The sequence below is a fragment of the Chlorocebus sabaeus genome, chromosome 1, assembly GCF_047675955.1.
Source record: "Chlorocebus sabaeus isolate Y175 chromosome 1, mChlSab1.0.hap1, whole genome shotgun sequence".
In the NCBI taxonomy this organism is placed as follows: Eukaryota; Metazoa; Chordata; class Mammalia; order Primates; family Cercopithecidae; genus Chlorocebus; species Chlorocebus sabaeus.
The window spans coordinates 10,750,132-10,822,220 of record NC_132904.1 but is presented as its reverse complement, the minus strand read 5'-3'; the positions used below and the strand labels follow the sequence as shown (position 1 = coordinate 10,822,220).

Here is a 72,089-nt window from a genome sequence, read left to right as displayed (position 1 = left end):
AAAATATCCTTAAGCTGATAAGCAACTTCAGCAAAGTCTCAGGATACAAAATTAATGTGCAAAAATCACAAGCATTCTTATACACCAGTAACAGACAAACAGAGAGCCAAATCAGGAATGAACTTCCATTCACAATTGCTTCAAAGAGAATAAAATACCTAGGAATCCAACTTACAAGGGATGTAAAGGACCTCTTCAAGGAGAACTACAAACCACTGCTCAGTGAAATAAAAGAGGACACAAACAAATGGAAGAACATACCATGCTCATGGATAGGAAGAATCAATATCGTGAAAATGGCCATACAGCCCAAGGTAATTTATAGATTCAATGCCATCCCCATCAAGCTACCAATGAGCTTCTTCACAGAATTGGAAAAAACTGCTTTAAAGTTCATATGGAACCAAAAAGGAGCCCGCATCTCCAAGACAATCCTAAGTCAAAAGAACAAAGCTGGAGGCATCACGCTACCTGACTTCAAACTATACTACAAGGCTACAGTAACCAAAACAGCATGGTACTGGTACCAAAACAGAGATATAGACCAATGGAACAGAACAGAGTCCTCAGAAATAATACCACACATCTACAGCCATCTGATCTTTGACAAACCTGAGAGAAACAAGAAATGGGGAAAGGATTCCCTATTTAATAAATGGTGCTGGGAAAATTGGCTAGCCATAAGTAGAAAGCTGAAACTGGATCCTTTCCTTACTCCTTATACGAAAATTAATTCAAGATGGATTAGAGACTTAAATGTTAGACCTAATACCATAAAAATCCTAGAGGAAAACCTAGGTAGTACCATTCAGGACATAGGCATGGGCAAAGACTTCATGTCTAAAACACCAAAAGCAATGGCAGCAAAAGCCAAAATTGACAAATGGGATCTCATTAAACTAAAGAGCTTCTGCACAGCAAAAGAAACTACCATCAGAGTGAACAGGCAACCTACAGAATGGGAGAAAATTTTTGCAATCTACTCATCTGACAAAGGGCTAATATCCAGAACCTACAAAGAACTCAAACAAATTTACAAGAAAAAAACAAACAACCCCATCAAAAAGTGGGCAAAGGATATGAACAGACATTTCTCAAAAGAAGACATTCATACAGCCAACAGACACGTGAAAAAATGCTCATCATCACTGGCCATCAGAGAAATGCAAATCAAAACCACAATGAGATACCATCTCACACCAGTTAGAATGGCGATCATTCAAAAGTCAGGAAACAACAGGTGCTGGAGAGGATGTGGAGAAATAGGAACACTTTTACACTGTTGGTGGGATTGTAAACTAGTTCAACCATTATGGAAAACAGTATGGCGATTCCTCAAGGATCTAGAACTAGATGTACCATATGACCCAGCCATCCCATTACTGGGTATATACCCAAAGGATTATAAATTATGCTGCTATAAAGACACATGCACACGTATGTTTATTGCAGCACTATTCACAATAGCAAAGACTTGGAATCAACCCAAATGTCCATCAGTGACAGATTGGATTAAGAAAATGTGGCACATATACACCATGGAATACTATGCAGCCATAAAAAAGGATGAGTTTGTGTCCTTTGTAGGGACATGGATGCAGCTGGAAACCATCATTCTTAGCAAACTATCACAAGAACAGAAAACCAAACACTGCATGTTCTCACTCATAGGTGGGAACTGAACAATGAGATCACTTGGACTCGGGAAGGGGAACATCACACACCGGGGCCTATCATGGGGAGGGGGAAGGGGGGGAGGGACTGCATTGGGAGTTATACCTGATGTAAATGACGAGTTGATGGGTGCAGCACACCAACATGGCACAAGTATACATATGTAACAAACCTGCACATTGTGCACATGTACCCTACAACTTAAAGTATAATAATAATAAATAAATTAAAAAAAAAAAAAAGATAAGGATTCTACTCTCACCACTTCTATTCAGTATAGTACTTGAAATCCTAACAAGAGCAATTAGGGAAGAAAAAGAGATAAAAAGATAAGAAAAGGATATAAAATATGAAGTGTTTTATGGAGGATTAAACACATAAAAAATGAAATAGTATCTTATACCTGTTAGGATTATCATTATCAAAAATAAATAAATACACAAGAAATAAGAAGTGTTCAAAGGATGTGGGGAAATTGGAACCCTTGTATACTGTTCGTGGCCATATAAAATGCTACGCCCACCATGAAGACACTATGGAGGTTAGAACTACCATATGATTCAGTATTCTCACTTATGGGATCTCAATTCTTCAAAAAAAGAATTGAAATCAGTATTTGGAAGAGATATTTGCACTCCCATATGTTCATTGCAGCATTATTCACAATTGCCAAGATATGGAAGCAACTTAACTATTATTTACATATGAATGAAAAAGCAAACTATGTTATATACATATAATGGAATATTACCCTCAAAAAAGAAAGAAAAAGGTCACACCTAACAGGTATGAACCTTGGGCTAGCACAGAAGAACAAACACTGTCTGATTTCACTTATATGAGATATCTAAAAAAGTCAACGCATAGAAGCAGAAAGTAGAATGGTGGTTTTCTGGGACGGGGGCAGAGGGAATAGGGAGTTGTCATTTAAGGGCATAAAGTATCAGTTATGCAAGATGCAAATGTCTCGGAAATCTGCTGTTCAACATTATGCTTACAGTTAATACTGGACTATAGCTAAAAATTTGTTAAGTAGGTAAATCTCATGTTACGTATTTTTATCACAATATTTTAAAAATAAATAACTGTTTTGAGAGCCCCCAGCTAAATTCAGATTTCAGTACCAGAGTGGTTAAAAACCCTGCCCTAAAAAGGAAAGGAATGAGAGCTGGATGCAGGGGTTTACAGTGTTCACACAACACTTTTCCTTCAGTGGATGGCCTGATGCCTAGTTGTTAGACCCATGACCAGGGGAACCTTCATACAGGAAGCTTGTTTATACTGGCAGATGCCCTTGGGGCTCTTATCTGACCCATGTCCAGTTTATGTCTGCCTGACCATTGCTCTGGCTCTGGTTGCCTGACATTGTGTTCTCACTGCAGTCCTAGGGAAAACCCAGCCTGAAACAGCCCCTAATTTTTCAGACAGAAAGCATAAATTCAGTACACCACCACAAGAGGAAACAAATTCAAAGACGTCTACTTGCAGATCCTGGGAAAGGAGAGAATAATGAATTGGGAGGACAGTGTTCTGTCCCCGGGTCAGATGAGGTGGAAATGAAGAAACTGGCAGAGAGACCAAAATCTCAGAAATCACCACTAAAGAACTTATCCGTGTAACCAAACACCACCTGTTCCCCAAAAGCTATTGATATAATAACAATAATAGTAATAATAAAAGGAATACATGGCAACTAGCAGTTTATGTAAGGAAATCAGGTGTGGGTCACTTAAAGTTTGCAGGCAAATGCCTGAATAGGTCATTCAAAGGAAGCAACAGGAAAGCAGGGAACCCAGTCAGCTAGCCAGGAGAGATGCCTCTAAGTTATCTCTGGCGTCTGGCTTGAGCCATTTGGAAGTGGTGTAAGGACTAGAAACTGTGTCAAGGGTGACTTAGCCCTGCTGTGGTGTGAGAAAGTTAAATTTGTAGTCAAAATGAATGATGAGACAACATAAAATTGTAAGAATTCCCTCCGATAAGATACATATGTATACTGAATACATAATAAAAATTATTGACTCCTTTCTATGCTAATAAACAAAACCATCATGAGATTATATGCCATTAAACATAAGTAATATAAAAATAGGTTTCCTTGTTCCATTCTGGATTTACTACACAGGACCACCTACACAGTGAATGCTGTGGATATACAATCTGTCACTCAATAAGTTGTACATTTTAGTGACATTTCTGATTGTAATGGAGGTAAATGGACATTTCAGCTCCTGAGGTACTCACTGGGAGTTTGACGAATATCTGTAAATTTTTACTTTTAATTTTATGGCCCTCAGGATAGTGAATTGCCTTGCAGTGGTTTTTGTTGTCATGTGAGCAAATTGGCTTTAGAATACTAATAAAAGCAATTATAATAAATAAATAAATAAATCCCAGGCCCTATAGTTTAATCATCCATAAAACACTTGCTGTCTTCCAAAAAATTAATGACAATTATGACCATCATCATCTTACCATCACTTTATGGTAATTTAAAACTCAACATATTGTGGTATCTTCAGTTCTCTTTGACACTTATTTTAGCTTTGAGAGACAGAATTTGGTGGTTGAAATATGAGTTTGAGACGTGGTGTGCTTTTGCGGAGGAAGGTGGCAGCATTTTCAAATGGAACTCTCTTCTTTTCCCACACCTTTAGTCATCATCTTTGTAGGTAGTATAATACTTTTGTCTCATTTTTATCAAATAGAAGCTACCAAAGGTACCTTTGACAACTCTTCAGAAATTATCATGCTTCATAAGACGCAGTCTGTAACCCTTTCTGAACATATTTAAGCGTCTAACTTCCAGTCTCTTGTCTAGTATTAATAACTTCTTCACAAAGAGTTCCATAATGTTATCATTGTCACTTAATAGATTTTTTAAAATCACATTGCAAGAAAATATTCCATGCAATAGACCCAGCCTTTATACTTTAACAATCCCTAGCTGCCTGGGCCAATATTATTCTCATTTGTAGGATGTAGGCTGCACGGATTATAATATGTGCCTTTCCTTTTTAATCACCACAGATTTGCAAACTTCATGGCCTATTTTGGCCTTAATCTCAACGTCCAGCATCTGGGGAATAATGTTTTCCTGTTGCAGACTCTCTTTGGTGCAGTCATCCTCTTGGCCAATTGTGTTGCACCTTGGGCACTGAAGTACATGAACCGTCGAGCAAGCCAGATGCTTCTCATATTCCTGGCAATCTGCCTTCTGGCCATCATACTTGTGCCACAAGGTGAGAAAAGATCACAGCTGGAAGAAAGAAAATGCCTTTCCCTCTTTTCTCAGGGATTGTACTGGTCACACCTATCTGAAGCCAGAAGGAAAGGGAGAATTGAGTTCTCAGGATTTCTTGACAACAATCTGGGGATTTGGGACAGAGTCTGCCAGAAGTTGCTGGAAAACGAGTCAAAGATGAGTAAAGGCTGGCTCTATTGTATGGTTGTCCTCATCATATTCAAGAAATACTAAGAAACTGAAGCCATTTGTTTCTGATGGTTTCTCTACAACAGCAATCACTTACTCTTTGGCCAATCAAACTTTAAATGAGTATTGAGGTATAGGCCTTGTCATTGTTTCCCAACATGAGGACATAATACTGCTACTTCCTCTGTCCGGGCTCTTTCTTATTACTACAGCTTCAGTGACAAAGTATCCCAATTCCCATGTATCTACTTGTGGGCCTTATATTAGGTCACCTTAACTACAATCCTGGTTTAGGAGAGTCATCTTGACTTCAAGGGAACAAAAGTGCCCCATCTTTATGTAAAGAACTGTACAGTAGAAATGAAGAAATTGTCAGTTAATAGCCTCTTGTAGATTCTATTTTAAGAAATTGACTGATCATATGTAATAAGTAAGGGAACCCAGGTGGCCACCAGTCTTCACCTAACTCTTAGTGTAGTAATGTATTTAATAGGATCCCAAATTGGTGTGCTCTACTCCCCCTCTTGAATGCCAGCAATGATCCAAGTGTGCTACTAAGCAACAGAACCCTCCAGTGTCCTGAGGCTATTACAGGATTTCTTCAGCTGGATAGAAACAAGACTCTGAAACTTCCCTTCAGTGCTTTCTAAAGTCTGACTTTTTTCCCTCTTTTCGAGGTCCTTATTCCTGATCCTTAAAACACTGATACTCTCTAGCTTCTCTCCTAACATAGAACTCCTGATCTTTTATGACTCTCTTCTGCAACCCTAGCCCCATGTCAATACTGTGTATGTACCTAGGTTTTAAAGGCCAGGAGAACATGGATGGGTCTTACATTCCCAAGTATTGCACACATGACAGTTCTACCAGGTAGGCAGAGGAGTCCCTGGACAGAATAAATGAAAAAACATTCAGCTCAACTTACATGCCTCTCTCTTGCTATGGCGTATCTCTGATATATAGTGAGAAGTGAAGTAATAGCTCAGATCCTTTTTATTCACTGTTTAAGCCACAGGGTGAAGATAAATCACGTTTGTCAGCTATCAGCCACTGCACATTCTTTGCCTCTATGCAGTTTCCCTGCAGTACATTTTAACCTTGCGAACACCTGCAATACAGTCCTTTTCACTTCTAGCTTGGGGGATGCTGATTCCTTCAGCTCAAATTTCCTAAGGCCTTGTGTTCTTTCTTTCTCCAGAAATGCAGACGCTGCGTGAGGTTTTGGCAACGCTGGGTTTAGGAGCGTCTTCCCTTGCCAATACCCTTGCTTTTGCCCATGGAAATGAAGTAATTCCCACCGTAATCAGGTATAAAACCTTATGTATGCCCTGTCAGGTTCAAAATGGACCTTTCTCAGATAATTGACACTTTTTGCGGGAAGAAATCTAAGACTGGTTAGTTAAGAAAATAAATTGTAACAGTCATAAACACAAATAATTATAGACCAACTTTATCTCAAGCTGACTTTTCGCCACTGTGTTAAGTCCTTTGATGTATTATAGCATCCCACATAACCTTCTGAGTCACCTAAGAGGTTGGTGCTAAAGGATAGCAGTATTTCCTAGATGATGAAAATGCATCTAATGCACTTGTGACCTGAAAAATTAATTGCCAGCAAATAAAAGTGAAAATTTCAAACACAGGAGTATTTCGTCACCTCTGTGTGTCTAAATGTTTCCCCATAGTGAGAGCAAAATGGTAAATCACAAATTGCCTGTGTGGATTTTTAACAGATATTCTTGTATTGCTGTTTCCACTCAAAGGGCAAGAGCTATGGGAATCAATGCAACCCTTGCTAATATTGCAGGAGCCCTGGCTCCCCTCATGATCATCCTAAGTGTATATTCTCCACCCCTGCCCTGGATCATCTATGGAGTCTTCCCCTTCATCTCCGGCTTTGCTTTCCTCCTCCTTCCTGAAACCAGGAACAAGCCTCTGTTTGACACCATCCAGGATGAGAAAAATGAGTGAGTAAACAGCCCAGTTGCCCCTCAGAGGATCTGTGTGCTACAGGTCTGTGCTGAGGAAGGCAAGATACCATTCAGGGCCACTGTCCTCCCAAAAGGCGTAGACTGAGGATTTTCCCATGTAATCAGTGCCTTAGGTACAACCTCATGCCTTCCCACAGTGACCTCAGACATCCCCTGAGGCTCTGCAGATCACACAGACCAGCTCTGCCCAGCTTGTCAAAGGGTCGTAGTGAAGAAGCCAAAATGAGGTCTCCTCTTCCCTCCCTGCCCTAGTGTGATATGCACACTCCTGAAGGTATTTTACAAACATGCAGAGATCCAAACACCAGATTTTCATCCCTGGGGAACCCGCAAGCCAATGGGTGTCTGTAAGCTGTCTGAGACTGCCGGTGCTTACAGGCCTGACTACTAGGCCACTGAAGAATCTGTGGGAGAGTCTGCAGATGCAGGGATAGCCAATCTTTTGGCTTCCCTGGGCTACAATGGAATAAGAATTGTCTTGGGCCACACATAAAATACACTAACACTAATAATATCTGATGCGTTTAAAAAAAAATCACAAAAATATCTCATAATGTTTTAAGAAAGTTTACAAATTTGTGTTGGGCCACATTCGAAGCCATCCTGGGCCACAAGCAACCTGTGGGCCATAGGCTGGACAAGCTTGCACCAGGTGTCCAAGGATGACAAGTAGAAGGTATCCAAGCTGCCTTCCCAGATCCTAATCTGGGAGCTTCATCTTTTACTTCACAAGGTTCACTCAGTCCCTTGGGGACAGAGATATGGTTTTTACCAAAGCTAATGGACAAAGAATCAACATGCCCTAAAGAATGCATGACTTACATGCTTAGTCCATGTCTTTTCATTTTTGTGATTTTTTTGTTTGTTGGTTTCTTTGTGTTTGTTCCAGGAGAAAAGACTCCAGAGAACCAAAGCAGGAGGGTCCCAGTATGGAAGTAACACAGTTTTAAGAAATTCCGGGAGCTGACTGCTGATCAATGAGCCAAATGAAGGGAACAATCAGGACTGTTCCTAGACACTAGCAAAATCTAGAAAATAAATAACAAGGCTGGGCGCGGTGGCTCACGCCTGTAATCCCAGCACTTTGGGAGGCTGAGGCGGGCGGATCACAAGGTCAGGAGATCGAGACCACCCTGGCCAACATGGTGAAACCCTGTCTCTACTAAAAAAAAAATTACAAAACTTAGCTGGGCGTAGTGGCACATGCCTTTAATTCCAGCTACTTGGGAGACTGAGGCAGGAGAATCACTTGAACCCGGGAGGCAGAAATTGCAATGAGCCAAGATCGGGCCACTGCACTCCAGCCTGGTGACAGAGCGAGATGCTGTCTCAAAAAAAAAGAAAGAAAGAAAGAAAGAAATTAAAATAAATAACAAGATATAGTGAATAAGTAGATTTACTTCACAATTGTGGTACTAAATAAATATAAGCTATCTACAAATAATCATAGAAAAAGTTTGAAGAAAATTACATAACACTTTAAAATAAATTATAGTAGACTACATAGTTGCAGGTCCCTAGCAAGTTTCTGGATAGGAAGATTGAATAATATTAAACATAATGTTTCTTCTTCAATTATTTGATAGAGTAACTGGTGGGATCATTACAATGAAAAATCTGATACTTTTACAAAAACTTGAAAAATAAATTCAAATTTATCTAGGAATTAATAGTAGACATTTGGTTCAGAAAAAGGAAGACTAGGGAGTGAAAATGTGACTGTCAGGTAAGTGGGGTAGATACACAGAGCTTTATCGTAAGTTGTAATATTCATAACATTGTTAGCAGACGCATTTACAAAACAATTTCAAAAGTAGACTTTAGTATGTATAACATTTAATGTGTAACAATTTCAGCATTGTACATTTTTAGAGGAAACACCAAATTATGGAATAAATAGCATTAGCCAACGAATCAGAAATACATGAGTAACCATTCAACTTTATATCCTGCATTAGTCAGGGTTATCTAAAGGAACTGAAATAATAGGATATATGTGTACATGAAAGTGAGTTTATTAGGAGAACTGACTCATACAATCACAGAATGAAGTCCCACACTAGGCCATCTGCAAGCTGAGGAGCCAAGAAGCCAGTGCGAGTCCCAAAACCCCAAAAGTAGGGAAGCCGACCATGCAGCCTTCAGTCTGTGGCCAAAAGCCTGAGAACCCCTGGCAAATCACTGGTGTAAGTCCAAGAGTTCAAAAGCTGAAGAGCTTGAAGTCGGGTGTTTGAGGGTAGGAAGTATCCAGCAGGGGAGAAAGATGAAGGCCAGAAGACTCAGCAAGTCTGCCCTTTCCCTCTTCTTCTGCCTGCTTTATTCTAGCTGCACTGGCAGCTGATACGATGGTGTCCCCCCAGACTAAGGGTGGGTCTGCCTCTCCCAGTCCACTGACTCAGACAAGGATGCGCACTTTTACCACGTGTATGCAACATAATATCGAAAGTCCCAGTCAGAGCAATTAGGCAAGAGAAACAAATCAAGGGCATCCAAATTGGAGAGGAAGAAGTCAAATTCTCTTATTTGCAGAAGACAATTTTTTTATGGGAGTTTAATCTTTTCACTGACGAGTAAGCTTTATTATGTGTCAAATCAACATTTTAGTTTTTTTTAATTGACACATTGTGACAATGTATGGAATGAGCAATAATCAAGCCGGGGTAATTTGGGATATCCATCACCATGCATGTATGCATGTTTATCATTTTTAGGTGTTGTTATCATTTCCAGTCTTCTCTTCTAGTTACTTTGCAATAGACTTAATAGTATTGCTACATATGGTCACCCTAGTCTGCTATCAAACATTAGGATGATTTCTTCAATCTAACTGCATGTTTGTATCCATAAACAACCTCTCTTCACCTCCCTTCCCCAGTCCCTGATATCTAGCCTATTCTTGATGTCCATGAGATCCAGTTTTTAGCTCCCACATTTGAGTGAGAACATGTGGTATTTATCTTTTTGTGCCTCCCTTATGTCACTTATCATAGTAACACCCAGTTCCATCCATGTTGCTGGAAAAGGATTCCACTCTTTTTACTGGCTGAATAGTGTATGTGTATATATGTGTATGGGTATGTGTGTGAATGTGGGTACATATGAGTGTGGGTGTAGGTGTGTATCCAGAAAACAAATAGTGCGTATAAACACGTACATATGCATGCGTGCATGCACACACACACACACACACACACACAGACACACCATTTTTCTTTTCCAGTCAGTCATTGATGAACACTTAGGTTGATTCCATATCTGTGCTCTTGGGAATAGCATTGTGATAAACCTGTGAGTCAAAGGTATCCCTTTGAAACAATAATTTCTTTTCTTTTGGATAGATACCCTGTAGTGGGATTGCTGCATCACGTGGTAGTTCTAGTTTTAGTTTTTCTGAGAAATATCCATACTGTTTTCCATAATGGTTGCACTATTTTACATTCCCACCATGTCTAAGAGTACCCTTTTCTCTGCACCCTCACCAGCATCTGGGTGTGTGTGTGTGTCTGTGTGAGTGTGTGTGTGTGTATCTGTCTTTTTAATAAAATAAACATTCCGTGGTGAGATAATATCTCATTGTGGTTTTGATTTACAATCCCTGATAATTAGTGTTGAGCATTTTTCATATACTATTGGTCATTTGTATGTCTTCTCCTGAAAAATATTGTCCATTTTTAGTGGGATTGCTTGGTTTTCTATAGTTGAATTGTTATTCTTGTATAGAATACCTATTAGTCCCCTTAGGATGAGCACTTTGCAAATGGCTTCTCCCATTCAAGTGACTTGCACTTCCCTTATAATAGGTGATGTTGAGCAGATTTTCATATACCTATTAGCCATTTGCACATCTTTTTTTAGGTAAGATTTTATTTATTATGATGGGTGTGCTTGCCTGTTCATAAGTTCATTCCAGTCTGGAACACAGGAAAATAATTCTGCCTACATAGCTGCTGCTCCATTCAGCCCATTTCTTTCCTTTGTTTTTAACTGGGTTAAGATAGAAAACCCTAGTTCACACTAACTAGTTGTTGTGAGTGGTAGTAATAGCAGGACACTCTTTTGACTTAACAATGGAAAGTCGTCCTTTACCTTCATCCAAAATGCTGATAAACTTAAGGTCTCATAATCATTCTTTAATGTATATGAAGAACTAAGCTGCACTAATTCATTCTCTTCTTCAGGCACCCAGTTTAGCTCAATTATTGATTCAGGGTTTCAAAAAGCAGATGGATCTTTTACTCAACAGTTTTCCCTTAATGTTTCAAATTTTTCTTCTGGAAAGAACTGGTTAAAAGTTTGAGATACGTCACTTCCAAGATGGCCGAATAGGAACAGCTTCAGTCTACAGCTCCCAGTGAGATCAATGCAGAAGACAGGTGATTTCTGCATTTCCAGCTGAGGTACCTGGTTCATCTCATTGGGACTGGTTGGACAGTGGGTGCAGCCCATAGATGGTGAGCCAAAGCAGGGCAGGGCATCACCTCACCCGGGAAGTGCAAGGGGTTGGAGGATTTCCCTTTCCTAGTCAAGGGAAGCTGTGAGTGACTGTACCTGGAGGAACAGTACACTTCTGCCCAAATACTGCACTTTTCCCAGGGTCACTGCAACCAGCAGACCAGGAGATTCCCTCCTGAGCCTGACTAGGCATGTCCCATGCCCATGGAGCCTTGCTCACTGCTAGCACAGCAGTCTGAGATCAATCTGGGATGCTGGAGCTTGGCGGGGAGAGGGGCATCCGCCACTGCTGAGGCTTGAGTAGACGGTTCTATGTTCACAGTGTAAACAAAGTGGCAGGGAAGTTCAAACTGGGCAGAGCCCACCGCAGCTCAGCAAAGCCTACTGCCTCTCTATATTCCGCCTCTGGGGGCAGGGCATAGCTGAACAAAATGCAGGAGACAGCTTCTGCAGATTTAAACCTCCCTGCCTGACAGCTCTGAAGACAGCAGTGGTTCTTCCAGCACGGCATTCGAGCTCCAATAACAGACAGACTGCCTACTCAACGTGGGTCCCTGAACTCTGTGATTCCTGATGGGGAGACACCTCCCAGTGGGGGCCGACAGACGTCTCATACAGATGGGTGCCCCTCTGGGACAAAACTTCCAGAGGAAGGATCAGGCAGAAATATTTGCTGTTCTGCAGCCTCTGCTAGTAATACCCAGGAAAACAGGGTCTGGAGTGGACCTCCCGCAAACTCCAACAGACCTGCAGCTGAGGGGCCTGACTGTTAGAAGGAAAGCTAACAAACAGAAAGGAATAGCATCAACATCAACAAAAAGGACGTCCACACCAAAACCCCATTCATTGGTCACCAACATCAAAGACCAAAGGTAGATAAAACCACAAAAATGGGGAGAAACCAGAGCAGAAAGGCTGAAAATTCCAAAAACCAGAACACCTCTTCTCCTCCAAAGGAACACAACTACTCGCCAGCAAGGGAACAAAACTGGATGGAGAATAAGTTTGACAAGTTGACAGAGATAGGCATCAGAAGGTTGGTAATAACAAATTTCTCTGGGCTAAAGGAGCATGTTATAACCCATTGCAAGGAAATTAAACCTTGAAAAAAGGTTAGATGAATGGCTAACTAGAATAACCAGTGTAGAGAAGAGCTTAAATGACCTGATGGAGCTGAGAACCCCAGTACGAGACCTTCACGGAGCATACACAAGCTTCAACAGCCAATTCCATCAAGTAGAAGGAAGGATATCAGTGATTGAAGATCAAATTAATGAAATAAAGTGAGAAGACAAGATTAGAGAAAAAAGGGTGAAAAGAAACAAACAAAGCCTCCAAGAAACAAGAGACTATATGAAAAGACCAAATCTGTGTTTGATTGGTGTACCTGAAAGTGACGGAGAGAATGGAACCAAGTTAGAAAACACTCTTCAGGATATTATCCAGGAGAACTTCCCCAACCTAGCAAGGCAGGCCAACATTCAAATTCAGGAAGTACAGAGAACACCACAAAGACACTCCCCTAGAAGAGCAACCTCAAGACACATAATCGTCAGATTCACCAAGGTTGAGATGAAGGAAAAAATGTTAAGTGCGGCCAGAGAGAAAGGCCAGGTTACCCACAAAGGGAAGCCCATCAGACTAACAGTGGATCTCTCTGCAGAAACCCTACAAGCCAGAAGAGAGTGGGGGCCAATATTCAGCATTCCTAAAGAAAATAATTTTCAATCCAGAATTTCATATCCAGCCAAACTAAGCTTCATAAGTGAGGAAGAAATAAAATTCTTTCCAGACAAGCAAATGCTGAGGGATTTTGTCACCATCAGGCATGCCTTAAAGAGTTCCTGAAGGAAGCACTAAATATGGAAAGGAAAAACTGGTACCAGCCACTGCAAAAAACAAACCAAAATGTAAAGACCATCGACACTATGAAGAAACCACATCAACTAATGGGGAAAATAACCAGCTAGCATCATAATGACAGGACCATATTCACATATAACAATATTAACATTAAATGTAAGTGGGATAAATGCCCCAATTAATAGGCACAGATGGGCAAATTGGATAAAGAGTCAAGACCCATCAGTGTACTGTATTCAGGAGACCCATCTCACATGTAAAGACACACATAGGCTCAAAATAAAGGGATGGAGAAATATTTACCAAGCAAATGGAAAGAAAAAAAGCAGGGTTTACAATCCTAGTCTCTGATAAAACAGATTTTAAACCAACAAAGTTCAAAAAAGACAAAGAAGTGCATTAAATAATGGTAAAGGGATAAATTCAACAAAAAGAGCTAACTATCCTAAATGTATATGCACCCAATATAGGAGCACCCAGATTCATAAAGCAAGTTCTTAGAGACCTACAAAGAGACTTAGACTCCCATACAATAATAGTGGGAGACTTTAACACCCCACTGTCAATATTAGACAGACCAATGAGACAGAAAATTAACAAGGATATTCAGGACTTGAACTCAGCTCTGGACAGGCAGACCTAATAGACATCTACAGAACTCTCCACCTCAAATCAACAGAATATACATTCTTCTCAGCACCACATAGCACTCATTCTAAAATCCACCACATAATTGGAAATAAAACACTCCTCAGCAAATGCAAAAACAGAAATCATAACAAACAGTCTCTCAGACCACAGTGCAATCAAATTAGAACTCAGGATTAAGAAATTCACTCAAAACCACACAACTACCTGGAAACTGAACAACCTACTCCTGAATGACTACTGGGTAAATATCGAAATTAAGGCAGAAATTAAAAAGTTATTTGAAATGAATGAGAGCAAAGACACAACATACCAGAATCTCTGGGACACAGCTAAAGCACTATTAGAGGGAAATTTAGAGGGAAATTTATAGCACTAAATGCCCACAGGAGAAAGCAGGAAAGATCTGAAATCAACACCCCAATATCACAATTAGAAGAACTAGAGAGAAACAAGAGCAAACAAATTCAAAAGCTAGCAGAAGAGAAATAACTAAGATCAGAGAAGAATAGAAGGAGATAGCGATACAAAAACCCCTTTAAAACATCAATGAATCTGGGAACTGTTTTTTTTTTTTTTAAAAAGAATTGACAAAATAGATAGACTGCTGGCCAAACTAATAAAGAAGAAAAGAGAGAAAAAATCCAATAGGCAAAATAAAAAATGATAAAGGAGAGATCACCACTGACCCCAGAGAAATACAAACTACCATCAGAGAATACTATAAACACCTCAATGCAAATAAAATAGAAAATCTAGAATAATGAATAAATTCCTGGACTCATGCACCTCCTAAGACTAAATCAGGAAGAAGTTGAATCCCTGAATAGACAAATAACAAGTTCTGAAATTGAGGCAGTAATTAATAGCCTACCAACCAAAAAAAGCCCAGGACCAGATGGATTCACACCCAAATTCTATCAGAGATACAAAGAGGAGCTGGTACCGTTCCTTCTGAAACTATTCCAATCAATAGAAAAAGAAAAAATCCTCCTTAACTCATTTTATGAGGCGAGCATCATCCTCATGCCAAAACCTAGCAGAGACACACACACAAAATAATTGCAGGCCAATATTCTTGAAGAACATCCATGTGAAAATCCTCAATAAAATACTGGCAAACAGCATCCAGCAGCACATTAAAAAGCTTATCCACGACGATCAAGTTGGCTTCATCCCTGGGGTGCAAGGCTGCTTCAACATACACAAATCAATAAATGTAATCCATCACATAAACAGAACCAATGACAAAAACCACATGATTATCTCAATAGATGCGGAAAAGGCCTTCAATAAAATTCAGCACCCCTTCATACTAAAAACACTCAATAAACTTGGTATTGATTAAACACATCTCAAAATAATAAGGGCTATTTATGACAAACCCACAGCCAATATCATATTGAATGGGCAAAAACTGGAGCATTCCCTTTAAAAACTGGCACAAGTATGCCCTCTCTCAGTACTCCTACTCAGCGTGGTATTGGAAGTTCTGGCCAGGGCAATCAGGCAAGAGAAAGAAAGAAATGGTATTCAAATAGGAAAAGAGGAAGTCAGATTGTCTCTGCAGATGACATCATTCTATATTTAGAAAACCCCATTATCTCAGCCCGAAAAACTCCTTAAGCTGGAAAACAACTTCAGCAAAGTCTCAGGATACAAAATCAATGTGAAAAATCACGAGCATCCCTATACACCAATAATAGACAACCAGAGAGCCAAATCATGAGTGAACTCCCATTCACAATTGCTATGAAGAAAATAAAATACCTAGGAATACAACTGACAAGGGATATGAAGGACCTCTTCAAGAAGAACTACAAACCACTGCTCAAGGAAATAAGAGAGGACACAAATGAAAAAACATTCCATGCTCAGGGATAGGAAGAATCAATATTGTGAAAATGGCCATAATGCCCAAAGTAATCTATATATTCAATGCTATCTCCATCAAGCTACCATTGACTTTTTTCACAAAATTAGAAAAAACTACTTTAAAGTTCATATAGTACTAAAAAAGAGCCCATATAGCCAAGACAATCCTAAACAAAAAGAACAAAGCTGGAGGCATCACGCTACCTGACTTCAAACTATACTACAAGACTAAAGTAACCAAAACAACATGGTATTGGTACCAAAACAGATATAGAGACCAACGGAATAGAACAGAGGCCTCAGAAATAACACTACACATCTACAACCATCTGATCTTTGACAAACCTGACAGAAATAAGCAATGGGGAAAGCATTCCCTATTCAATAAATGGTGCTGGGAAAACTGTCTAGCCATATGCAGAAAACAGAAGCTGGACCCCTTCTTTACACCTTACACAAAAATGAGCTCAAGATGGATTAAAGATTTAAATGTAAGAACTAAAACCATAAAAAACCCTAGAAGAAAACCTAGGCAATACCATTCAGGACATAGGCATGGGCAAAGACTTCATGACTAAAACACCGAACGCAGTTGCAACAAAAGCCAAAATTGACAAATGGGATCCAATTAAACTAAGAGCTTCTGCACAGCAAAAGAAACGATCATCAGAGTGAACAGGGAACCTACAGAATGGGAGAAAATTTTTGCAATCTATCCATCTGACAAAGGGCTAATATCCAGAATCTACAAGGAACTTAAACAAATTTACAAGAAAAAAAAACCTCCTCAAAACGTGGGCAAAGGATATGAACAGGCACTCCACAAAAGAAGACATTTATGTGGCCAACAAACATATGAAAAAAAGCTCATCATCACCAGTCATTAGAGAAATGCAAATCAAAACCACAATGAGATACCATCTCATGCCAATTAGAATGGTGATCGTTAAAATGTCAGGGAACAACAGATGCTGGCAAGGATGCGGAGAAATAGGAATGCTTTTACACTGTTGGTGGGAGTGTAAATTAGTTCAACCATTGTGGAAGACAGTGTGGCGATTCCTCAAGGATCTATAACTAGAAATGCCATTTGACCCAGCAATCCCATTACTGGGTGTATACCCAAAGGATTATAAACCATTCTACTATAAAGACACATGCACATGTATGTTTATTGTAGCACTATTCACAATAGCAAAGACTTGGAACCAACTCAAATGCCCATCAATGATAGACTGAATAAAGAAAATGTGGCATATATACACCATGGAATACTATGCAGTCATAAAAAAGAATGAGTTCATGTCCTCCTCAGGGACATGGATGAAGCTGGAAACCATCATTCTCAGCAAACTAACACAGGAACAGAAAACCAAACACTGCCTGTTTTCACTCATAAGTGGGAGCTGAATAATGAGAATGTATAGGCACAGGGAGGGGAAAATCACACACCAGGGCCTGTCAAGGGGTGGGGTACAAAGGGAAGGATAGCATTAGGAGAAATACCTAATGTAGATGACGGGTCGATGTGTGCGGCAAACCACCATGGCACATGTATACCTATGTAACAAACCTGCACGTTCTGCACACGCACCCCAGAACTTAAAATATAATAAAAAATAAGTATGTAAATAAATAATTAATAAATAAATAAGGGTAAAGTATCCATTTGGTGGTGAAGTATAATGATCATAAGTAGAAAAATTCGATTGTGGGAAGGAAGGTGGCCCATTTTTCTTTCAGTCGCTAGTGGGCGGTAGAGGCGTTCTTCAGGCACCTAATTAATACTTTCATTCAGGTTATCATTCTGCATTAGGATGGCCAGTGACTTTTTTTTCATTTACTGGTGCATTATAATATTTTTTCAAATTAAATTTTATGAAAGAAAAAGAAACCAGTCTAAGAACTGATGATTATACTTTATATAAGAAGGGAAATATTTAAAATTATGTAAAATCCTATCTCCCAGTTGTATTAGAGCTCCTTCAGGACAGGCATACTCGTAGCCCCTTGAAAAGAAGCTCTTTCAACAATCCTCCTCTAAGCAACATAGCTATCAATAATTTTGGACAGTCATCTTATATAAAACAATATCTAATTAATGTATTGAATTAAGTTCCCTGGACTTGGTTCCTAGACCAAAGTGGTGCCTGAAACAAATTATTCATATGTCATCAGGTGATTTGCAGGACAAACTGGCATAAAAATCACTGTGGAAAGAGGTATCCAACTGTACTCCTTCAACTGCTCTTGTGAAAATCCAGGCTCATTCCAATCAGCATGCTTCTAAACATGTGAACTAGTCTATCTCCTATAACTTCCTGTTATATACATTCTGCCTAGTGTTACCCCTTCATCTATCACTTCCATTTATGAATCTTGTAATCTGAGTTGGAAACTGAAACATATGAAAGAGGTTCTAGATTCCTACTTTTACCACTACCAAAGCAAACATCTAATACAAGTCACGTATTTGACAGCAGCAGTTGTAGAAACTAGTCGCCAATCTAAATTATGTCATTTGAAGGTACCAGGGACCTTCAATAGGCACATTCAGAGAGCCCCTGAATGGACTTGTACTTTCCATATTATAATCTGTAAAGGGAAATCAGTAGATGCCTTTTTAGCAAGAGATTCACATTTCTTTTGTTTGTTCCTCTCCAGTTTTTACAGTCCTCCAATTACTGACACTATTCCTCTCAAATTTGTTCTCTGACATTTGTCCTTGGATTTGGCACTGGTATTTCATTAACAGGTACTAGGTCCAGGTGAAGATGAGACTGCTCACATGCACTTCCTTAAACACGGCTCTCAAGTACAGTTTCCATCTGTAAACCTGTGAACTAAACAGATAAGCTTTCTGTCCCCTACACATTACTCAGACAGTGGAGTGATGAGCATAGTATAACCAACACAGACATTTCTATTCAAAGAGATGTCATGCAAAGTACAGAGAAGTCATTGATCCAGAACAGTTCTGAAACCCAGCTGGGCAAATGTTGCAGGTTCCATGACTAAGACCCATCCATTTCTTCCCCAAGAGTTGTTCTATATGACTCCTGGCTACATCCTCCAGGTTTTTTGTTCTGCCTTCTAAGTCATCTTTTCATTTTCATTAAAATTGACATATAGCTGAAGACATACAGTTTTCTCAGCCTGATTCTTATCAGTAATGTTTGAGGGTCCAGTGGTCTATTTTCATTGTCTACTGTCTCTGTCCATTTCTGTCCAAACTGGCTGTGTTTCTCCTGATATAATTCTATTAAAAATTAAAAATGTACTGGGTCTCCTTTGAATCTTATTGGAGGGCCCGCTCATTAAGTAAAAGACATCTAAAAATCTCCCCAAGTAAGCCCATCTCCTTATTATGCTTCTATCAGAAACAATGCCCTTAAGCTTCTTACAAGTGATTTTTTTATTGAAAGAATCTGTGGGTCATAACATCAAAATATTTAGAGAGCTTTTGAACTGAGTAATAATCTGGGGCATCATGTAAGATAGCTTTGATGATTTAACAAAGGTTTTTTTTTTTAATTTGTGTGGGTACATAGTAGGTGTATGCATTTATGGGGTACATAAGATGTTTTGATACAGGCATGAAATGTGTCATAATTACAGCATGGAGAATGAGGTATTCATCCCCTCAAGCATTTATCCTTTGTGTTACAAGCAATTCAATCATACTCTTTTAGTTATTTTATGATGTACAATTAACTTATTATTGACTATAGTCACTCTGTTGGGCTATCAAATACTAGCTCTTATTCATTCATTCCATTTTTTGTTCTCATTGACTATCCCTACCTCCCCTCAATCCCAGTTCTCCCACTACATTTCCCAGCCTCTGGTAACCATCCTTCTGCTCTCTATCTCCATGAGTTCAATTGTTTTGATTTTTAGATCTCACAAACAAGTGGGAACATGTGAGGCTTGTCTTGCTGCGGCTTATTTCACTTAGCATAATGACCTCCAGTTCCATTTAACGATGGATCTTTTTTAACATTCAACTCCCAACTTATTCATGTTTGACATTTCCTTCTTTTCTCTCTTTGCTTGTATTTTACTCTAAGCAGCAATATGAAACCAGGCTGTATTTTTAGCACTTTACCCAGAAATCTCCTTATCAACAACACCCAGTTCATTAGGCATGTTTTCTGCTTTCCACACACCATATGGAAGAATATTGCTAAACATCTGCCATTCACAACAAGAGGTCCTTTCCTCCAGTTTCCATGTTTTTCACATTGCTTTAAGTCTTACTCACAATTGCCTAAAAATCACAAGTTTCTAAAAATATTTTTAAGACTGTTCAAGCTTTATATAACTCTCTCATCAAAATCTTTCTAGTTGCGGACCACTGCCCACTGCCAAAGCCACTTTCACATGTATAGATATGATTAGGATAGCACTCTGCTCCCAGTATCAAAAGATGTATGAATTACCTATCGCTGCAAAACAAATCATCCCAATACCTAGCCACTTAAACAACAAACATTCACCTCACACAGTTTCTAAGGGTCTAGCATCCTAAAGCAGCTTAGCCAGATACCTCTGGTTCAAGGTCTCTTATGATGTTGCAGTCAAGGTGTCAGCAGGGGTTGAATTTGTCTAAAGGACTGAGTGGTGCTGGAGGATCTGCTTCAAGATGGCTCACTCTCCAGCTGCTGTTGGAAGAAGGCCTCAGTTCCTTGACAAAAAGGCCTCTCCTCAGGGAATGTCCTCATGGCATGGCATCTCGCTTGCCTAGGAGTAAATAACCCAAGAGGCAGAGCCACCATGCCTTCTTATGACTGTCTGCAAAACCACACACCATCACTTCTGTTTTGTTCAGTTACTGAGAAGTGAGTCACCATGTCCAGCCCACACTCAAGTAGAAGAGAATTAAGCTCTAATTTTTAAAGACAGAATTATTAAACTATAAGTGCCTATATTTCTTTTCAAAACTGCAAACTGCATCACTGTTCAACTTCTACCTTTGCCCAATCCTGTGTTCCTTCTATGCTTACAAATGTTGGTTCTAGGAGCACCCCAAGCAAAACCTTCCTGCATGTACATTTCTGCCTCAGACTCTCTTTCCCAGGGAACCGACCCAAAGGAACCTATGGCAATGGCTAACACAGCAACGCTTTGGGCAAAAGAGATGGGCCACCAGCAAGAGTGCTACTAATATATACAATCAAAAGAAGTTAGGAAGGATAATCAACAATTTGAGGGCAGATTCCCCGATAAAAAAATTATGATTTCTTTTTTAATTTCCACATCAGAGTAGCCTCTCAGAAGCCAAAACCAGTGGATGAAGGAGAAGTTGTATTCCTAGAAGGAAGACCTCTGAAACACCAGAGTATTTGCATATTTAAATGATTCCTGCAGACCTTCTCAAATGAATCTATGCCATTTACTTGCATGAACATGCACTGGAAACATTTTGAAGACTGCTGGGCACAGAGTTCATGGTGGCATAAATATTCAAGGACTCAAAGAGTCATCATTCTGCCATTTTAAAGCAGGAGTTTTGGGAGTGACATAATAGAGTATCACAAGCAAAGCCTGACTCACAGCAGATCCACAATCACAAAGGAGTTATTTGGCCATTCCTTCCTGAATAATGGGATTCACCATACTTGATGGCTTGCAGAACACCCACAGGTCCTTGACCTGTAGAATAAGAGCCACCATGGTGGAAAAGGTCAAGCGGAAACAAGAAGACTATATCTCACTCCCTCCCAAAATAGTAAATCAAAAATAACACTGTGTTCCTAGTGAATAACAACTTTTCTACCCTTAAAAGCTTAAAGTACACAGGGGTTGTAGTCTCCAGAATGTCTCCATCTAATTGTTTGCAGGGCCAGACTGAAGTCCATTTGAGTCGGGCCCTGAAAATAATTGACTGATTGTCTTATTCTGTTTAGTGTTGCTATAATAGAATACGTGAGGCTAAGTAATTTATAAAGAGAAGAGGTTTATTTAGCACCCAGTTAGGTGGGTTAGGAAGTTCAAGGGTCTTACCATGGCTTCTGGCAAGGGCTTTCATGCCGTGTCCTAATATGACAGAGAAAGACAAACAGGAAGTGGACATGTTTGAAGAAACAAAACCCAAGGGGCACCCTGACTTTGTAACAACCATCTCAGTTCCAGAGCTCTGCATAGCTCGGCCTTTGCTGTAATTGCATCACAGTTCAGCTTCTGCCTTTGCCCAATCCTGTTCCTCCACCTTCCCCAGTAAATTTCATGCCCACAAACCTCAGATTCAGAGTCCGTTTCACAGGGCTCTTCACTGAGAATCTGACCAGTAGATTCCGTATAATGCTGGACTGAAAAGAAACTATAAGAACTAAAAACCCCAAAACACGTATTTTCTATAGAGAATGGGAAGATCTGTTAACAGGTTCTACCCACGTGTCTCGCTACGAAACTTCTTTAAGGAATTCCAGCCGTGAATCTAGACAGAAGGACCAGCTGTTGTGCATTAGAGCATATTCTGGGTCCTGTTGGAAGAAAGAGCAAGGAACTAAGATTTGAGGTGTACTGTGGTCCTGTGCTGTTTCCATTCACCTGGCGCCTTCACTTCCTTCACCACAATGTTCACCTAGCTCTGGAGAACTGACCAATCACGTTATTTTGAAGCTTATGTCATGAAGCCCTAAATCCAGCTGTACTGTTTTCTATTCCAGGATTTGATAGTCACTTAAACCAGGAAGTTTCTCACTTTGCTTAAGGTATTTTGTTTGCTGTCCCTTGCAACTAAGAGAGTCCTAACACAGGTCTAGGAACAGGTCTTGTTAGCCCTGGGAATATCTAGAGAGATTAGACTAATGAAGCCTCTAACAGGTTCATTTCTCATATTTGGAAATGGACAGATCACTAAAGACACACACACCCTTTTCTTTCTTTACTTTTCTTAATATACATCTGCCAGGCTCCTGGTGTTAAGAGTCTGGGTGTATGTTCTTGACAGACAAGCCCTGATGAGACTTGCCCACACCCCTTCCCGAGCCCAGCCTTGTAGAGCAGTAGTCCTAAGTGTGAGCCCCTAAAAGCCTGTTTAATCAATTATCTATATGCAATTATCAGAGTGCTGTTCTCCTGTTGCCCCGTGAAGTGACAGGACTTCGGGAAAGGTGCTCAGGGCTTCAGTGGACCCCTCTCCACAGGGTACAGAGGTATGGAAGAACGGAGTCCTCGGCATCTGCATTTGAGCAAGACACAGAAATTTCTTGCTATATTTCCCTCAGCTGAGATGGTGGTAAAGTTTGCTCCCACTACAGTTGTGTCAGACTGGGCTCCCCAAGACATTAAAGCTGCCCTCCTGATAGGTTTCACTATCCAGGCAGGTTCTGCCACAGCCACAAGGTTGGCAGTCTCTGTGCTACATCAGTACCAAAAGACTGATTAGCACTAAGGAGTTTCTGAGGTTCCATAGCTTTCTAGTTCCTCCCTGGACTGAATTCTCACCCCAACCCTCATGAAGAAGACACGTCTTCTTGCTTCCACTCTTGTAAGCAGATATTGAAGGTGGAGGAACAGGATTGGGCAGAGGCAGAAGCTGAACTGTGATGCAATTACAGTAAAGGCCGAGCTATGGGGAGCTCTGGAACTGAGATGGTTGTCACAAAGTCAGGGTGCCCCTTGGGTTTTGTTTCTTCAAACATGTCCACTTCCTGTTTGTCCTTCTCTGTCATATTAGGACACAGCATGAAAGCCCTTGCCAGAAGCCATGGTAAGGCCCTTGAACTTCCTAACCCACCTAACTGGGTGCTAAATAAACCTCTTCTCTTTATAAATTACTTAGCCTCATGTATTCTAATCAAAACTCAGTGTCTATATCCTGCAGAGAACTACCATCCCATGGGTTCCAACAATCAGGTTTGTAAGTTTATCCTACTCACTGATATATGCTACTACTCACCTGATAGTGGGATTGTATGCAATTGACTCTGCCCCTGCTAGAGAGCCCTGTGGATGGTACAGCCCTTTGCCACGGCCCAAATTGTCTCCATTGTGATGCATCCTTGGTCCTTAACTACCCATTTCCTCTATCTCTTGGTCCATTGTAAATCAGCTCTTTATTTCAATTTCCTTATTCTATAAATATTCACTCAGTTAAAGCACCACCAAAGCTGGTTGAAGGGGGAGTCTGTCAAAGAGGGCCACAAAGTCTGCAATAGTAGAAATAATGGAGATGAACACATGGCCATGGAGTGAGTGAATATCCTCATTAGTTGTTTCTAAAATGTGCAAAACAGTGCCTGGCACAGGGGGAACACTTGAATGTCACCATTGTTGTCATTGTTTTATTCCATTGACTCTTTGTTGGCAGAGCATGTCAATGAAGGCTTCCAATCTAACAGGTGCCTCTCCAGCTTTCTGCAGAAAGCTATGGAGCAATCAGAGCTACTCCATTTATTTTTCCCTTTTTCACGTTGGACAGCTCAGTGATACCCTCAGGAAGGCAGGGTTCTGCTGCAAAAGAAAAGTGTAGCTCTGGAAAATCAGTGGAGGCTACAGTTCCTCATCTTTCCAACATAGAACCTACAGCCAACCCTGACCACAGCTCACAGGTTCAGGCAAAGCTGGGGGCAGCCACCTTTCATCAGGACAAAAAGACAAGAAACCCGTGGCCTCCACTTGTTTTCAAAAGCCCTTCTTTCTGAAGCAAAGCTTTTTGAAGTACCAAAAAGTAATCATTTACAAAGCATCCCCCATATTTTTATAAACTCAGAAATGTTTTAACTTTGAAGTTGAAATTTAATATTTTTTAAACAAATGTAAAAATTGATCTTTTTATGTTTCACCTAGAAAACTGAATAATCTGAATTACCAGGAATATTTTTTTCATTTTTATAATTATTTTTATTTTATTATAAGTAAAAACTTTGCAATGGAAAACAAAATAGTGTATAGAAACATTTTGTAAACTATAAGTTGAAAACATTTATTACATGTTTTTGTTTTTAGTTCAAGTTCTGGGATACATGTGCGGAACATGCAGGTTTGTTACATAGGTATACATGTGCCATGGTGGTTTGCTGCACCTATCAACCCGTCATCTAGGTTTTAAGCCCTGCCTGACAGATACCTATTTGTCCTAATGCTCTCCCTCCTCTTTCTGACCACGCCCTGACAGGCTCTGGTGTGTGATGTTCTCCTCCCTGTGTTCATGTGTTCTCATTGTTCATCTCCCACTTATGAGAACATGTGGTGTTCGGTTTTCTGTTCCTGTGTTAGTTTGCTGAGAATGATGGTGTCCAGCTTCATCCATGTCCCTGCAAAGGACATGAACTCATTCTTTTTTATGGCTGCATAGTATTCCATGGTGTGTATGTGCCACATTTTTCTTTATCCAGTCTAATATTGATGGGCATTTGGGTTGGTTCCAAGTCTTTGCTATTGTGAATAGTGCTACAATAAACATACATGTGCATGTGTCTTTATAGTAGAATGATTTATAACCTTTTGGGTATATACTCAATAATGGGATTGCTGGGTCAAATGGTATTTCTGGTTCTAGATCCTTGAGGAATTGCCACACTGTCTTCCACAATGGTTGCACAAATTTACACTCCCACCAACAGCGTAAAAGCATTCCTATTTCTCCGCATCCTTGCCAGCATCTGTCGTTATCAGACTTTTTAATGACCATCATTCTAACTGGCGTGAGATGGTATCTCATCGTGGTTTTGATTCGCATTTCTGTAGTGACCAGTGATGATAACCTTTTTTTCATATGTTTGTTGGCTGCATAAATGTCTTCTTTTGTGAAGTGTCTGTTCATATCCTTTGCCCACTTTTTGATGGAGTTGTTTTTTCCTGTAAATGTGTTTGATTTCCTTGTGGATTTTGGATATTAGCCCTTTGTCAGATGGATAGATTGAAAAATTTTCTCCCATTCTGAATGTAGGTTTCTCCTTGAAGAGGTCCTTCACATCCCTTAGAAGTTGTATTCCTAGGTATTTTATTTTCTTTGTAGCAATTGTGAATGGGAGTTGACTCATGATTTGCCTCTCTGTTTATATTTGTATATAGGAATGCTTGTGATTTTTGCACATTGATTTTGCATCCTGAGATTTTGCTGAAGTTTCTTATCAGCTTAAGAAGTTTTGGGGCTAAGACAATGGGGTTTTCTAAATATACAATCATGTCATCTGTAAACAGAGACAACTTGACTTCTTCTCTTCCTGTTTAAATGTAGGTTCACTCTGATGATAGTTTCTTTTGCTGTGCAGAAGCTCTTTAATTAGATACCTTTTGTCAACTTTGGTTTTTGTTGCAATTGCTTTTGGTGTTTTAGTCATGAAGATTTTGCCCATGTCTATGTCCTGAATGGTATTGCCTAGGTTTTCTTCTAGGGTTTTTATGGTTTTAGGTTTTATGTTTAAGTCTTTAATCCATCTTGAGTTAATTTTTGTATAAGGTGTAAGGAAGGCATCCAGTTTCAGTTTTTGCATATGTCTAGCCAGTTTTCCCAGCACCATTTATTAAATAAGAAATCCTTTCCCCATTGCTTGTTTTTGTCAGGATTTTTGAAGATCAGATGGTTGTTGATGTGTGAGGTTATTTCTGAGGCCTCTGTTCTGTTCCATTGGTCTATATATCTGTTTTGATACCAGTACCATACTGTTTTGGTTGCTGTAGCCTTGTATTATAGTTTGAAGTCAGGTAGCATGATGCCTTCAGCTTTGTTCTTTTTGCTTATGATTGTCTTGGCTATACAACCTCTTTTTGGTTCCATATAAAATTTAAAATCGTTCTAATTCTGTGAAGAAAGTCAGTGGTAGCGTGATGGGAAAAGTGTTGAATCTATAAATTACTTTGGGCAGTATGGCTATTTTCATGATATTGATTCTTCCTATCCATGAGCAGGGAATGTTTCCCTATTTGTTTGTGTCCTCTCTTACTGAGCAGTGGTTTGTAGTTCTCCTTGAAGAGGTCCTTCACATCCCTTAGAAGTTGTATTCCTAGGTATTTTATTTTCTTTGTAGCAATTGTGAATGGGAGTTGACTCATGATTTGCCTCTCTGTTTATATTTGTATATAGGAATGCTTGTGATTTTTGCACATTGATTTTGCATCCTGAGATTTTGCTGAAGTTTCTTATCAGCTTAAGAAGTTTTGGGGCTAAGACAATGGGGTTTTCTAAATATACAATCATGTCATCTGTAAACAGAGACAACTTGACTTCTTCTCTTCCTGTTTAAATACCCTTTTTTTCCTTTTCTTGCTTCATTTCCCTGGCCAGAATTTCCAGTACTATGTTGAATAGGAGTGGTGAGAAGGGGCATGTTTGTGCCAGTTTTCAAAGGGAATGCTTCCAGCTTTTGCCCATTCAGTACAATATTAGCTGTGGGTTTGTCATAAATAGGTCTTACTATTTTGAGCTATGTTCCATCAATACCTGGTTTATTGAGAGTTTTTAGCATGAAGCGGTGTTGAATTTTATCGAAAGCCTTTTCTGCATCTATTGAGATAATCATGTGGTGTTTGTCATTGGTTCTGTTTATACGATGGATTACATTTATTGATTTGTGTATGTTGAACCAGCCTTGCATCCCAGGGATGAAGCCATCTTGATCATGGTGAATAAGCATTTTTGATGTGCTGCTAGATTCGGTTTGCCAGTATTTTACTGAGGATTTTCACATCAATGTTCATCAGGGATATTGGCCCGAAATGTTCTTTTTTTGTTGTGTCTCTGTCAGATTTTGGAATTAGGATGATGCTGGCCTCATAAAATGAGTTAGGGAGGAATCCCTCTTTTTCTATTGTTTAGAATAGTTTCAGAAGGAATAGTACCAGCTCCTCTTTGTACCTCTGGTAGAATTCGGCTGTGAATCCATCTGGTCCTGAGATTTTTTTGGTTGATAGGCTATTAATTACTGCCTCAATTTCAGAACTTGTTATCAGTCTATTCAGGGATTCAACTTCTTCTTGGTTTAGTCTTTGGAGGGTGTATGTGTCCAGGAATTTATCAATTTTTTCTAGATTTTCTAGTTTATTTGTATAAAGGTGTTTATAGTATTCTCTGATGGTAGTTTGTATTTCTGTGGGACCAGTGGTGATATCCTCTGTATCATTTTTTATTGTGTCTATTTGATTATTCTCTCTTTTCTTCTTTATTAGTCTAGCTAGCAGTCTATTTTATTAATTTTTTCAAAAGAAAAAAACACCTCTGGATTCACTGATTATTTGAAGAGTTTTTTGTGTCTCTATCTCCTTCAGTTCCACTCTGATGTTAGTTTTTTCTTGTCTTCTGCTAGTTCGATCATCCCAGAGCAACATCCCAGGTCAATTCCTGCTGTGCTGGCAACAGGAGTTTCAAGCCAGTGATTCATAGCTTGCTGGGCTCCATGGAAGTGGGACCTGCTGAGTGAGACTACTTGGCTCCCTGGCTTCAGCATCCTTTCCAGATAAGTGAACGGTTATGACTCACTGGGGTTCCAGGCACCATCAGGGTATGAAAAACAAAATTCCTGCAGCTGGCTCGGTGTCTGCCCGAACAGCCACCCAGTTTTGTGCTTGAAACCCAGGGCCCTGGTGGTGTAGGCTCACCATGGAATCTCCTGGTCTGCGGATTGCAAAAGCTGTGGGAAAAGCGTAGTATCTGGGTTGGATAGCACAGTCCCTCGTGGCTTCCCTTGGCTGGGAAAGGGAGGCCCCCCGCTCCTTGCACTTCCCAGGTAAGGTGATGCCCCGCCTTGCTTCTGCTCACCTTCCGTGGGCTGCACCCACTGCCTAACCATTCGCAATGAGATGAACAGGGTATCTCAGTGGGAAATGCAGAAATCACCCGCCTTCTGCATTGGTCTCACTGTGCGCTGCAGACTGGAGCTGTTCCTATTTGACCATCTTGCCAGAACCCCCAACAAGAATATTTTTAAAACAAAGTAAATACCACCATACTCCTGGAAAAAAAAAATACATGTTTGCTCTCTGCCAAGAAGCAGCAGCATGGGGTTTGTAAATAGTTGGATTCCTAGTAAAGATTCTGCCCAGCTGAAAGTTGGCTTTGAAAATAATGCGACCAGAAACTTTGGGAGAACAGAACTTTAAGTAGCTCAGATAGCCTTCTTAGAGTTTGGATTACCATTGATTGTTCTCCTAAAGTGATAAGAAGTTTCTAGAGGAAGAGTGTGGAGATCAAAATGTCCTATGATCACCAGAATGCTATGTATCCAGCCCCTATGCACCTTGTGCTGTGCTTGTCTATGTGTGTTATAAGGACCCAAGTCCTACGGAGTCAGGAATCACCCTTCCCTTTAAAATCTTCCTTCTTTGACCAAGTCCCCCTCCTGCATGACTCCAGGAAATCCAGTTCTTTCCCAAAGTATTCCGGAGAATACCAAAGGTAGCTTACATTTTCAACCAACATGGTGCCTCTCTAGTCTGCTTGTTTCCTATGGACCACCTCTGGTCCTGAGCCTCTTCTCTCCATAGCTACAAACTTTTTGGGTACCACAAACCATACTCCTCCTTTTATTCTCCAAGAACAGCCAATAACAAAGCTTGAAGATAACAAAAGGGGAGCATAAGACAGTAATTTAAAACTGGGAACTAGAGAGTAGCTTCTTTCTACTCCCGGTGTCACCCAAGGCTCCCTTCTGGTTTTTCCCTGCTGCCTCTGCTCTGCTGCCCCCATGGTGGGATCCATTCCCCCTTTTTCAGTTGGCATCTCTGACTGACATGTTCTCCACCCCTAGCCAGCAAAACCAGATTCCTTTATGGCCGAAAACATCTCTGCAGAGGTGTTTATTTCCTGAAGTCATTCTTTCTATAATTAAGCAAAATAACTGGATTGCGCCAGCCCCTACTGGCTCATATGTCACTAGTACTGGGCCTACCTACCATTAAGGAACGCAGCACTTTCAAGTTCTTTGATTCTCCATGTGACATGCCCAAGTGAACCAAGACCACCACTGCCCCAATCACCCACCCATTCCCAAAAAGTGAAAAATAAGCACACAAACGAGTGACTCGCGTTTAACTAATCTCAGAAACATTTGCATTCAGATTACTTTGCCTTAGAATTTCCTCCTCTCCACTCCATCAGGAGTGGGCATGTGCTTTATTATATCAACAAGACTAAGAAGCCTCACCCGAGTGGTCCCACTCAAAGAAGAGATTTCAGTTTCTACCTTAAAATGCAGAAGCCACTACAGATTAAAAGAGAAACACACACACTTTAAGAAACTCTCCCCTCCTCGTCTTCAAAGTGTGGGGTAAGCATTCCAGATCTCTCAGCCTGATGGACAGCTTGGAAGTGGGAGGGACCAATGTCCAACAAGTGGCCTTTGCCCCATGTCCATTGTGCCTTGTGTCTTCCCAGCTGACTCAGAATTCCTCACACCCAGCCCCCAGACTACTGCTCATGGGCTCAGGCAAAGTTGAGAGTAGCCAGGGTTTGGCACTTGGGAGACTCTCAAAAATATTTTTTGGACAAACAAGTGAATATGAGCCCTGAAACTTTCCAGGAGTCTCTGTCCCATTGGGTTCAAACCAGTAAAAAGCCAGAGAAGTGTCTTTCTGTCCCAAACATAAGCAAGAGATGGATGAGTCCTTTGTGCAGAAGTTACTAAATACTCTTTGGTGTGGAGGAGTTTTTGTTCATCAAACAACATCCAGTTTGTTTGATGAAAGATTAATATGATCGATGAGTTCAAAGTCATCTTCCAATTAAAGCATTCACTAAAACATGGCTGGGTTAATTCGCAGCTACAAGGAATAAATACACTTTATAAAATATGAGTTCCTGGTACTCAGGTTCTGCTTCAAAGGAAGTCTCAACCTAGACCATATAATGAATAGAGACCGAAGGAAGAGGTATTGGGAACTCAACTGATTACCAGGCAGGGGAGTGTGAGAGGAAATGGGGAAGAGGAACTAGGGATATCAGCTTCATCCTGGTCATGATTCACAGAAATGAGTGCAGAGAGAAGACAAAGTCAGATGCCCAGACTGCGGTGTTGGGGAACAGGAGGTCATCGAGTGTAGATTGCCAAGAAAAGAATGGAGGGTAAAACAATTGGAAGAGTTTCAATGAGAGTCTATTTTCTCCAAATAGGAGAAAAGCTTATGGGAGATCCCAACGGACCTTATCTGAAACACTTTGAGGGATCCATCTTGCTCTTTTCTACATTCTTTGTATTTTTTAGGTATTTCTGGAGGCATAAGAGAACCCTTCTCTAGCTTTTTTTTGGGTGGTTTCAGCTCCCAGCTGTCACTACAATCCCCAGCCATAATTTCAGACCTTCCATCCTGTCAACATTCTTCAAAACACAAAAATAACTCCTTTCTCTCTCTCACTCGCACAGTAGAGTTCAATTGATTAAACTTATCAAATTATTTTAAATATTTATCTGAAATCAGAGAGACTAGAAACTTCACATTTTAGGGTAATGATGAGGTAGAAAAGCAAGATAAATTGTCTTATCAATACTTTTGATAGATGATTTTTAAACAATAAGGAGTAAAGTTGATGTATAATTCTAAAAAGAAAATATTTCTTGGGATATGTGTTTCTAGATTAAGGTACTGAATAGCCCTGAATAGCGAATCACAGTTTTTCTTAAGGTCCTCCTCCCCTGAGGCTACACTATGGCTCGAAAAGGGCGGGATTATCATAAATAGAAAGAAGCTAGAGGCATTTTAGTTCAATAAAAAGAACATCTGGAAAAAGACATCTTCGTTACTGGAAATATTCAAGCAGAGGCTTCTGGGATGTTTCTGATGGCATTCAAGCATCAGAGACCAAGATCAGCCTAAGAAACAAGCAAGGTCTCTTCCTACAAAGAGAGTGAAATTAGATCAGTATATGAAATGCCTAGCACAGTGCCTGGTGCATAAGAGATACACACTAGATACCAGATCCTTCCCATCCTGAGAGTCTGTGGGTCTATGCTTGTATATATTGGATGTATTTCTGGAAGGGTAATTGGATACATTGTAGAGTCTTCCAGAAGTTCACAGTTTTCTTAATCAGAGGCATTGAGAGAAGGCAAGGGAAGGAAGCATGTTCTTTTTGCTTGTGTCAGTAACTCTTCCTCTAGTTGGAGTTCTCATCACCTTCAGGCAGTTATTGGTTTGGGCTTTATGCTATCCACTACAGCTGAAATAACTGCTCCAGCAGCCTTCGCTCCTTCCATCAGGGCGTGCTCTACCTGCAAGGCACATCAGTTCACAGGACAATCGGTACCAATCCTAGGCTTGCACCCTCCCCTACCTCTACCCCATACCCATTCAGCAACCAGCCTGCCTGGAGTCTATTCCCAAGAGAAGAAGCAGTCCATGCTATCTTATATTTTCAAAACTCCTAGAGTGACAAGAGACCAAGAAAAGCCAGGACTGTTGGAGACAACTCCTTCCTCCCTCTGTGCCATTTGGCCCAGGGCCTGCTTCCAGTGTGGAGCTCAGAAGCAAAGGATCTCACAGCACCACAGTCACTGAGGCCCTCATTCTACAAACAGGGGATCCAAGAGCCAGGGAACGGAACTCACTTGCACAGAGCCGTACAGTGAATTCGTGTCCAAACTTAGCTCTTGGGTTCTTGGGCCTCGTGACTCCTGGGCCCAAGCTTCTTCAGAGGACTTCTTGTAATGCCCTCAGTCCTTGGGATCTTCTTGTACAAATTCTCATGGGATAGGAGGTTTCTCACACTAGGGCCCACCAAGCCCCTGACTCTAGAGCAAAGCCTCACAAGAATGGAGTGCAGCCTGGAGAGGATGCAGAGCAGAGAGGAGGAAGGTGCAGAAAGTAAAGGGCACAGCAGGGAGGCTGCCAATGCTCTGAGGATGGGCTGGTAGCAGCAGAGACCAACATGGGAATGTGAGCCTAATCTGCTTAGACAACAGAAGAAACATAGAAAAAAACAGAACAACTGTGTTATCTTCTAATCCTTAATTTTTTTCATCTCTTTAAAGGGGGATAATAGGCCGGGTGTGGTGGCTCACGCCTGTAATCCCAGCACTTTGGGAGACTGAGGCGGGTGGATCATGAGGTCAAGAGATTGAGACCATCCTGGCCAACATGGTGAAACCCCATCTCTACTAAAAATACAGAAATTAGCTGGGCGTGGTGGCATGTACCTGTAGTCCCAGCTACTTGGGAGACTGAGGCAGGAGAATCGCTTGAACCTGGGAGGCAGAGGTTGCAGTGAGCCAAGATCGTGCCACTGCACTCCAGTCTGGGTGACAGAGCGAGACTCTGTCTCAAAAAAAAAAAAAAGGGCGGGGGATGATAAATACTTTCTCTGCTCATCTCATGGAGTTTTAGTAAGGATCGCCTATTAATATGAACAGCTCAAGTTTTTACATATATTTAGGATTCAAAGTTCTTTCACAAGCACTGAACTACACGAATTTATTACTTCTCTATATGGAAGGAAATGACAGAGCCAAATGCAGTATAGGCCAGGGAGGTAATGTGAGTGAAGCAGGTGGGTGACACACCTACCCCTTATCCCCTGCAAAGCCACAGCATGTCCCTACAGAGTGTCAGCAAGTAGGAATGCTAGCCCAGTGGCCTGATCAATTGTCTGTTAAAGAAAAGCTGAGGGCCAGGCGCGGTGGCTCATGCCTGTAATGTAGCACTCTGGGAGGCCGAGGCGGGCGGATCACCTGAGGTCGGGCACTCCAGACCAGCCCGGCCAACGTGGCGAAACCCCGTCTCTACTAAAAATACAAAAATTAGCCGGACGTGGTGGTGCACACCTAGTAATCCCAGCTACTTGGGAGACTGAGGCATAAGAATTGCTTGAACCCAAGAGGCGGAGGTTGCAGTGAGCCAAGACTGCACTACTGCACTCCAGCTTGGGTGACAGAGCAAAACTCTGTCTCAAAAGAGAAAGAGAGAGAGAGAAGCTGAGAAGCTACATATTTTTATATAAAATTTTATATAAAATTTCTATATTTTTTAATATGGGTAGGTAATACAAACAAAAATTGTGTGTGTGTGTGTGTGTGTGTGTGTATCCAAGATGTAGCCCACAAGGTACTAGTTTACAATTTTAGCAACAAGGTATCTGCTTCCGCTTATCCCTGCTTTGTTAAGGAAGAAATGGTCTTTGGCCAGGCATGGTGGCTCACACCTGTAATCCCAACACTTTGGGAGGCCGAAGTGGAGGATCACTTGAGCCCAGGAGTTCAAGACCAGCCTGGGCAACATAGCAAAACTGCCTCTCTACAAAAAAATTAAAATTATCTAGGTGTGCTGATGCACGCCTGAACTCCCAGCTATTCAGGAGGCTAAGGCAGGAGGATTGCCTGAGCCCAGGAGGTTGTGGTTGTAATGAGCCATGATTATGCCATTACACTCCAGCCTAGGTGACAGAGTGAGACCCTGTCTCCAAAAAAGAGGGGGAAAAAAAGAATAGACAGAAAAGCTTTCAGAAATATAGTGACTTGACCAAGGATACCCCTCTAGTTAATAGTTGAGCTGGGGCTCCAACTGGTGGTCTTACCATTAGCCCAGAGCCTTTTCTCTCCTCCCTGGGTTAATAAAGGTGAAAACACCTCTTGAACCATAAAGTCCTGCAGAAATAGAAGGCCCTACTAGTACAACGAATAATATAATGAAAGCACTGATGCCGGGCGCGGTGGCTCACGCCTGTAATCCCAGCACTTTGGGAGGCCGAGACGGGCAGATCACGAGGTCAGGAGATTGAGACCATCCTGGCCTACATGGTGAAACCCCGTCTCTACTAAAAAATACAAAAAACTAGCCGGGGGAGGTGGCGGGCGCCTGTAGTCCAGCTACTCGGGAGCCTGAGGCAGGAGAATGGCGTAAACCCGGGAGGCGGAGCTTGCAGTGAGCTCAGATCCGACCACTGCACTCCAGCCTGGGCGACAGAGCGAGACTCCATCCCCCACCCAAAAAAAAAAAAAAAAAAAAAAAAAGCACTAATTACCATTCTGATCACTAATGAAATGACAAACCCCAAGAAAGCTCTGGAAGAAGCCATAATCAGAGCAAATGGGGTCACACCTGCTGGCTCCGGGGTACGCCGTATCTGAGGCCATTGACAAAGTGCTCACAGTTCCCTTCAATCAGACTGTACTGCACGATCTTGTTGACCATCTTTTTTGTACGCTGGATGATCTTGTCCACTGGTAGGGGCAGGTACGTCCCATCTAGCTTGTTATTGACCTTCCAGGAGCAGCCATGCAGCACATCCTCCAGACGACTGTATTTCACCACAGCCCGATTGCTAAAGATGGAACTAATGCTGCCCACCTCAAACTCCTCACCTGGAGACCAAAGACAAACAGAGGTTGGGAAGTGCAAGGAGTAGCAGAGCAGAGCACAGTCTAAGGCTCTGAGTAAGCTGCTTCCCCTGGGGTCTCACTGGCACCATCAGTAGAAGGGTGACAGAAGAGGGGGAGCTGGAGTCAAAGAACTGCAGAGAATCAACTTTCCTGAGAAGCCCTTTGCCCTGCGCCTCACTCCCTGCTCTCAACCTGCATAGGAGTCTCTTTGTCATTAAACTCTTGCAGCACCTTCCCATGTGGTCCCTGATTGTGTTGCACTGATCTGCCAAAGTCCTAGGATTTGAGTTTCATTTCCTAAGCAGACTTCAGTAATCGTCACAAACATGTAAAGAGCACTCCCTATGTGAGTGTCAGTCCCTGGGTAAAGGACTATCACATACATGATTATGGTGGTTCCATGACACACCTCCCTCTGGGGCTGCCACAGGGGCACAGGGGAAGTCAGCCAAGCAGGGCTCTGAATGGCACCTGCTCCTGCCAGCTTCCACCTACAGCCACTTGACTGTTACCTGTACTCAAATACGGGGATTCTCATTAAGGGTATGTTTGAAAACGGGGTTCCACAGCTTTGAAAAGAGAAATGTTTGAAAGCTGCTACATTATCATATTCAGCCCTTAGACAAGACAGAGTCTCGAAGAGGGTCAGGAACCTGCCCAAAGCCAGGTGGATAGTCATTTAAAGCCAGCACTGTTTCTCTGCTACAACCGTGTCGACATGCAAATATCTATACCCTTCCCTTTATAAGTTGTCCAAGGGCAAGAAATGCTCCATGATCTTTTCTTACAAATGTGAAGAAAATCTGCTGATTTTATAAAATCTGGTAGCAGATAATTAAGCATTCAGGAGCAGAAATGGCAGAATTCATTTTCAGAGAGAGCAAGATAGGAGTGGGGGAAGGTATAACTGATAAGTATCTCTGTGGTTGCACAAGAGGGAAACTCCTAGACTTAGTCTGGAAAGAAGAGATGAATTATCACATTCTTGGAGTAGGTTCTGAGACAAGAAGTGAGAAGGGTACGAGCGGATGGGGCAGAGAAGAGAGGCAATGAGAAAGGGGCTCTGCTCCATGGGAACATCCCAGCATGGTGAGAGACAGGGCCAGAGGAAGAGGACAGGACACGGAGATGACAGCTGAGAACAAGTTAGGACCAAAGCCCTGTGGTATACTGCCCTTCTGTAATTCAACTTTGAACTGGCAATACCTGCACAGGAGACAGCATTCAAAGGGCATTCAAGGGTATTCAACAGGGTCCCCCTACCCCTTCCTCTCCCACACCCCAGCCCTCATCAGGCCTCATCTCCTGAGACAACCATTGTGACCAGTGGTTCTAGACACCCAATTTTTCAGTTGTTTCCCATTTTGCTGTAATCTCCCTCTACTATCATCACCTCCTCCCCCATCAAATCTCCACTAAGATTTAATGAACACAAATTGAATCTCAGCCATATGTTAAGACAGCTGTGAGAAATGAAAAGAGGGCTCTATCTACACTGAGGGTGAAACAGCACAGAGCGTGTTGGAACAGCAGGGAGACAAGATGAGGACAAAGGTGCCAAAGGTGATCAAGAAGCCAGATGCAGTGTTTGAGGACTATAGAAAACAAATGACGATCAGAACATGCCAGCATCTGCACCCTCCTTGGGGAATCCTCAGAAAGGTGAGGACAGATGCTCAACTCTTGTCAATACAAAAATGGAGCTCAAGTTCTAAAACGTGTGTTTTTAAACAAAGGGCCATCTAGGAGGTCAGGGAACTTGGGCCACGCTCTTTACACTTGTATCACTCTTAGGCCTGGACACTCGGTGGTTTTTGGTGAAGAGAGACCAAGCTCTGTCACAGTAAACAATGGTCCAGTCATGCTTCAAGGGGTCCCGTTGCTAAAGAATGGCAATAACTGAGGAACACAGGAATGAACTGTGCTTCTATTTACTTGGCTAACTTCAATATCAGTATGTCAATATACTATTCATTCTTACTCGGGGGAGCCAGATGGACCACGCAATCATCTTCTACATAGATGGCCCAGTGCTCATAGCCAATTCGAAAAATCTCAATCAGGTCTCCAGGTCTGGGTCTTGGTTTTCCCTATAATGGAAAAATAAAAGATACATGGCACATGCCCAAGGAATTCCAGAGACCTAGTCTTAGGATCAGGTACAGCTCAGCCTAAAGATCCACTCAGTGTGGTTCATTGCTTCACAGAAACCGAAGCTAAAGAAATTTCTCTTCACACTGAGGACCAAAGAAGTCCCCTCCTCTCCTACCACCACTCACATTACTAAAGCCATCAAGGATACCTGTGCCAGTTATCAATGTATTGCCTCTCAGCTGTGAATGTACCCTCCAATATATACCCTGTGATAGATGACTAAACTTCTTTAAGCATTTCTTCCTTAAAGCAAGTAAGATGTTAAACCTTCTCAGTAGAGGGTGCTGGAGGGACACTGCAAGAGAAAGAGGCTCTCCTGCAGTTTCTGGCCAGGGGTGGGCAGGATGATGGTCAGTAGTGTGGTGTGTGGACATCTAGTAGAGTTCTACCTCAGACCCAGGATCCTCAAGGCCTCCTGCCTCCGCTGGCACCCTGATTCCCTCTGCAGGGCCCCCACATGACCCACCTGAAGCCCAGAGGGTGCCCCCATCCTCTGCACACCCACACCACCAGTTGCTAATAGCCACTTCAGTCCTGCTTGCCCAGCAATTGCAAACTTCTCTATTATCGTGTGTGTGTGTGTGTGTGTGTATGTGTGTGTGTGTATGTGTGAGACAGGTAGAGAGAGAATGAGAATATACATGAAAAGGTAGGCATAGAGTTGTAAATATGATGAGCATCCATATTTTAAAAAAATCTTTGGCCAGAGCTCCAGGTCTCACCTTCACTGCTATGTTATCATCTCCTGGAGGCCCAGCTTCCGGGGCCCTGTGACCTGCAGGTCTTTGAAAATCCATAGGTAAGATGTTAGGACCCCCTAGAAGCCTACAAATGGTATTGCTGTCTCTAAACCAGACCTGATCACCTACTTGGAGCAAAGAAAAGAGCCCTGGAATATGGAGAGACACAAGATGGTAGAGAAACACCCAGTTACATGTTCTCATTTCACCCAAGACCCTTGGCCAGAACAGGGTATAAAAGACTCATTCCCAAAAATGATACTAAAAAGATATGGAAAATGTAAACATGAAAATTTACAATTAAGGAAAGGCTATAAAAGTGTGGGTGAGTGCAAAGTGCACAAAGGTCATAATGAACTTAATTAACATCATTAATGTCATTAATTTGTCAACTACTCAGAGCAAAATATTTTAATGCAATACATGTGTGAAAGTCTCTAGCAAATTTTCGAACTCAAATAGACATAAGACATGACACACTGGAGAGAAGCCCTTCAAATGTAAAGAATATGGCAAACTGGCCAGGTGCCGTGGCTCACACCTGTAATACTAGCACTTTGGGAGGGCGAGGTGGGTGGATCACCTGAGGTCAGGAGTTCGAGACCAGCCTGACCAGCATGGTGAAACCCCATCTCTACTAAAAATACAAAAAAGTTAGCCAGGCTTGGTGGCATGCACCTATAGTTCCAGCTATTCAGGAGGCTGAGGTAGAAGAATGGCTTGAACCTGGGAGGCGGAAGTTGCAGTGAGCCGAGATCACGCCATTGCACTCCAGCCTGGGCGACAGAGCAAGACTCTATCTCAAAAAAAAAAAAAAAAAAAAAAAAAAAGAATGTGGCAAATTATTTCACACGCTTTCACACCTAACTCAACGTCAGAGAAGTCATACTAGACAGAATTCCTACAGATGTGCAGAATGTGGCAAAGCCTTTAACCAGTCCTGAGCCCTTACTAAACATAAGATAATTCGCACTGGAGAGAATCCCCACCAATGTGAAGAACGTAGCAAAACCTTCAACCAGTTATTAACCCTTATTACCCATAAGATAATTCACACTGGAGAGAACTCCCACAAATGTGAAGAATGTGGCAAAGCCTTTAACCATTACTCAACTCTTATTAAACATGAGAGAATTCATAGTGGAGAGAAACCCTACAAATGTAAAGAATGTACCAAAGCCTTTAACTGGTCTTCAAACCATATTGAACATGACAGAAGTCATACTAGAGAGAAACCCTACAAATGTAAAGGATGTGACAAAGCCTTTTAAGTGCATCTCAAGCCTTACTAAACATAAGATAATTCGTACTGGAGAAAAACCCTCCAAATGCAAAGAATGTGGTAAAGCTTTTAACCAGTCTTCAACTCTTATTATACGTAAGAGATTCATACTGGAGAGAACCCTGTGATTGAATATGGCAAAGCATTTTAACGGTCCTCAAACGTAAGATAATTGATACCAGAGAAACTCTAGAAATCTGAAAAATGTGGAAAAGCTTTTAACCACACCTCATACCTTTCCAAACATAAATTATACTGGTGAGAAATCCTAGAAATGTGAAGAACGTGGCAAAGCCTTTAAATGGTTGTCATACCTTACTGTATGTAAGATAATTCATACTGAAGAAAACCCCTACAGATATAAATAATGTGGTAAAACTTTTAATTAATGTTCATGCCTTATTGCACAGGAAAGCATTTATACTTTAGAAAAATTGTACAAATATAAAGAATGTGGAAAAGCCATTGCTATCTGCTCACATCTTACTCAAAATCAGAGAATTCATACTTAATGAAACCATTATAAATGTAATTACTGTAAAAAAAACTTTCAGAAAATTAAGCCTTTAAAGTGAATAAGAGTATTTATTTCGAAGAAAAACATTACATATATAAAGAGGATTGTAGTACCTTTACTTGTATTACAAACCTTATTGCACATATTTTATACCAGAGAAAAACACCAAAGCAGTTGTTCAAACCTTGTTGAATATCAGAGAATTTATGTTGCAAAGAAACCCTACAGATGTAATGAATGTAGAAACACATTTGTTTAAAAACTCCAGTGTGGAGAACGCCAGAGAGATCATATTAAAAGATACTTTTGCAGATGCAGTAAATGTGAAAAAAATATTTAATCAAACATTAAGTCTCTGTAAACATTAGAGGATTCACGGTAGAAAGAACTAAGGTACCAACACTTCATACATTACACTAAATCAGAGTGTAGAGTACGGAAAATAATTCAAAGCTAAAACTGTCAGATTTTTTTGTATATAACTTTACAAGAAACAAGACTTTTTTCAAGAGTTATAATTACAAAGTATTTGTTTTCCCTTGAAAAAAATTATAGTTTGTTGAAAGCAAATGTCATTTAACTCTCAAATTACTTCATGCTGTTCCTTCATTCTCATTGTTTACGTGAAAGCACGTGATCCATTATTGGTGCATCAGATCTATGAGAGATTCGTTTTCATTAGGTGGGCATTATTTATGACCTTTTCCATGGAAGAGTAAGGACATTGAAATGCAAGGTGTGCAATGAAAATCTAAGTGAAGAGGCTCCTTGTGGTTGACTTATAACATGGTTTCAGTGAAGCAAGAGGTAGGTATTCAGAGTAATATTCTTCTACGTGATAGTGAGAGAAAAATATCTTGAATTTTAGTAGTAAATCATTTTAAATGCAGTACAATTTGAAATTCTGATTTAAGATTACAGGTGAACTTAATTTTTTAAACAAAACTGTTTTAAAAAATATTAATAATAGGCTGGATAAAGAAAATGTGAAATACTATGCAACCATAAAAAGGATGAGAGCATGTCCTTTGCAGAGACATGGTGGGAGCTGGAAGCCATTATCCTCAGCAAACTACCACAGGAACAGAAAACCAAACACCGCATGTTCTCACTTATAAGTGAGAGCTGAATGATGGGAACACGTGAACACACAGGAAGAGGAACAACACACACTGGGTCCTGTTGGGGTGAGGGTTGGAAGAGGGAAAGCATCAGGAACAATAGTGAATGGATGCTGGGCTTAATACCAAGATGATGGCTTGATCTGTGCACGAACCACCATAGCGCAATTTGACCTGTGTAACAAACCTGCACATCCTGCACATGTACCCCAGAACTTAAAAGCTGAAGAAAAAAAAAGAAAGAAAAAAACAGCCCAAACAGCCATCAATAAGCACCAGTTAAGTAAATAATCCTACATCCACACACACAGAGACATTAGAGAGAGCAAGCTGAATTTACACGAGCACATAACGCTGCTGAGACTCATGCTTGCTGCATGTACTCCATTATATGGAGGCACCACATTTTACCTAACCAACATTGTTCTTTTTCAATATCACTTTGGCTATCCCAGGTCCTTGGTCTTTCCATGTAAATTTTAGGATCACTTCATCAATGGATATCAAAAAAAATATTTTGACAGGGATTGTGTTTAATCTGTAGATCGATTTGGTGAAGACTGCCACCTTAAGACTACAGATATTTTGCAACCCACAAACATGGAATTTGTTTTGTGTACTTAAATCTTCAATCTCCCTTACCAATGTTTTGTAGCCTAACATTTTTGTTAAAGTTATTCCTGAGGACTTTTATGCTATGATGAATGGAATTATTTTCTTAATTTCATTTTCAGAGAGTTCACTTGTGATATACAGAAATTCCATTGATTTTTGCACATTCGCCTTGCATCCTGCAACTTTGCTGAACATATGTATTAATTCTAATGGTTTTGTGGCCCAGGCGCGGTGGCTCATGCCTGTAATCCCAGCACTTTGGGAGGCCAAGGTGGGCAGATCATTTGAGGCAAGGAATTCAAGACCAGTCTGGGCAACATGGTGAAACCCCATCTCTACTAAAAATACAAAAAAATAAAAAAAAAAAATTAGCCGGGAGTGGTGGTGCACGTCTATAGTCCCAGTTACTTGGGAGGCTCAGGCATGAGAATCGCTTGAACCTGGGAGGTGGAGGTGGAAGTGAGCTGAGATGGTGCCAATGCACCACTGCACTCCAGCATGGGTGACAGAGCAAGACTCTGTCTCAAAAAAAAAAAAAAAATTCTAATAGTTTTGTAAGTACAGGCACGTCTCATTTTATTGTGCTTTGCTTTATTGTACTTCACAGATAATTTCATTTTTTACAGGTTAAAGGTTTGTGACAACCATGCGTCAGATAAGTCAATTGGTGCCTTTTTTCAAACAGCATGTGCTCGCTTTGCTAGCATTTTTTTAGCAATAAAGTATTTTTAATTAAAGCATGTACTTTTTTACATGTAATGCTATTGCAAACTTAATAGGCTATAGAATAATATAAGCATAACTTTTATGTTATGACTCACTTTCTTACAATATTCGTTTTATTGTGATGGTCTAGAACCAAACCCACAATATGTCTGAAGTACACCTGTATGTGATTGATTCCTTAGGATTTTCTACATACATTGAATACATGTGATGAGAGTGGGGATCATTGCCTTGCTAGCTCTAGTCTCTTACCATTAAATATGTTAGTTACAAATTTTTCATAGGTGCCCTTTTTCAGGTTGAGGAAACTCCCTTTAATTGAGGTCAAGAGAATGTTTTTTATCATGAATGGCAGATTTTGTCAAATGCTTTTTCCAGAGGTATTGATATGATCATATGATTTTTGTCCTTTATTAACATGATATGTTACTTTTTTTTTTTTTTTTTTTGAGAGGAAGTCTCACTCTGTTGCCCAGGCTGGAGTGCAGTGGCATAATCTTGGCTCACTGCAACCTCCACCTCCTGGGTTCAAGTGATTCTTGTGCCTCAGCTTCCCGAGTAGCTGGGACTACAGGCGTGTGTCACCACTCCCAGGTAATTTTTTTGGTTTGTTTCACCTTGTTGACTAGGCTGGTCTCAAACTCCTGACCTCAAGTGATCTGCCTGCCTCCACCTCCCAAAGTGCGAGGATTACAGGCATGCGCCACAGCGCCCCGCCCTGGTATATTATATTAACTGATTTTGGGGTGTTACACCAAACTTGCATTTCTGGGATAAATCTTAGTCATTGTGTATAATCCTTTTTATATACATGCCCGATTCAGCTTGCTAGCATTGTTCTGAGGGTTTTTACATGTATATTCATAAGAGATATTAGTCTTGTAGTTTTCTTTTTTTGAGATATCTTGGCTTTGGTATCAAGGTAATACTGGCCTCACAGAATGAGTTGGGAAGCATTTCATTCCTCTATTTTCAGAAAGAGTTTGTGAAAGATTGGTAATTTTTCTTATTTAAATGCATGGTAGAATTCTTGAGCAAAGCCATCTGGGCATGAGATTTTCTTTGTGAAAAGATTTTTATTTACTAATTCAATTTAGATTTTCTAGTTTTTCTTGGCCAGTTTTATAATTTGTATCTTTCTAGGACTTACCCAATTCATCTCAGTTGTCTAATTTGTTTGCTTACAGTTTTTCACAGTATTCCGTTTTATGTCTATAAGATTGACAGTGAGCCCCCTCTTACATTCCCAGTTTTGGCAATTTGAGTGCTCTCTCTTTTTTTCTTGGTTAGTGTAGCTAAAAGTTTGTCTATTTTGCCTTTCCAAAATACTATCTTTTGGCTTCATTCGTTTTATTGATTTCTGTTTTCTATTTCATTGATTTCTACTCCAGTAGTTATCATTTTCTTACTTCTGCTTGTTTTGGTTTTAGTTTGCCTTTGTTTCCCTAGTTTCTTAAGGTAGGAACTTAGATTATTGATTTTGAGATATTTTTTTCCTTTCTAATATAGGCATTTGCAGCTACAAATTTTCCTCTAAGTGCTTCAGCTGCATCTCATAAAATTGATAAGTTCTGTTTTCATTTTCACTCAGCTCAAAATATTTTCTAACTTCCTTGTTCCTTTTTTGACATTATTTAGATGTATGTTGTTTAATTTCCAAATATTTGTGAATTTCCCAAAATATCACTTTGTTATTAATTTCTAATTTAATTTCATGTGATCAAATAAAATATTTTGCAGAATTTTAATCCCTTCAAATTTACTGAGACTTAATTTATGGTCTAGAAGAGGGTCTATCCTAGAAAACATTCATGTGTGCTGGAGAAGAATATGTATTCTGTTGTTGAGTGAAATGTTTTATGAATGTCAGTTAGTCACGTCAGTGAGCTGCTTACATCTTCTGTCTGCTCACTGATTTTCTGCCTAGTTGTTCTATCCACTACTGAGAGTGGGGTATTGAAGTTTTCCAACTATTATTTCTGAATTCCCAATTTATCCCTTTATTTCTATCAGTTTTTGCTTCATACTTTTTGGGATTATTTTGTTGGATATGTATATGTTTATAATTGTTATATCTTCCTGATGAATTAACATTTTGTCATTATAGAATGACCCCACTTTTTTCAAGATATCTCTTCTCTTAAAGTCTATTTTGTCTGATATTGGTACAACCACTCCTGCTACGGCCACTGTGTACATCAACCTATTTGTGACTTTAGATCTAAAGTGTGTCTCTTGTGGATGGCATTTAACTGGATCTTGTTCTATTAAGTCATACGATCTCTGCCTTTTTTCGGTGTGTTTAATTCATTCACATTTAATGTTACTATTAATAAAGTTGGATTTATGACTATAATTTGCTGTCAGTCTTCTGTACCTCACATCTTTTTTGTTCCTCTGTTCCTCTTTTGCCTTCTTTTTTGTATCAAATACGTATTTTCTAATGATCATTTTAATTCCTCTGTTAACTTTTTGATAACATTTTTAATTGTTTCCTTGTGGTTGCTCTAAAGATTCCAATATGCACCTTGACTTATTGCTATCTATTTTAGATTAATACTAACTTAATTCCTGCAAAATACAGAAACTTAAAATTAGCTCCATTCCTTCTTCCCTCCTTTATGTTATTATTGTCAGATATATTACATCCATATATGTTATAAACCGAAGACAGTGTTACAAATATTGCTTTATATAAACTTTTGTCTTTTCAATTAGTTAAGAGAAAAAGGAAAAAATATACTTATGGTCATTTATATTAACTACACTTTACCATTTCTGGCACTCTCCATTTCTTCCTATTGATTAAGATACTTACTGTCTGGTGTCATCGATCTAATATAGCTTCATATCAGTCCCTTTCCTTTGTGCTATTACTATTATATTTATTATGTATTTGCATGTTATAAGACCAAGAATAGGATTTATAACTAGTTTTATTCAATTACCTTTCAAATTGGTCAGCATAAATGATAAAACATATATTTATATTCTTCTATATAATCACCTATATAATTACCTTTACTGGTGCTTTGTATTTCATGTGGCTTAGAAAGCTATCTGGTGTGACTTTCTTTCCACTGGAAGAATTTTCTTTGCTATTTCTTTTAAGGCAAGTGTGCTAAGCAAAAATTCTCTCATTCTTCATTCATCTAGGACTACCTTTATTTCACCTTCATTTTTGTAAGGTATATTACTGGATATAAAATTATTGGTTAACAGGTTTTTTTCTTTCAGCACTTTTAATACATCATCCCACTGCCTTCTGGCCTCCATTGCTTCGATGAAAAGTTGACTATTGTTTTTTATTGTGCAACTCTTGTATAGAATAAGTATTTTCTTCTCTTGTTTTCAAGATTCTATCTTCGTGTTTGGCTTTCATCTGTTTGAATGACATGTCTAGATATTCACAGAGCTTCTTGGGTGTATAGATAAATGTTTTAGATCAAATTTGGAAAGTGTTCAGGTATCTTTCATACCGGTATTTTTTCTGCCTTTTTATCTTCTCTCTTTCTGGGACTCCAATTACACATTTGCTGGTTTGCTCAATGATGTCTCCTTGGCCTCTGAGGCTCTGTTCATTTTTATTTTTATTTTTCCTCCTACTCTTCATATTAGATAGTTGCTGTTGATCCAGCTTTGAGTTTGTTGATTCTTTTTCCTTTTTAGGAACTCAAATTTGCTGTTAAATCACTCTAGTGAATGTTTTATTTTGGCCATTGCATTTTTCAACCCCAGGATTTTCATTCGGTGCTTCTTTATCATTTCTACCTCTTTATTAAGATTCTATATTTGATCAGTCATTGTCATTCCACTTTCCTTTAATTCTTCAAACTTGATTTACTTCTTTAAACATACTCATAACAGCTGTTGAGAAGTATTTGCTACATTCAACATGTAGGCCCACTAGGAAAGAGTCTCTATTAACTGTGTGTGTGTGTGTGTGTGTCACTCTATCCTGTTTCTTTGCATGTCTCATAATTTGTTGTTGAAAAACTGGATATTCTAGGTAACATATAGCAACTGTGGGTTCTGATCTCTTTCCCCACCCAACCAGGGCTGATGGATGTTGCTGTTTGCTCGTTTGTTTGTTGTTTGTTTAGTGACCTACCTGGACTGATTCTGTGATGTCTGTTTCTCTCACAGCATGTAACCACTGAGACATCTGCTTAAAGGTTTTTTTTTTCTTGTTTTTATTTTGTTTATTTTTATTTATTTATTTACTTTTATTTTTATTTATTTATTTATTTTGAGACAGAGTCTCACGCTGTCGCCCAGGCCAGAGTGCAATGGCATGATCTTGGCTCACTGCAACCTCCACCTCCCAGGTTCAAATGATTCTCCTGCTTCAGCCTCCTGAGTAGCTTGGATTACAGGTGCCCACCACCACACCCAACTAATTTTTGTATTTTAGTAGAGACAAGGTTTCACCACGTTGGCCAGGCTGGTCTTGAACTCCTGACCTTGTGATCCACCCGCCTCAGCCTCCCAAAGTGCTGGGATTACAGGCGTGAGCCACAGCGCCCAGTTTCTTGTTTTTAAGCCTGGCTTAGATCAGCATAGCTTAATGGTCAGCCAGTGACTGGCCAGAGGTTGAGCCACACCTTGTGCCGGGAAGGCTTCACCTTTTGTCAGTGGATCTCTGTGTGTCTTGGAGAATTCATTCAAAGTTCCAGATTTTTATGAGTCTTCAGTCTCTCCTGAATGTGAATGTGTATGCAGCCTTATGCATACCTTTCAGACCACCAGATACATGTGGTAGCTTTTCAAGACCCCTCTTTCGTTGTATCATTACCTGGATTTCCATGTTAAATTTTTGGCTGGCCTGTTGGCCTATTGCTTGTCCTAATCAGTACTGTAACCTCAAGCTAGCTGCAATTTTGGTCTTCCATGATTGTTTGTCACTGGGATAACTATTGTTTTCAACATCTCTGGGCATGCAAGTAAAGTCAGCCACCCTCTGCTGCCACTGCCATTCCCTCCTACAAGCCCCGCCCAGCTGGATAGAACTTCCTTACCACAACCACACAGCCGGAGGTGAGGGGGCAATGCTAAAACTCTACAGACTTCCACTGTTCTGAAATTCTGAGAACCAGTACACTTTCTTTCTTTCTTTTTTTTTTTTTTTAGATGGAGTCTTGCTCTGTTACCCAGGCTGGAGGGCAGTGGCATGATCTCAGCCCACTGCAACCTCTGTCTCTCTGGTTTCAAGGGATTCTCCTGCCTCAGCCACCCGAGTAGCTGGGGCTACAGGCTCGCGCCACCACACCCTGCTAATTTTTTTGTATTTTTAGTAGAGATGGGGTTTTACCGTGTTAGCCAGGATGGTCTCAATCTCCTGACCTGCCTGCCTTGGCCTCCCAAAGTGCTAGGATTACAGGCGCGAGCCCACGCCCGGCCACGGATGGACTTTCTTAAATTAACCCTTCTCAATCTGTTGTATGCCTTTGGTCAAATTTCCAGTCTTGAAATAACTGTCTTTGGCAATTTTGTCTAGCTTTATAATTGTTTTGGGAAAAGAGGATTTGCTGAGATCTGCACTCAGCCATTCCACAAGTCCTGCCCACTTGCAGGAATGAGTTGTTGTGGGCACAAAGCAAACAGTATACACTACAATATTTCATGGAAGGAACTGAGTCCAAGAGAGAGGAAGTGCTTTGTCTAAAGTCCCACAGCAAGTCCATGGTCGAGCTAGGACCAGAACCACCCCTTTGCCCCTGCCAACAAACCAACCCTTTCTTCTGCCTTACTCAAAGGGAAAATGTAATGGTAGCTATATATCCACTAGAGGGCGCCCTAAACCAGGCTTCTCACCCAGAAAGCAGCATGATATTGCAGGAGACTTCAAACTGGACTTCATTTTCTTTTGCCATAAGCCCAGGGAGAGCGATAGGGATATCCCCCACCATAAAACCCGGAAGCTGGTAGTATACAGAAGAGGTTGAGAGCTAAGAGTTGGGAAGACAGCATGTGAGTGATGTAGACGGATACAGAGGAGCAGAAAGCAGCCAAGAGAGTAAGTGAAGAAAGGGAAAGTGGAGGAGAGATCTTTCTCATCCTTTGGAGAAGACTAAAAAGGAACAATAGCAAATAGTATTTTCTTTGTGATTCAGATAGCAATAAGAATATATTGCTTTAAGCAGATGCCTCTGTCTTCATAAATGGCAAAGGGATCAGAGAACAATGTTTTAAAATGTTCATAAGAAAGTCTGAAGTTTAAATATTTTGATGCTCATTTTAAAAAATCAAGACAGGTTCAACATTTGCATGTGCAGATGCAGGTAAACAGTTAAATTGCCTTTAATTTATAATTTAGCTATACACAGATTTTTGATTCATAGATTGTCTGATTATTTTTTCCTTTCAGACATAGGTAAATGAGAGAGGAAGAGAAGTTATTTAACCTAATTTCTTTATATGAACATATGTGCCAAATTGAGGTCATTTCTGCTATTATACACACATGACAGGAAAGCCCATAGGCCCATCCTCACTGTTACAGTAACCTAAGGACCGTTACTATCTAAGTCCTGACACTGGTCAGGAAGAAAAACAGAAAGGCCCATGGACGAAAGATGAACAAGAAGTGAAGAACAGGTGCCAGAGCTCAAATCAATCCAACTCAGGCTATTATTTCTGGCATTGGTCAGGGTGAAAGGAATGGCAGTAACAGTAAGATTATGGGACAGGTTTTCCTGAGTCAGTCCAGAGGGAAAGCCAGTTGACACGTTATGTTACTCTTGAACCAACCCCTGACTCCATCTCACTCTACCTGAGCACAGACCCCAATACCTTAGAGTCCTAACCAATGCCTTTCACCCGCCATCCACGGTATCTAGTGGAGGGCAGGGCTCTCAGAGTTGGCCAAGCCAGCTGGACAGTCACGTCTGTTCTTTGTAGGAACATGCAGTCTGTTCTTGGCCATCCCTCCACCTTGGACACACTTCCCCATCAACCAAATAGCCAGTTACTTCCCACCCAACATGACTAGGTCATTTCCAATGACAACAAACAAGCAATCAATCAAATCCTTGTTGTTTCCTGGAAAACTGACAGCAAGAAGATAGCCCAATTCATTGTGAGGCCAGTCTAAGCCAGAAGAAAGCTCACAAAACCCAAGTCCTGTTCATCAAGGATGTCGAATGAGCTTTGTGGTACAGAAAACAGAAGGCTCAGGGATTGGAGAAGGAAAGAGGAGGGAATTTTGGAATTTTAGATACTTTCTTCTGCATTTTAATACTCGCTCATCTGCAATTTTGCCACTGGATGGGGTAGTAAGGTATAAAACTAAATGGGATTCACACAGACTTAACAGTTATCCACTCTCTTGTTAAATTTCCTCCCACTGTAAATCGATTATATTGAGTATTGATTCTCAGCCTTGGTTACAAATTGAAATCGCCTGTGGAGCTTTAAAAAGTTCGGATCTGTCTGGAGTACAGCCTAGGTGCCAGAGTTTTAAAAGCTCCTCCGGTGATTTTAAGGTGTAGCCAAGGTTGCAGTTATACTGGGGGCTTTTCTACAGTCCCATCCTTCCCTTTTTCTTTAACATCTCTTCAGCATTTGATGAAGTTCTGCTAACTCCATGAGCCACAGTGTAGCTGTCGGTATGCTCCAGAGCTGCCTCCAATCCCAGCTGATGCTGCCACCTTCAATTCCAGGTGAAGATTTTGCTGCCGTTTGTCTTCGTGTGATTGGGTTAATTCAAAAGCCTGTCTTCAAGCTCTTTCTTTTATTAATACTTGTTCAGTTCTATTTCCTACGCATTTTGTATATCTCTAAGTGTGTCTTTCATTTCCATAAGTTGTGATTATTTTTTATTTATAATATCTATTTTTTCTGGAGCATTTTTCATCCATATCCTGTATTGTCTTTAAAGTTTTCTTTAAGTTGGTTTTCACCTTTCTCTGGTATCTCCTTGAATAGCTTAGTAATCAACCTTCTGGGCTGGGTGCGGTGGTTCATGCCTATAATCCCAGCACTGTGGGACGCCGAAGCAGGGTGGATCACCTGAGGTCAGGCATTCAAGACCAGCCTGGCCAATATGGCAAAACCCCTCCTCTACTAAAAATACAAAAATTAGCGAGGCATGGTGGCACATGCCTGTAATCCCAGCAACTGAGGAGGCTGAAGCAGGAGAATCACTTAAACCTGGGAGATGGAGGTGGCAGTGAGCCAAGTGTGTGCCATTGCACTCCAGCCTGGGTGACAGAGCAAGACTCCATCACAAAAATAATACTAATAATAATCAACCTTCTGACTTCTGTTTGTCCCTTTGGAATAAACGGTCATTTCAAAGCTCCCTGTACATCTGCACAGGCTGGCAACCCAGCTCTGGCCCTTCTCCCAGAAACAGGCACCCACTTAGAGAAACTCCTCTTTTGTAAGGCCTCCTATCTGACAAAGACAAAGAAAAAAATAATCAAAAATATGAACAAAGCCTCCTAGAAATCTGGGATTATCTTAAATGACCAAAACTAAAAATAATTGGTGTTCCTGAGGAAGAAGAGGAATCTAAAAGTTTGGAAAACACGTTTGAGGGAATAATTGAGAAAAATTGCCCTGGCCTTACCACAGATCTAGACATCCAAATACAGGAAACTCAACACCTGGGAAATTCATCACAAAAAGATCATCATTCAGGCACATAGTCATCACGTTATCTAAAATCAAGACAAAGGAAAGAATCTTATGAGCTGTGGGGCAAAAGCATCAGGTAACCTGGAAAGGAAACCCTAACAGATTAACAGCAGATTTCTCAGCAGAAACCCTACAAGACAGAAGGGATTGGGGTTCTATCTTTAGCCATTTCAAACAAAACAATGATCAGCCAAGAATTTTGTATCCAGCAAAACTAAGCTTCATAAGTGAAGGAGAAATAAAGTCTTTTTCAGACAAACAAATGCTGACAGAATTTACCACAACTAAGCTAGCACTACAAGAAATGATCAAAGGAGTTCTAAATCTTGAAAGAAAACTTCAAAATACACCAAAATAGAACCTCCTTAAATCTCACACAGCCTGTAAAACATTAACACACATTTTTTTAAAAAGATATTCAGGCAACAACTAGCACAATGAGTAAAACAGCACCTCACATCTCAATACTAACATTGACTGTAAATGGCCTAAATGTTTCACTGAAAGGATACAGAATGGCAGAATGGATTAAAATCCACCAAGCAAGTATCTGCTATCTCTAAGAGACTCACCTAATGCATAAGGACTCACATAAAAGGGGTGGGAAAAGATATTCCAATCAAATGGAAACCAAAAGTGAGCTAGAGTAACTATTCTTATATAAGACAAAACAGACCTTAAAACAACAACAGTTTAAAAAGATCAAGAGGGACATTATGTCATAATAAAAAGATCAGTCCAACAGGAAAATATCACAATCGTAATTATATATGCATCTAACACAAGAGCTCCCAAATGTATAAACCAATTATTACTACACCTAAGAAATGAGATAGATGGCAACACAGTAATAGCAGGGGACTTCAGTACTCCACTGACAGCACTAGACAGGTCATCAAGACAGAATGTCAACAAAGAAACAATGGACTTAAACTATACCCAGATCAAATAAACTTAACAGATATTTACAGAACATTCCACCCAACAACTGCAAAATATACATTCTTTTCATCAGCACATGGAACATTCTCCAAGATAGACCATTTGATAGGCCACAAAACAAGTTTCGATAAATTTAAGAAAATCAAAAATATATCAAGTACCCTCTCAGACCACAGTGGAATAAAATTAGAAATTAACTCTGAAAGGAATCCTCAAAACTATACAAATACATGGAAATTAAGTCATCTACTCCTCAATGATATTTGGTCAACAATGAAATCAAGATGGAAATTTAAAAATTCTTTGAACTGAACAATAATAGTGACACAACTTATCAAAAGCTCAGCGACACAGCAAAAGTGGTGCTAAGAGGAAAGTTCATAGCATTAAATGCCTACATCAAAAAACACACACACACACACAAAAAACAAAAAAAACCCTCTAAGGTTACAGTTCAAGGAACTAGAGAAACAAGAATAAACTAAACCTAAATCAGCAGAGGAAAAGAAATAACCAAGATCAGAGCAGAACTAAATGAAATTGAAGCCAAAAAAACAAAACAAAACAAAACACACACACACAAACACACACAAAAGATAAATGAAACAAAAAGCTGGTTCTTTGAAAAGATAAACAAAATTGATAGACCATTAGTGAGATTAACCAAGAAAAGGGAAGAGATCCAAATAAATTCAATTAGAAAAGACATGCGAGATATTAAAACTGATACCACAGAAATACAAAAGATCATTCACACACACAAACTAGAAAATCTAGAGGAGATGGATAAATTCCTGGAAATATGCAATCCTCCTATATTAAATCAGGAAGAAATAGAAACTCTGAACAGATGATAACAAGTAGCAAGATTGAAACAGTAATTTTTTAAAATGCCAACAACAACAAAAGTCCAGAACCAGACAGATTCACAGTTGAATTCTGTTGAATTCTATCAGGCTTTCAAAGCATTGATACCAATCTTACTGAAATTATTCCAAAAGACAGAGAAAGGGGGAATGCTCCCTAAATCGTTTTATGAAGCCAGCATCACCTTAATACCAAAACCAGGAAAGGACATAACAAAAAAAGAAAACTACAGACCAATATCCCTGATGAACACGGATGCAAAAATCCTCAAGAAAATACTAGTTAACTGAATCAAAAGCATATCAAAAAGATAATCCACCATGATCAAGTGGGTTTTATAGCAGGGATGCAGGGATGGTTTAATATATACAAGTCAATAAATGTGATACATCACACAAACAGCATTAAAAACAAAAATCACATAATCATCTCAATAGCCACAGAAATAGCATTTGACAAGATCCAGCATCCCTTTATGATTAAAAACCTCAACAAAATCAGCATAAAAGGGACATACCTCAAGGCAATAAAAGACATCTATGGCAAACCCACGGCCAACATTATACTGATTGGGGAAAAGTTGAAAGCATTCCCCCTGGTAACTAGAACAAGACAAGGATGCCCACTTTCACCACATTTATTCAATACAGTACTGGAAGTCCTAGCCAGCACAATCAGAAAAGAGAAAGAAATAAAGGGCATCCAAATCAGTAAAAAGGAAGTCAAACTGTTGCTGTTTGCTGATATGATCATATACCTAGAAAACCCTAAAGCCCAATCCAAAAAGTCCTAGAACTGGTAAATCAATTTAGCAAAGTTTCAGGATACAAAATTATTGTACACAAATCCAGTAGCCCTGCTGTACACCAACAATGACTAAGCTGAGAATCAAATCAAGAACTCAACCCCTTCTACAACAGCTGTAAAAAAAAAAAAAAAAAAACTTAGTAATATACCTAACCAAAGACATGAACGATCTCTACAAGGAAAACAAAACACTGCTGAAAGAAATCACAGATACAAACAAATGGAAACACATCTCACGCTCATGGATGGGTAGAATCAATATCGTGAAAATGACCATACTGCCAAAAGCAATCTACAAATTTAGTGTAATTCCCATCAAAATACCTATTCACAGAACTAGAATAAAACAACCCTAAAATTAGTATGGAACCAAAAAAGAGCCCACATAGCCAAAGCAAGACTAAGCAAAAAGAACAAATCTTGAGGCGTCACATTACCTGACTTTGAACTATACTGCAAGGCTATAGTTACCAAAACAGCATGGTACTGGTATAAAAACAGGCATGTAGACCAATGTAACAGAATAGGGAAGCCAGAAATAAAGCAAAATACAGCCAACTGTCTTCAACAAAGCAAACAAAAACATAAAGTAGAAAAGGACACCCTATTCAACAAAAAATGCTGGGATAATTGGCAAGCCACATGTAGAAGAATAAAGCTGGATCCTCAACTCTCACCTTCTACAAAAATCAACTCAAGACGGATCAGAGATTTAAATCTAAGATATGAAACCATAAAAATTCTAGAAGATAACATCAGAAAAATCCTTCTAGACATTGATGTAGAAAAAGAATTCATAATCAAGAACCCAAAAGCAAATGTAATGTAAACAAATATAAATAGATGGGACCTAATTAAACCAAAAAGCTTCTGCACAGCAAAAGAACAATCAGCAGAGTAAACGGACAACCCACAGAGTGTGAGACAATATTCACAAACTATGCATCCAGCAAAGGACTAATATCCAGAATCTGCAAGGAACTCAAGCAAATCAGCAAGGAAAAAAACAAGCAATCCCATCAAAAAGTGGGCAATGGACATGAACAGGCAATTCTCAAAAGAAGATATATAAATGGCCAACAAACATATTTTAAAAACTGCTCAACATCACTAATTATCAGAGAAATGTAAATCAAAACCACAATGCAATAATACCACCTTACTCCTGCAAGACTGGCCATAACTTAAAAATCAAAAAATAATATGTGTTGGCATAGATGTGGTGAAAAGGGAACACTTACACTGCTGGTGGGGATGTAAACTGGTACAATCACTATGGAAAACACTATGAAGACTCCTTAAAAAACTAAAAGTAGAACAACAATTTGATCCCACTACTGGGGTATCTAACCAGAGGAAAAGAAGTCATTGTATGAAAAAGACACTTGCACATCCATGTGTATAGCAGCACAATTCACAACTGCAAAAATATGGAACCAGCCTAAATGACCATCAACAAATGAGTGGACAAAGAAAATGTGGTATGTACACACACACACACACACACACACACACACCATGGAATACTACTCAGCCATAAAAAGGAGTGAAACAATGGCATTCACAGCAACCTGGATAGAACTGGAGACCATTATTCTAAGTGAAGTAACTCAGGAATGGAAAACCAAAAACTCATATGTTCTCACTTATAAGTGGGGGCTAAGCTATGAGGGCACAAAGGCATAAGAATGATGTAATTGACTTTAGGGACTCGGAAGGGAAGTGTAGGAGTGGGGTGAGGGATAAAAGACCATGCACTGAGTATAGTGTACACTGCTCAGGTGATGGATGCACTAAAATCTCAGAAGTCACCACTAAAGAACTTTTCCATGCAACCAAACAGCACCTGTTCCCCCAAAACTATTGAAATAAAAGTACAAATAAAGATGTATCAAATATGTAAATGTAAAAAATAAAACTATAAAATAACTAAAAGAAAATAGGAGAAAATCTTTGTGACCTAGGCAAAGGTTTCTTAGATATGACACGAAAGGCACTATTCATAAATAGAGATTTATATGAAATCATATTGTGTGTCCACTTCTTTGTCTCCTTCATATAACTATTTTGAGTGACATCAATGTTATTGCTTTTTATCAATAGTTCATTCCTGTTTATTACTAAGCAGTATTTCATTACATTTTCTTTTTATAAAAGGAAAAGCCGATACGTTGGACTTCATCAAAATTCAAGAACCTGTTCTGAAGAGACAAGCTACAGATGGAGAGAAAATATCATAAAGTATTTATCTGATGACGTACTTGTATAGAGAACTTCTGGAGAACTCTCAAAACATAAAAACCAATAGGAAAAAATGGGCAAAAGATTTGAACACTTCACCAAAGATTATATATATGGATGGCAAATATACACATGAAAAGATGTTTAACCTTATTAGTCATTAGGAAAATGCAAATGAAAACCACAATGAGATGCCAACACATCTATTAAAATAGCTCAAATTTAGAAGATTTTCACCATGCCAAATGCTGATGAACTGGAACTCTTATATACTGCTGGTAGGAAGGTAAAATGATACAACCACTGTGGAAAACAGTAAGTTAAGGTTAGAGGTCTTTTAGAATTTGTCTAGCGGGCTTGGAGAGCCCCAGAAAAGAAAAGAAAAAATGTAAGGAAAACAGTAAGTTAAATATACATCTACTATATGACCTAGCCATTTCATTCCTACATATTCACCCAAGAGGAAAAAATACGCAGTCTGCACAAAGACTTGTACATAAATGTCCAAGCAGATTGTGATAGTCAAAAACGAGAAACAACTCAAATGCTCAATCAACAGATGAACAGATAAACAAGAGTGGCATATCCATGCAATGAAATACTGCTCAGTAATAAAAAAGGAATGAACTGTTGAGAAAAAGCAACAACATGGATGTCATTCAAAATAGTTACCTGAAGGAGACAAAGTGCACATACAATATGATTCCATATAAATCTCTCAAAATGCAAACAAATCTATGGTGACAAAAAGCATATCAGTTGTTGCCTGGGGATGGGAGTGGTGTGGGAAGAGAGAGGGATTACAAAAGGCACAAAGAAACTTTTGTAAATGGTAGAGATTATTCATTATCTTGATTGTGGTGAAGATTTCATAGGACATATATATATAGATGTCAAAATGTATCAAATTGTACACTTCCCTGGCATATACACACGCCAAATGTATCAAATTCTATATTTTAGATATGTGGAGTTTATGTCAATTACATCTCAATAAAATTGCTTTAAAACAAAGCATAACTAACATCCCAAATCAGGATATTTATTAGACTGTCTAAACCAAGCTTGTCCAACCTGCAGCCCACAGGCCACATACAGCCCAGGACAGCTTTGAATGTGGCCCAACACAAATTCGTAAACTTTATTAAAACATTATGATGTGTGTGTGTGTGTGTGTAAGTTTAACAGCTATCGTCAGTGTTAGTGTATTTTATGTGTGGCCCAAGATGTTTCTTCTTCCAATGTGGCTCAGGGAAGCCAAAAGATTGGACACCCCTGGAAACAAAGTAAAATACAATATGTAGAGGAGTGGCCAGGAGGTTAAAGATAGTCACTTTGAGAATTCTTGTTATACCTACCTCAGCTGCTTGCTTTATTAACTTGCCTTTATTCTCAGGCTTGGGAATTGAACTCCAGTCTGCTTTCTGGCTGAGTGTGGTCTCCAAGCTAACTACAGGCTTCTCCCTGAATGATTTTGTAATCACATAGTTAACAAATATCACTATTTCACAATTATTGGAAAATCTGTATTACAGATTTGTGATTTTTAAGATGCCTTTCGGTTTGGAGACTGTAGGGAACAGTTCCCCCCAAGCTTGTGTCTGTGAACCCATTAGAACTTGTTTCTATGAACCCAGAAGAACTGCTGTTGGCCAGTTTTCTGTCAATTGTTTAAATGCTAATGATAGCAAGAAGCAGTTTGGGGGGTTTTTATTATTTTTTAATTTGCTAATAATCTCTTTTTAATGTTTATCAAAGTGATACTTGCACATGGTGGTTGTTGTTGTTGTTGTTGTTGTTGTTGTTGTTAAGGAACCAGTACATAAGAATTTATAATGAAATGCGAGGAGCTTTCCTTCTTTCCCTTCTCATCCCAGCCCTACTGCCCAGAGGCAAACCCCTTGAACTCTAGAGCTCCTTCTTCCAATAATTAGCTCCAGATTTCTAAGAAAGCTTGATAAGCCACAACACTGTAACTGCAAGTAATATGAATGAAATCAGTATATTTCTCCCTTGAAACAAAATGTTACAGGAGGGGACAGCAACAAAAGGCAAGAATAGGCTTTCAAGCATATTAAATTAAGGTAGAGTAAAATACTTCAAAGCCAAAAGATCTAGGTTTGAATCCTAGCTCTCATGATTGCTGTCCCACCTTGAGCTAGTAAATTAATGTCTGACCCTCAGCTTGATTATCTTTAAAATAGAGATGAAAATATGTCTCACAGAGGTGTCATGAGAAGGGAAAGAGACAGCACATATAAACATCTGGTATACCACCAACTCAGAAATGGCTTTTTCTTTACCTTTTCCCATGCTTTAAACTCTTCTCCAGAAAAAAATAGTGTATGGGGCAGATGGGACACCCCTCATTTTCAGTATAGCTCCTCTCCAAAATTTCAGCCCCTCGGAATTTTTTAAAGCAGCAATCATCATGCTGTTAATGAAAGTGAATTCAGGAAATCTGCCAAAGGCTGACTCATTGCTCATTGATTAGTGAGACCAAGGACAATATTGTAAGCCTCCTGCTAAAGCCATTCATTTCTCTGAGGTCTAGAGAATGGCCTTGTGGCTAGAAACAGCTGCAAGGCGTGCCTGTGGCCAACAGGTCCCAAGCCCAGTACGATCTGTTATCACCCAGGATCACACCAGCCTTTCCCTTGCTGGGTAGCAGCTGGCTGGTTCACACGAAAACCACCTCTGGGTTTGCTTTGCAGAACTGCATTCCAAGTCAGTTCTTCCAAAGACTTCTTCCACCCAAAGACCTCATCCTTACAATCCTCTTACCCTTGCTGGATGCTTCTGCCCTGTTCTAATGTGCCCGGCCTAGGCTGCTTGGCTGGGAGCTGGACCAACGCTGCGGATCCCACGGATTCTTCTAATTCAAGGGGAGAAATGCTATTTAGACCTGTGAAAGGAAAGTTCGAGCAAGCACCTTGACCGCTAGGGAGAGCGGGCTCAGAGCTCTAGTCCAGCATCGTGCCCGGCTCCTGGTTAGGCCTCAGGGATGAATGGAGAGGGTTGGGATGAATGGAGAGGGTTGTGGAACTAGGTGCTGGAGCGGGTTCAGTTCCTCTGCCAAAGAGAGACTTTGGAATTCCTGGGGACAGAATCGGGGAGAGCATGAAGAAGGGCGCCCTCGCCTCTGTCCTAAGCCAGATGGGAGGAACCTCTGCAGAGCGAGAGCCGGTCTTAACGCCACCCTCCGGAGCTGCCACCACTGCCTCACCTCCATATAAAACACGGCAGGAATGAGGGAGTGGCTGCCTGGCTCGCTTCGATTAGCTTTATAACAAGCGGTCGTTCTGAAACGTTCGATCATGATGGCTAACAGACAACACGATCACCAAATGTCTAAGAAAAGGAGCTTTGAGGGTAACGGCCCGCTGGGACCCGAAGGACAATTGCGGAAAGGGCCCCCATTCTCGGGGCTGACCTGAGTGGGGCACAGTTGAACGTCTGGGCGCAGGCTGCTGGTCCTTGCGCCCGGTACCGGCGGTTCGCGAGGCGGGTTTGGGGCCGGGTGAGGGAATCCTAGGGAGGCGGGGCGCGTACTTCCCCCGGGCGCCCGGGCTCAGGCCCATCCCGCCTCTGCTGCCTCGCCGGCCCCCAGGCCTCGCAAGGGACTACGCGCCTGGCGAGTTCCCCGTCTGCGCGGCCCCTGGTCGGCGGAGCCGCGGAATCGTGGGCGCTGGGGGCGGCTCGGGGAGGAACCTGAGGAGGGGAAAGCGCCGCGGGCGGCAAACGGCAGAGGCGCGCGCGGGGCGGCGACAGTGGCGCGGGCGCAGTGAGCGCGTCCGAGGACAGAGTGGGGCGAAATGGGGCGCTTAGAGGCCGGGGAATCTGTGGGTCTTTTAGGGGGAGGGGGGCGAAGGAGGTTATTCGTTGTGGGGGAAGGTCATGGAAACAGCAAAGGCTCAGAGGTGGTGCCTAAACTGGCTGGAGAAGCTCAACGGTTTGAAACAGAGGCATGACATGGAGGGGTAAATGGAGATCAGATTAGGAAGCCTTGGGAGGCACCATCAGGAGTTAAAATCTTGAACAATTCAGTTATTTTGTTTTAAAAAAAATATATAGAAAATGAAATCTACACATACGTGATAGATAACATACGAAAAAGTGCATGGAATACACATGTTGCCGTCTTGCCAATGTACTTTAATGTAGCATTTTCTCCTTGTTTGGACTAATACCTGGGATTCTTCGTCCTACTCCAAGAAAACTAAGGAACGGGACACAGGGTGAGGTGGGAGTGAAAGTTTCATAAGCGAAAGAAGAGAGCTCTCCACAGTGAGCTGAGTATGCAAGTGGATTGCCCTTACAGCTGAATTCAAAAGCTTTTGCAAGAAAACCTCTTATCTCTGTAGTAGTTTGAGTAACTTCTCTTATCAGTAAAGCTGTCTTATCTTATGCAGCTGTGGGTATGTATCTATGCAAGCACAAAGCACCGCCTTTTTTGTTTGCATAACTGTGAGTTTGTTTTAGGTTAGCACCCCTCCTCCCTGTGCAAGTTCCCACCATGCATATGCCTGAAAAGGGGAGGAAACTTTCCTGGGAGCTCGCTGATTATAAAGGAACAAAGGGCTTCTATGCTGGACCCTGTCTGCTTGTCTGTGTGCAGGTGCAGCCTGAGTTTTTTACCGGGTTGTTTTATTTTTGCCTGTTGCTGTGACTTTTCAGGCAGGCCGCTTCTGCAGTGAGTCTTCTGCACTGATTTTCTCTTTCCTTCTCCCTCACACATCGTTAGGAAACATAATACAATTACTATCCATGACAAAACCATCCTACTTAAGAAATGGAACATTCCTAGTATAGATGCTCCCACCTATGGTTTCCTTCCTTATCCCTTCTCCCTCTGCACGCCCAACTTCTATCCTGACCTTTGTGTCTGTCATACCCTCACTTTTTAAAATAGTTTTTTTAAATCGTTTCTTTGTATCCCTAATACATCACTTCGTTTTGCTTCTCTGTGACTTTATAAAAATGATGCTATGGTCTGGGTGTTTGTGACTCCATAAATTCATGTGCTAGAATCCTAACCCCCAAAGTGATGGTATCAGGAGATGGGCCCTTTGGTCATGAGTGGTATTCATAAGAACCCTTACAAAGGAGGTCCTGCAGAGCTATCTAGCCACTTCCACCATGTGAGAACACAGCAGTTGCCATCCATCTAATAACTGAGACCAGTCCCTCACAAGACAGGAATCTGCTGGTGCCTTGATCTTGGACTTCCCAGCCTCCAGAACTGTGAGAAATAAATTGTTGTTTATAAGCCACCCAGCCTATGGTATTTTGTTATAGCAGCCCAAATGAACTAAGACAAATGGTATCATGCTGTTAAGTTCTCTTCTGCAATTTTCTTCTTTCAAAGTTGTTTCTGTAATACATACACAGTGCTGTATAGTCCTGTAATTCATTTTCACTACAGTAAAATATTCCACTATGTGGCTATACCACAATTTATTGATCCAGCAATAAAGCCACTTGGTGGTTTGTTGGTTCTTCTTCTTCTTTTTTTTTTTTTTTTTTTTCCAATTTGGGGTTGGAAACAATTGAAAAGGACCCAATTCGTATCCTGGTGTCCGCATGCAGACATCCCACAAGATGTAATACCTAGTAGTATACGCAAATATCCAACTTTACAATAAAACACTAGAACTGTTTCCCCAACTGGTGGTCCCAATTTCACCTCTACCAGCAATGGGTAAGAATTGTTAATTTACATCCTCACCAACACTTAGTATTGTCACACTCCTTGATTTTTCCAGGTGGGTGAATGTAAGATAGTATATCACCAGAGTTTTAATTCGCGTTTCCCTGATCACTAATAAAGTTGAGACCTTAACATATATTTATCACATTCCCTCTTGTGCCCGTTCATGTCCTTTGCCCATTTTTGTTTGGCTTTCTGTTCTTTTTGATTTGTAGGAGCTCTTTGTATAATCTTAATACTCATCTTTAGTCAATTATACTTGTTTACACACATTTTCTTACAGTTCATAGCTTGTCTTTTCACTTTCTTCATGACGTCTTTTGACAAATAGAATTCATGTATTTTCTTTTGTGGTCAGCTCCCTATCTTTTCATGAAGTCTTTCTTGCCCTGAATTCAGAAAATGTTCATATATATATATATATATATATTTTTTTTTTTTTTTGAGATGGAGTCTCGCTCTGTCACCTACACTGGAGTGCAGTGGCGCTATCTCAGCTCACTGCAAGTTCCGCCTCCCGGGTTCAAGCCATTCTCCTGCCTCAGCCTCCCAAGTAGCTGGGATTACAGGCACCCACCACCATGCCCACCTAATTTTTGTGTGTGCATTTTTGTATTTTTAGTTGAGATGGCGTTTCACCATGTTAGCCAGGATACTCTTGATCTCCTGACCTCGTGATCTGCCCGCCTCAGCCTCCCAAGTACTGGGATTACAGGCATGAGCCACCATGCTTGGCCAGGTATTCTCCTATATATTCTTGAAAATGTTTTTAAATTTTGCCTTTTTCGCTAATCCATTTGGAATTGATTTTTGTATATGTGGAAGGCAGGGATCCAACTTCATTTTTCCTCATGTGAATAATTATCTCAGCATCAGTTGTTCATAGTTTCCACTTCCTCATGGATGAACAAGGTCACCTCTGTGCTGCATGATGCTTTGAATGAGCAGGGATACTGTTGACTCTATTCAGTTTCACTGATAAATGTATCTCTCTTTATGCTTCTATCATGTAATTTTAATTGCTGCATCTTTATGATAAATTTTGATGTACAGATATCTCAAGATCCCACTCTCAACCATGCTTGAGCTTTTGCCTTTCATTATAAGTTGCAAAACTAGTTTGTCAAGTTGCTCAAAATACCCTATTGGCATTTTGCCTGGAATTACAGTAAATCAATAAATCAGCTTGGCAATTGTGGCATCTTTACAAAAATTGTTTCCTTCAGTTAATTATGTATTCTGTCTATTTGTTAGGTTTTTAAATATTTCAATGAATTCTTCTAATATTCTTCATAAATATCTAATCTTAGTATATTGCATTTTTCTCTCTACTCATTTGGAAGTTTACACTGTTTTCTTTTACTTATTGCCCTTGAAATTTTAAAATGTATGCTTAAGTCTAAAATTAATATCCTAAACAATCCTCTGAAACAATGTAAGGAACACTTTCACTCTAATCTTTCCTGCCTATGCTGTTTTAGTCTGCCCCTTTTATATCCCCAATTCACATTATTATTACCATTGTTATGTTATGCATACATTCATTTAGATTTGCCTATATGTTTGCCACCACCTTTGCTCATCATTCCTTCTTGCATCACAAACCTTCTGTCTGAGGTCACCTTTCTTCCCAAAATACAGATGGGCCTTGAAGGTCCTATAGTGAAGGTCTATTGGTCATTAACTCCTGGTTCTCATGGTGCTGAGATGAGGACCTCAGTGCTTCCTGTGACAACATGTGGAGGAGCTGAGATGGAGAAGCAGAAGGACTTCTAATTCTGGAAGGGCCTGTTAAATTAAGCTTAGCCTAAACCTCCTCCTTACGTATTTTAAATTCAGCCTAAAGGTTTCTCTGTACAGAGTGAAATGTAACTTAACGGGATGTGTAAACAGACCAAAATCTACTCTTGTGCCAACCACCAAGTTTTAGCCAACTGTTCAAATCATGTTCAAATAAGGCACAAGCCAAGCTGTAACCCATCCAGCTGTTGCTGTACCTCACTTGTTTCTGTGTATCACTTTCCTTTTTCTGTCCATAAATCATCTTCAACCATGTGGTATCCCTGGAGTGTTTCTGAATTTTCTGTGATTCGACAGGTTGCCTGATTCATAAATTGTTCTTTGCTCATTTAAACTCTGTTAAATTTAATGCATCTTTCTTTTAACAGGCCCAAAGGGAGACCCAGGGGCCTCTCTGGCGGTGGGGGGTGATAGTCCTCAGTGGCAGAGAGTGTTGGAATGAAAGATCTTGCCTGCACACTGTCTCTATGCATAGAGACCACATTTGCAAAGGCCCCCAGCACAAGAGCTAGAACTACACAGAGCTGGACGGAGTCCATGGACTGTCCCACGGCACACTAGAATCTGTCACCTCTGTCCCTTCTCCCTGCTGCCAACTGCGGAGGGAGGAAGAGGTGGTGTCTTTGAGGTGGACATAGTAGCTCCTGCCATCCTTCTATTCCAGGGTACTGCACTGGGAGGGAGGGTGCCCAAAGGAGCAAACTGTGCTCCCCACCTCCAGGCCCTTAGCTGTGCATCTCACATGCCACTAATAGGATATGGAATCAAAAGCTTAACATTAATTAAGTATGACTTTTGTTTTGAATTTCTACTTTTTACTATGGACATGTTCACATACATATGAAAGTGAGAAAGAAAAGAAGTATTTTGTTTGAGAAATACAAGCCTCCTTTAAATGATCAGACCCAGAGAGACACTGGAATGAGAAGCACTCATGTCCCACTGCCCCCTTAAGCTTAGTAAGGATTTCACAGCTGCTTGCTATGCAGGATCCAGACTGAGAACCCACATAGCTTGCCACCCTCTGGATTATACCCACGGCGTCTCTATTGTTTTTTGTTTTGTTTTGTTTTGTTTTTAGGTTGGGGGGTATATTCATCCCTTCAAGGATTTATCCTTTGTGTTACAAACAATCCAATTATATTCTTTTAGTTATTTTTAAATGGACAATTAAATTATTGACTATAGTCTCCCTATTGTGATATCAATACTAGGTCTTATTCATTCTATTTTTTTGTACGCATTAACAATGCCCCTGCCACCTTCCCACTACCCTTCCCAGCATCTGGTAACCATCCTTCTACTCTCTATCTCCATGAGTTGCATTGTTTTGGTTTTTACATCCCACAAATAAATGAGAACATGTGATGTTCGTCTCTCTGTGCCCAGCTTATTTCCCTTAGCATAATGACCTCCAGTTCCATCCATGTTGTTGCCAATGAGAGGATCTCAATCTTTCTTGTGGCTGAATATTACTCCTTTGTGTATATGTACCACATTTTCTTTATCCATTCATCTGTTGATAGACACTTACCTTGCTTCTGAATCTTGGCTATTGTGAACAGTGCTGCAGTAAACACGGGCATGCAGATATCTCTCTGATATACTGACTTCCTTTCTTTTGGGCATATACCTAGCAGTGAGATTGCTGGATCATACGGTGGCTCTATTTTTAGTTTTTGGGAACCGCCAAACTATTCTCTATAGTGGTTGTACTAATTTACATCCCCACCAACATTGTACAGCAGTTCCCTTCTCTAGAAGGCTGTCAGATAGAAGAGGGAGGCAGAGATATAGACCAAAGTAGGTGAATGTAAGCATTAGTCCCTCCTCTAGGCCCTGAGAGTTACACCCATTCAGAAGCAGGGACTGTGAAAGAGGCTATTGGAACAAAGAAGGGGACAGAGGGGGGTATCTCAAGATCCCTGACCACAAATTGTTTTTCCTAGGCTGTTAATTGATAATTGATTAATAATAATTATAATTGGGGGATTATAATTAATAAATTATAATTTTATATTATAATTTTAAATTTATATATAATTATATATATACAATTTACTAATTATAATCCCCCAATTATAATCTGTGGCCAGTTGGAAGAAGAGTATGGGACTAGTTTGTGCTTGGGCCACAATTCCAGGCCTACAGGGAGAAATTGAAGAGGCGTGGCTGGACAAGAGCCATAAATCACCAAGGGTTATGAAACCATCTTTGCAAATTTATGACAGTGAGGAAATTATGACAGTGAAAGAGATCTGATTCAACCAACATCCATCTTGCTCTTGACCTCCAAACTGCCCTTGATCATTCCTGAGCTTAGGCCAAGCTAACTTTGGGAGACATGTATGTAAAAAGAAAAGTAGAGGTTCCTCTTCAAAGACTTTCCTCCCCGTCTAATTAGGAATCAATTGTAACTTCTCTTAGAAGCAAAATGTAGGCCGGGCGCGGTGGCTCAAGCCTGTAATCCCAGCACTTTGGGAGGCCAAGACGGGCGAATCACTAGATCAGGAGATCGAGACCATCATGGCTAACACGGTGAAACCCCGTCTCTACTAAAAAATACAAAAAACTAGCCAGGTGAGGTGGCGGGCGCCTGTAGTCCCAGCTACTCGGGAGGCTGAGGCAGGAAATGGCGGGAACCCGGGAGGCGGAGCTTGCAGTGAGCTGAGATCGCGCCACTGCACTCCAGCCTGGGCGACAGAGCCAGACTCCGTCTCAAAAAAAAAAAAAAAAAAAAAGAAGCAAAATGTATTCAAAGACCTGTGCTAACGTTCTTAAATATCTGCTAGCCGAAATAAGGAAATCCAAGTGCTTTATGTTCTTAGCTCCCACAGTTTAGCCTAAATATTTGCCCTGGCAGGCTTATACCGGTTCAAGCAAGCATTAGGTTATAGCCTGCTCCTCTTCCTTATTTAAAGGTGTTTTTACCTTTCTCAGCATTCCACAAGTTACTTCCTCCTTCCTTTGTTCTCCTTTGCCTTTGCCTCTTTTAAAAAGTTCTAAGTTGCTAGCCAATCAAGACAAATACAGAATGTGAGGTCCCGTTCCAGCCAATGGAAACTGGACACAGCAGTAGGGTGAATGCATCAGGTTAAAATGACCCTGTCTCCTTTGTTCAGTTTACTCTCATGGCAAAACTGCTGGTGAGTGTACCCTTTCTGCAGAAAGTATAAAAATGGCCTTGCTGAGAAAATTATATTTATCTTCAAGTGCTATTTCATTACGGTACTGGGGAACAAGCATTTCAAACATTTAGTTTATAGTTTAAATGATAATAGCCCTTCCCTAAAACTAACCCACTTTTGTAAAGCTAATGAAAGGCCACCAGGTTAGGAGGATGAGAGGAGCCTAAATTCTGCTAAGGTGCAGAGGTAAACAATTACCAGCCATTATTCTGGAGGTCATAAGATTTGCCACTCCCCCAATTACTCCTGCAGATAATATCATGGTTGTAGAACCTAAGATTGACAATTTGAGATGTATTTTCAGGTTTTTGCATTTCTGACAATCAACCAAAGGCTCCACCTGGACCTGCCAACCCCACCAACCAGCCATAGACCCAGAAGCAGACTCCCTGGCCTGCCAAACTATCCTTACAAAACCCTAGCCTCCAACTTTTCAGGGAGATTGATTTGAGTAATAACTCCATTTCCCACATGGCATGGCTGGCCTCATGTTAATTAAACTCTATTGCAATGCTGTGGTCTCAGTGAATTGGTTTTGTCTGTGCAATGGGCAGGAAGAACCCATGGGGCAGTTACAGTTACATTCATTCATTCTGTAAATATATTTGAACACTCACTCTGTGTCAGGCAGTTTGCTCAGTACTGAGGGTATAGGGATAAGTCTGCCCTCATGAAACATAGGGAGTAGAGTGAATGGGGAGAAAACATTAAACAGTTCTTCAAATATATAATGATGAGTGATGGTAGGTGCTATAAGGGAAAAATGGAGTAGGGAGCTGAGCTGGGCATAGGGGATACCAGGTTTGGGGGGAAAGGTGTGAGGACTAAACTCTGATTTTTTTATCTTGCCCAAATTCCTATCTAAGGGGTCTGGGGGGTCATGCCCTATAAATCATAAATTCTCATCAGATGGGTTTTATTTAACCCTATATATTGTGACTTACTTTCCAACCTAGCTCTGGCATAACATTAGAAGACAAGGAGGAAAATCAAAATATGTTACCCCAAAACATGTTTCTTTGCCATATTTTGAAAGGGTCCTGCAAAGTTGTTCTTTGTGGGGGAAAATTTGCATCTGTAAAGAATCTCTATTAACATAGCTCGGTCTTTTCCTTCCAGACTCTCCCAGTCTCCTAAAGAGATTAACTAAGATCTGCATAGGAAATGTTTGTCATCTATTGTCTCTAAGGGCAGCCACCATCAGGCTTCAAAAGAACTTTGGTCTCCACAATCTTTATCTTAATCTGAACTTTCCCTTTCTATGAATTCCAGGCCTTTAGACAAACTCAACCAATTGTTAACCAGAAAATGTTTAGATTCACCTATAGCCTGGAAGCCCCCACCCCCCTCCTTCCTACTTTGAGTTGTCGAACCTTTCTGGACCAAACAACCTATGTATATGGTTTTTGTTGTTGTTGTTGTTTTTTGAGATGGATGGAGTCTTGCTCTGTCACCTAGGCTGAAGTGCAGTGGTGTGATCTCAGCTTACTGCAACTTCTGCCTCCTGGGTTCAAGTGATTCTTGTGCCTCAGCCTTCTGAGTAGCTGGGACCACAGGTGTGCACTACTATGCCCAGCTAATTTTTTTGTGTTTTTAATAGAGATGGGGGTTTCACCATATTGGCCAGGCTGGTCTCAAACTCCTGACCTCAAGTGATCCACCCACCTCAGCCTCCCAAACTGCTGGGATTACAGGCGTGAGCCTCCATGCCCAGCCCCAAACCTATGTATTTCTTCAATGTATTTGATTGGTGTCTCATACCTCTCTAAAATGTATAAAACCAAGCTACACCCCAACCACCTTGCACACATGTTCTCAGGACCTCCTGAGGGCTGTCATGGGCCATGGTCACTCATATTTGGCTCAGAATAAATTTCTTCAAATATTTTATTTTATTTTATTTTATTTTTTGAGACGGAGTCTCACTCTGTTGCCCAGGCTAGAGTGCAGTGGCCGGATCTCGGCTCACTGCAAGCTCTGCCTCCCGGGTTTACACCATTCTCCTGCCTCAGCCTCCCGAGTAGCTGGGACTACAGGTGCCCGCTACATCGCCCGGCTAGTTTTTTTGTATTTTTTAGTAGAGACGGGGTTTCACTGTGTTAGCCAGGATGGTCTCGATCTCCTGACCTCGTGATCCGCCCGCCTGGGCCTCCCAAAGTGCTGGGATTACAGGCTTGAGCCACCGCGCCCGGCCCTTCAAATATTTTAGAGTTCGACTCTTTTTGTCAACAGGTGGGAATAGATGCTCCCCTGCCAGTGTCAGGGTCACCCTAGGCCATTGGCCCCCTGAGGTCACCAGCAGTTTCCTGGATTCCTCTCACAAGTTCTCCCTCATTCTGGCTCTGGAAGAGAGATTTGCCCTGCCTCACCCCCAGACGCTCACAGACACTGAGGCCCTTTCTTATTCTGGAGCAAGCACAAGCTCTTGACAAGCCCAGTAAAGTCCCTCCCAGCTATCAAAAAGCAGTTATGTAAAAAGAGAAAGGAAATGCGCCATCCTCTTCCTGCTGCTCCCTCCCCGGAACAGGCCTCATCAGCCTCACCTTCGACTGTGGCAATAGCCTTGCGGTTTCAGGAAGATAACAGTTACAGCTACTTCTCTCTTAGGGGCTGAGTTGGGTCCTTCCAAAAACCCTGTGTTGAAGCCCCAGACCCTTAGAATGTGACTGTATCTGTAGGCAAGGCATTTTAAGAGGTGATTAAGGTAAAAGGAGGTCATGTGATTTGGCCCTAATCCAATATGTCTGGTGTCCTCATAAGAGGAGAAGATTAAGACACAAACGCAGAGACCTGGCGAAGGTGGCTATCTGCAAGCCAAACAGAGAGGCCTCAGAAGAAACCAAGTCCTCTGACACATTGATCTTGGACTTCTGGCCTCCAGAACAGTAAGAAAATAAGTTTCTGTTGTTCAAGCCACCTGGTCTGTGGGTTTTGTTATGGCAGTGAGGACTAAACTCTGACGTTTTTCTTCTCTTGCTAAATTCCTATTTAAGGGGCCTGGGGAGTCACAACCTACAAACCATAAAATCTCAACAGAGGGGTTTTGTTTAACCTTATATAATGTGGCTTGCTTTCCATACTGACTCTGGCATAACATCACAAGACAGATAAGAAGGAAATCAAATATTTTACCACCAAATATGTTTCTTTGCCACATTTTAAAATGGCCTGCAGAGCCATTCTTGTGGGGGGAAATTGCGTTTGTAAAAAATCTCTGCTAACATAACTAGACCTTTCCCCCTTCCAGGCCCTCCCAAGCCTGAAGAAATTAATTGAGTCTAGCACCTTTTTGGGGTCTGAATAGAAAACGTTTGCTATCTATTGTCTCTAAGGGTGGCCACCCATGAGGCTTCATCTACATAATGAGAACCCTGGTCTCCACCACCTCTTATCTTGACCCAGACACTCCTTTCTATTGATTCCAGACCTTTAGATAGTAACTTAACTCTTTCCACCAATAGCCAATCAGAAAGTCTTGGAGTCTCCCTATGACCTGTAACCCCCACCCTGACTGTCTCTTTGAATTGTGCCACCTTTGGAAACTGAACCAATGCATAAAACCTGGCTGCAGCCCAATCACCTCAGGCACATATTCTCAGGACCTCTTGGGACTGTGCCTTGGGCCTTGGTCACTCATATTTGGCTCTGAATAAACCTCTTTAAATATTTTACAGAGTTGGACTTTTTTCATCCACAGCAGCCCAAGCAAACGAACGTATCCTCCTTCCTCATTTCACCCAGGAAGGAAGTAAGGCTGAATGGGGACCGTGCACCATGGCCTCAAGCTGCAAGATCTGCACTGGTTCCAGGGGCTGGGACTAGGACCCAGATCTGATTCCAGTGCAGTGTCCCATGTCCAGACCCATTCAACTTGTAAACCAAAAGTAAAATTCTAGGCCCCACAACCAACCGAATGGACGCCCCCTCTCAGCCAAAGGCATTCCAAAGTTAACCTGAAAAACAGTTCAGACTGTGATGGGAAGTGGGGGTTGGATATGCCTTATTATGCCATCTCCTCCCTTTGGAATTCAGGCACAACCGACCAGCATTAACATTAAAACAAAGATCTGAAGACTGACCAAACACTCATTGCAGCAATAAGACACCAAGTTCTAACCTGGCTCTAGTATAGCCTCACATGACAGTGGGCCCTGGAAGAAATTAAAGTATTTTACCCCAAAATATTAATATATTTATTTGACATATTTTGAAACGGCCCTGCAAACCTTGCTCTTGTGGAGAAAATCTACTCTGCAGAGAATCCCCATCCCTTTCCAAGTCTCTTCCCTGATCCAGGCACCGTTTTAGGTCTGATAAGAGCTCTGAAGCCTGCTTCCTGGAGGCTTCATCTGCATGATAAAACCTCCATACCCCTTAACTTAACCCAGACACTCTCTTCTATTGAGTCCAGGTCTGTAGGTACTTACTTAACTCTTTCAACCAATAACCAATCAGAAAGTCTTTGAATCCGCCTATGACCTGGAAGCCCACCTCTTCGAGTTGTCCCACCTTTCTGGACCAAACCAATGTACATATTACATGTATTGATTGATGTCTCATGTCTCCCTAAAATGTATAAAACCAAGATGTAGCCCAATAACCCTCAGCACACGTTCTCAGGATCTCCTGGGGCTGTGTCACAGGCCATTGGTCTCTCATATTTGCCTCAGAATAAATCTCTTCAACTATTTCGGAATTTGACTCTTTTCTTCCACAAACTGGCCCCTCCAGCCCCGGCTTCCTCTCACTGTGTATGCAGAGCACCCTTCCTGAGCGCATCTGACTGAATTTCCCCGAATAAGCCCCTTAAGTCACCCAGCTCCACCTACTCGGCAACATCTGAACAAACTCAGCTCCGCACCTGAAGCCCTTCCAGTTCCATCCTGAGTCAATGCTTCTCAAATTTTAAAGTGCATCAGAATCACCTGGAGGGCCTGGTAAAATGCAGATTCCTGGGCCCAGCTTCCAGAGAGTGCTCCTCAGTCGGTCTGGGGTGGGGACCCGAAACTTGCATTTTTAACAAGTTTCCAGGTGAGGCTGATGCTGGTGGCCACAGCTTAGGTAGCACTGGCTAAGACACCTTATCCCAGGACCCTTCATGCACTCTCCCTCCGTCCTCTGCCCTCAGCACCCCATGTGCTTGAGCCTTTGCCCAGCCTGGGCCCAGTCCAGGAATTCCCTGCTGCCAAGTCTGACGCTATGGGTCAGATCCCGGACCTCCTCACTCAGGATAAAGTTGAGAGGTTGTGTTTCTTTTTAAAGGGAAAGACTTTTTGGGATTTGAACCAGAACTGGAAGGACTCTAGTAAAATGCAGATATTTGGGTCCACCCCGAGACACGGGCCTCCCTGTGGGACATGCTGCTGTGGTCACTTTCTCCATGTACGGAGAAACAAAGGATGGCCCTGAGATGGGAAGTGACTTTTCCAAGGGCACACAGCACATTAGACGAGAGGCTGAAGAAGAATTCAGGTCTCAAGTCTCCTCCCTGTGCAGTTCTGTGCTTCTTGTGCTGCCCTTTCCGAGCTTAAGGGGTTCTGTTTTTTTCCCCTT

At 40.9% G+C, this 72,089-nt stretch overlaps 1 protein-coding gene and 1 pseudogene across 3 annotated transcripts; one reads left to right on the top strand and one right to left on the bottom strand.

The window, feature by feature from the left end:
* Positions 1-29,645: 29,645 nt before the first annotated feature.
* PLAAT5 (phospholipase A and acyltransferase 5) lies at positions 29,646-59,550 on the bottom strand. Of its 3 annotated transcripts, none has more exons than XM_007994959.3 (6): positions 59,272-59,550; positions 58,623-58,743; positions 57,197-57,302; positions 37,168-37,276; positions 34,906-35,168; positions 29,646-32,084 (listed from the first exon to the last, which is right to left on the bottom strand). In XM_007994959.3, the coding sequence occupies exons 1-6, from the start codon at positions 59,417-59,419 to the stop codon at positions 31,992-31,994; spliced, it is 840 nt and encodes a 279-aa protein (XP_007993150.1). In that variant the 5' UTR covers positions 59,420-59,550; the 3' UTR covers positions 29,646-31,991. The 3 variants fall into 3 exon arrangements, with proteins under 3 accessions (XP_007993150.1, XP_072878861.1, XP_072878857.1); XM_073022760.1 differs by having other exon boundaries at positions 34,956-35,168; XM_073022756.1 differs by having other exon boundaries at positions 58,623-58,713.
* LOC119624597 (U7 small nuclear RNA) lies at positions 56,160-56,208 on the top strand (annotated as a pseudogene).
* Positions 59,551-72,089: the final 12,539 nt, after the last annotated feature.

Coding starts and splice junctions, on each gene's coding strand:
- PLAAT5 (XM_007994959.3), bottom strand. CDS start 59,419: ATGGGCCTGAGCCCGGGCGCCCGGGGGAAGTACGCGCCCCGCCTCCCT. Junction 58,744..59,271: donor TTCAACTGTGCCCCACTCAG/GTCAGCCCCGAG, acceptor TTCCTTTCACAG/GTCTAAATAGCATTTCTCCC. Junction 37,277..57,196: donor TAATAAAGCAAGCAGCTGAG/GTAGGTATAACA, acceptor TTTCCATTATAG/GGAAAACCAAGACCCAGACC.